This window comes from Halichoeres trimaculatus, unplaced genomic scaffold, assembly GCF_033239565.1.
Source record: "Halichoeres trimaculatus isolate MK-OKI-2021-1 unplaced genomic scaffold, fHalTri1.1 fHalTri1_scaffold_6, whole genome shotgun sequence".
Classification (NCBI taxonomy): domain Eukaryota; kingdom Metazoa; phylum Chordata; class Actinopteri; order Labriformes; family Labridae; genus Halichoeres; species Halichoeres trimaculatus.
Window position 1 is genome coordinate 4,623,448 of NW_027437184.1, and position 53,378 is coordinate 4,676,825.

The 53,378-nt window shown below is 38.8% G+C and overlaps 1 protein-coding gene across 1 annotated transcript; it reads left to right on the top strand.

The window, feature by feature from the left end:
• Positions 1-5,325: 5,325 nt before the first annotated feature.
• On the top strand, positions 5,326-42,031 carry mpzl1l (myelin protein zero-like 1 like). The gene is made up of 6 exons (XM_074671940.1): positions 5,326-5,492; positions 15,096-15,277; positions 24,500-24,710; positions 30,924-31,053; positions 34,836-34,941; positions 36,980-42,031. Exons 1-6 carry the CDS (start codon positions 5,420-5,422, stop codon positions 37,073-37,075), a joined length of 798 nt encoding a protein of 265 aa, XP_074528041.1. The 5' UTR covers positions 5,326-5,419; the 3' UTR covers positions 37,076-42,031.
• Positions 42,032-53,378: the final 11,347 nt, after the last annotated feature.

Here is a 53,378-nt window from a genome sequence, read left to right on the forward strand (position 1 = left end):
ACCATAATGAGGCCTTAACCCTCAGTGAAAACAAACCAGTGTGCTGGCTCTGCTGGTGTGTCAGATTTTATTAGACGTTTAACTGCTTCATCGTGGGCACACACAAGCTATTACACAACTCAAGTACAGGAGGGGAGGTGGTACGCCACCATCTGCTCCACTCCCACATGTGAAACGTTCAGGCTGGAAAATTAGCTCAGAGGAATGAGGTTTAAAGTATTAATACATGTATTTGGAAACACAGACTCTCCCGACGCTGATGGAGCAGGAAAATACAGAAAAAGAGGAAAAATTGTCACAATACGACTCCAGAAGCTGCGAGGATGTGAAGTGTTTTCCAGTCATGGCCTCTCGTGAGCAAAGATCCCGTCGAAATCCTCTTAACTCTTCTGACAGTTTGACACAAAGCTGTAAAAAATGAGGATAAATGAGTTTATTTCCATTGTTCAGGAAACTCAAAGGAGGGATTCTCGCTCTGACTGCAGCTGTGCGTGGTTCAAAGAAATGTCCATCACTGTGTTTTTCTTTCTGACCTGCATGTCTAACCTCATGTCTCATATGTCTATACTGTAGATACGTTGAGTTGATATTTATGACGGCGTGTTATGAGATGATGTGGGCGAATCAGCCTGCGTTGCACTGAGAGGACGCTGTACATGTTTGGATTGTATGACCGTGGGCTGAGCGCTCATGTTGGGACTAAAAATAGAGTTTTTTTAGTGAAAGATGTGGATTTTATTCCTCTGAAGGCCTTACTGCGTTATTGACCGGGTGTGTTTTGATTTGATTTGTCCATACTGATGTCTATTAAATAACAAACTTTGCGTACGGCCCATGTGGAAGCAGACATTCTGGATATTCATGGTGTTCATCTTTGAGATTTGGTTTTACTAAGTAATTTCTTATTTAACAGAGATGTTTTTTTGAAGTGTGTACGGTAAATCCCGCTCATGATTGGGTTCAGACAAACTGGATCATCCAAAAGCTCACACTGTGTAAAACCTGCTGCTTAGTTTTGACTTAAACTGGCCACATATCAAGTAAAAGAACGTTAAACTCTCAGATTGGTGGTGAAAACTGAATGAAAAGTACAATGATAAGCAAAAAAAATGCATTTTTTAACTTTTAGAAAAAAAAATGTAAGCCTCCACATTCATACATTTTATTTATTAAATCATCCTGTAATAAAACAAGCAGAAAAGCCAACGTGAAAGAGTAAAAGCTGCAGTTCTATAAGTGTCCACCGGGGGGCTGGCTGTACCAGACAAGGATCCCCTTAAGTTCCATGTTAAAACACCCATTTTTAAAATTAAACATATTGGTTTAAACTTGTTTATTACAGTATTATGGTGTTTTTTTGTTTTGTTTTTTTTGTCCCACTTCTAAAATATAAGGATGGAAAGTTGCATAAATTTGCATTATTTTGCTCTCTAAATATGAAATGTTGGCAACTACATTCACGTTTGAATGATAAAGAAGATTTTGATTATTTCATTGAGATTTTAACCTTTTGATCTTGTTGTCTTGACACAACAATGCTGTATGCAAGGGTTTCTATCTCAAAACGTCAAGATAAGTTGATTTTTATGATATAAAAAAAACAAGGTTTCCCACTACAAGATAAAGAAAAAAAATCATGAATTGAACTGAATTGAAAAAATCCTAACTTCAAGAAAATAAAAGCAAAAACAATTGCTCAGATAATAAAAGAAAAACAACAAAACCAAGATACTAAAATATGAAAGTACCAATGAAATACTGAGACATAAAAAAAATAAAAAAAATTGAAATAAAATAAAATAAACATTAATCATGGTTGAAATAAAGTAACCAGAAACTTAAAGGTCCCATATTCTGCTCCTTTTCTGCAGTTTAATATGGATCATTGATGTCTTCATGAAATGGTAGTAACATATTTTGGTCCAAAAAGCCAATAAATCAAGCACAGCAGCATTGTTTCCAGGCTCTCATAGCCCCTCTGTTCAGAACGCTCTGATTTAGTGGGCGTGGCCTTCATATGTAAATGAGCCACCGCTGATACCGCCCCGCTCTTCCGCGTCACTGAGAGCGGCGCCACGAGCTCCGAGTGCACAATGTTTAGAAAACAGAGAAGCTCGTTTACCGTAACATTACAGGCTGAAACAACAGGCTAACCGCAGCTAAAGTTAGCATCCTGAAGCTAACACAGAGACAGGGGGGACACTGAGGAAAAAGCTCTTCCATCTGCTCCCAAACAGCTCGTTTTAGGTCAGGATTTTACATTCACAAGCACTACTAAATACAGGTTTTGTCATTAAATATCACATTTTGTGGGCTGGGAGGAAAGACAAAGACCCACAAATTTCACTAAAAGACTTAATAAAGTGATTTTTGCATAATATGGGACCTTTAACTTTGTGAAAATATGAATGGATGTATGTCCACTTGGGGCTTCCATACCTGACAGTGACTTCACACCTAAAGAAAAGTTATCCTCTGATGTTTCAAGTATCAATTTAAAGATTTTAAGGCTTAAACATTAAAATCAATTTTTTCAAGATGTTCTTCCTTTTTTTTTTTTTTTTGCACTTACTCATATTATGCCGTTTTTTTTCTTGTCAAACGCAGCGTTTGTCTGCACAGTCTGAGCTCTGCGATGCAGCTTCCATCATTCCATTCAGCTCTGATGAATCCAAACATTGTTATCGAACATGTTTCCAATGAGATTCATCATCAGGGTCAGAACTCTGTGTTCCACTCTGACTGTGATATTAACACATTTTTAACTTTTAACTCTAAATTAATGGAGTTTTACTTTTTTTCAGTTAAGAGTTGTAATAATTTTCCAGCAGGAGTTTCAGTTTGTTCCCCCTAAAACAAATGTAAGAGCATGGGCTTCTGCAGACATGTTTGATTTCACAAGAAGAAGAATAAAAAGTTGAAGTCTTGATTCTGGTTTTAAGGCTTTTATTTTCGCCTATGTGTGGATGTAAACAGAACAAAGTGGCGTGAGAAGCACCCTGAACGATGCTTTATCTGACATTTAAACAATTCTCTCGATTCAAAGATCTGTTTTTCTGGCTTCATTAAAGAGCTCTTTTATTTCTACGCCTTTAATGTTCATGACACCAAACCATCCACACTCTGATGCTGCACACGCAGCCTGTGTCCCCTCCGAGCGTAATTAACGATGACTCATGAATAATGAATTCAAAATATGTTTCTCGCCTCTCTTTGGGAGGAAACATACAAAGACTGCTCGTATGTTTCTACACTTTAAGAAGATTTACAGCAGTAGTAGCTGCTTTAGGAGCTAAATGCTAACACTGGCATTTGTTCTGTTATGAAAGAGATAAAGATTTGACCAGATGTTTGTTCCACATTGCTTTTAAATCAAAATGAATCCAATAAAAGCCATAAAACAGTCTGATAAAACCCACAACCTCCCTAAATGCTCCAATCCCACAAGATTTCTTCAGCTAGATAAAAAATAACTGACCCATTGAGAAAAGACCTGAAATGTTTGTGCTTAGGTCATGATAACTCATCTTAAAGTTCAAGACATTCAACCGCATGATTGCACCAGAGTCAAAGTCAGATAACTTACATCAAAAGGCTTCACCACAGGGAGGATAAATGTTTACGTCACGGCAGTCCGTCACAGAGTTACTGAGATGTTTCACTCCTGACTAATGGAGGATGCCGTCGCTGAAGTGTTTTGATCATGTTCTCATAGTGACGACACTTTGGCTTCACATGAAGACAAACCGGTCATGTGTCATTGTTTCACCTCAGCTGTTCTTACTGCAGTGGCTTTAACAAACCAGCCTGGACCTCACCCGGTTAAGTTTATTTTGTCAGAGTTTATTTACAGCTCTCTGTGACTCTGTTTATTTAAAACCTGTGTTCAAAGCTTTGATTGATGGACGCAAGGAGTAGGTTTTCTTAAAACTCCTGTGTGGAGATCCATTGGTGTCTATCGGTGACAAGAATGTATAATTTTTTTATAGTAATTATTAATCCCCAAAACTACTTTTTCAGAGTGTAGATAAAAAGGATTATCTTCACAAAGCAGAAGTAGATTTTTATTATTATTATTATTTTTTTATTTATTTATTTTTTTTTACTTTTTTTCTAAAAGAACTACTAAGAAGACAAACTTTGTTAATTAATTTTGACAATTTTTAGATGTAGTACATCTTTGTCCATATGGATCCCAAAAATTAACATAAAACAAAAGTCCTTTACAGGAGCCTTAGGTGCAAATTTGGGATCATTGTTCTTCATTTGATGCCCATATAATCTTCTGTTTTTTTTTTTATTTAATTTTATTTTATTATTTTTTATTTTGTGACATTAAACACAAAAATATATTATCCTTTTTATCATCTAAAATTTAATGTGTCACTACTTTGGCACTCAAATACACCCAGTTGCAATTTCAAGATCAAGCAACTCTGTTTTTAATCAATTTATTATATAACTGCAAATTTATTGTTTATTTCTTAAAAATGGTATGACAAAAATTTTTTTTTTTACTAATTTTCATAACAAATGTAGAATATTTTGGATCAATATTTAAGTTGTTTGAGCAATGCATTCATTACAGAGCTACTGGGTGCTGGATTATGTTTAATCATGGCAGAATTTTTTTCTTTCTTTTTTTTTTTTTGTTAATTCTGTGACAGTTGAGACAGAAATATATAATCCCTTTTATTGTCTAAAATTTAATGTGTCACTACTTTGGCACTCAAATACACCCAGTTGCACTTTCAAGATCAAGCAACTCTGTTTTGAATCAATTAATTCTATAACTGCAGCTTTATCTTTCATTTATTTAAAATGATAATAAAAAATATTGTTTAAATTTAGCCTTTAAAATACAAAATTTGCTAATTTTCATAATAAATGTAGAATATTTTGGACCAATATTTAAGTTGGTTGAGCAACGCATTCATTACAGAGCTATTGGATGTTGGATTATGGGTGATCAAGGCGTAATTTTCTATTATTATTATTTTTTTACTCTGGAGAAATAATTATCTCTTTACTGGGGAATGCAAAATGGTGATGTATTACAATATAATAATAATAATAATAATAATAATAATAATAATAATAATAATAATAATAATAATAATACAACTGGCACAAAGGGCATGTTACTGCATTAAATATTCTAACTAAAACACATTTTCCCCAAAATTATTTCTGAGTATTGATTTTGACATAGTTTAAAAATTAGAGTGTTTTTACGCTTTCATTAAATTAAAGTTTCTAAATCCTCTTCCATGACTTTGAAGTTACAGCTGCAGAGCTTCAAGCCACCTATAGGGGGCAGCAGCTGCACCTCGGAGCATCTCCACGAAGAAGAAAGGCCTCGTAGGATAGAGGGTGGAGAAAAAGAAGCAGAGGGACTTCTCCTGTTTACAACAACATAATGGAGCCAAAATGGTCAAACAACATCTGCAAGCGAGCTTTATTGACCGGATTAACGTTATTTATTGTATTAGGTGAGTGTGAACGCCCAGTGTGGGTGAAACTTCGGTTTGAAATGTTTGATTCTGAGCTCATTATTTAAGGTGGGATATCAGGTTAGCTTGCTAGCAGTGTTGTATCGCATCTCATGTACGGGAGACACCTCACTACACCCCTAACCTCTGCTCATAATCCTGCTAATTAATGTCTCTTTGTTTGAAATCAGAGCCGGAGGCGAAAATTGAAACAGCCGAAAACATTTTCATTACAGACTAGAGCTACGCCCTGCTTTGTACTCATACATGTACCGTTACTGATGTTTGAGACGGGGAAGTGAAATTATCTAAAATCTAAATAAGATTTGGTAGAGAGAAGTGGTGTTCTGTCGAGTTGTGCTGCTTTGCCGAACAGTGTTACCGTGTTTAATTACAGACACGAACGATTGTACTTAACAACTAAAATGAGCACATTTTTGCCGCTGTAAAATACTTAATCTGATTATTTAGGAGAAATGTACTAGATACAAATCGTCTATCTCGCTGCTCTCGTGCACCGAGTGGTGACAACCGCCTTGTATTGTGTTGATGCGCGTGCGCAGATTAGCTGAGAGTCATATCTCGCTAGGGAACACAATTCAACGGAACACCAGCTCTTGTTGGTACCTTTCTGCGGGAGGGGACAGTGGTACCAACCGTGGAAGTAACGTTGAATAGAAAGTCCCACTAGATGGTACACGATTACATCAAGCTAAAACAAATGTTCTTGGGTGTGTTCGCCGATTTTACGAGCGTTAAGTGTTAATGTATAAATGTTAACCAGTGTGCCCACATGCATTTACTTTAGGCGATAAACAAAGCCACCTTAACATGCTATTGTTTTAAGTAACGGTGTCGTGACGCATGAGTTTGTACGTTTTCTACGTGTCGCTTTGAGGAACACAGGCTTCAAATGAAAGCCAGACCTCTTACAGTGATTAACGCACAGATAAATCGTTGTTAGTTGTATTTAGGACAACACTGTGGCTTTAAAACGGTGCCAACTCATCAGTTATTTATGTAGCCCGACCTCACCTTGACTAGCCTAGCATCTCATTTCCTTGTTGGCTTACCTCCCCCCTGACTCAGATGAGACATTACACATTGCCTTTTTTAGACACAACACAACTGCAAAACTGTTTAAAATAAATCTAAGTGTATTTGTTTTAACTCTGGGACAAATATCTTCTTTTGATTTACGTGTCACTTCTGGAAACCAGCTGGCTTTATAAACAATACACATCTCTCAGCTAAAACACTAACAAGCTGTGTGTTTCATATTACATATGAGTGTTTTACCTCCAATAATCACTCAGAAAACTTTCAATATGAGCTGTATTTTGAATTATTTTGGGAGTAAATGAATGAAATTGAACTAATTTGATGCAGTAATGCCCTACAGGTGGAGATAAATGTTCTGTGTTGAGCTTTGACCCCCTATAACTCTGGACAGAGAAGTATACTTGAGTCTCTGTGCTCAAAATCTCAGACTAATAACATCTGACCAGAGGAAATGCATGACAGATGCTTCCTTCCTCTCATATTGGGAAATTATCTTCAGCTGATTATCTGGCTGGCTGCTGTCATGGCCTTTCTGTTGTTTCAATGCAAAGTATTCCCAGGACTCTGAATCTTTGTAGCTTCCGCCCGAGGCAGAATTTAGTCTAATTGCTGTGTCAAGTGCAGCAGACATGGGCCTTTTTGTGGCCCTCTTTTATTTCCATCAAGGCTTTTAAATCCTCCTCCTATTGTGGGAGCAGATGTGAATGTGGTGTGTCACTGTTTGTTGAAGCTGTGGTCTGACATTTCTGACAGTTTTACTTATCTCTATTCAGGTTGCGAACGTATAAGTGTATCATCAAGTATTCAAATCTGAGCTGAACATTATGTGCAAGTTATTAATCACTAAGCCTTCTGAAATGTATAAACCCCAAATAGTAAGAGATGGGTGAAGTATATGTTACAGCTGGTGAGGAAAGGCTAAACAGAAATATAAGAATAACATCCAATGATAGAGGTGAACAATATGAACAATTAGGGCTCTAATTTTGTGCTACGCATCGCCGTGCACTGCTAATTTGACAATTTGGTAGACTGTCTGCGCAGAGATGGGTGTGACGGCGCGCCAGGGGGAGTTGACGGCGCACCAGGGGGAGGTGTCAGCAGATTCATGTTGGCGCAGTGACAATTTTGTGCCATAAAAGTGTGCTAAAAGCTCGCCAGCTCCAACCTGGTCTATTCTCGGCGCAAAGCGGAGCGCACCCCACGCAGCTGTAATTTGGTGACAGGCGCACATGTGCGCACATGTCAACAAAGCCTCAGAGGCAGGTTTCCAGAGTGTCAGGCACATTTTAATGCAAAAAACAATCACAGCAATCACTATTTAATGTAACCGTCTGAACCAGCATATACATTTGTATTTCTATATTGATGTCAGATTAAAGCCGTTTGTCATCATGGAAGGTTAACCTGACGGCAGCTGAAATTTTGATGCACATCTTACAATTAAACAATAAACAGCCTTAACATCTGATACTGGGTATATATCTGGCTTCTCTCATTTCATTTCATTCAAAGAAAAGAGGGAGAGAAAAGACAAAGAAAAAAGAGACAAAATAAATGTATGTCACTCAGGATTTACCCGTAATATCCCATATTTCTCTGTTTTAGTCTTCATTTTTAACGTGATCTAAAAAGATGGAGTACATTATTGTAAGGAGGATGAGGTGGAGACACTAGGAGAGTATACAGTATATCACCAAAGGTTCTGCTATTTGGTGATGACAAACCAGGAGTGCAGGTGGATCAAAAGTATTCTGAATGGATAAACCAGCTGTGTGACTGTCTCTTCATTTTGTTCTCCTATTAATGACAAAGGAACAGATTAAATCTGTCCCGGGAGCTGGCCCACACGGTGACGCACTTCGTGTCCTCCGATGTGCCCCGCTGTCCATTCTCCTGCTGCAGGGTGAGCGGCTCTGACCGTCCGCTACCGGCTCTTTCCAGCACACTGTTTCCGAGGAGAGGCACTCAGTTGATTGGTGAAAACAGCGCTCGGCTGTGTTAAACCCACTCGCGGCTTTTCTCCTCCCTCTCTGCCATTTGCGCGGAGGGAGGCGTGGACGCGCAGCTCTGCGCTCCTCAGCGCCTTGACTGCGCCTCTCTTGGCACTGCAGGAAACTTGCAAAGTGCAAGTTTCGTGCGCTGGTCACGAAGGCTGGCGCAGGGCAGGTGCGCCTGCGCTTGTGCCTGGTCCACGAAATTAGAGCCCTAAGTGATGAAAAAACAAATTTTTTATGATAAATTCTGAAAGATTCCTGTAACTGGAGTTTATACTGGCAGGGATACTCCATTTGTCTAATACAGTTTACACACTGAGCCAATCCAAAGTGCTTTCCAAAGTAATAAAACAAAGATAGTAGGGCTGTCACTTTTCCTCAAAATCAAAGTCGAACGGTTTTCAACCATAAACGAAAATAATCGAAGATAATCGAACACCCCCCCCCCCCCCCCCCCCCCCCCCGCCGCCGCCGCCGCCGCTGACCGGCTGTGAATCACAGACACGAGACATTTCCTTTATATTCTCAGCCTTTTTTTATTGCCACAAACACTGCACAACGGCACTAACTGACTTATTTTCTCATATTATTTGCCAGAAACACAAGCCTGTCAACCTGCTCAGGATCAAGTGCTGCTCTTTTTTTGTTAACAATGTTGCCTGCTGACGAGAACACCCGTTCAGAGCGCACTGAGGTACCCGGCACACACAGATATTTACGAGCCAACTTTGAGAGCTGCGGGTATCGAGCACACCCTATTTCTCTCCACCAAAGCAGGGGGTTGCTGTCTGCAGAGAGTGGGTTCTCTCTCATGTAGGTTTGTATTTCTTGAATGGAACTCGCGTTACTTACAACAGAGTCACTCGTTTTGTACAAACTCCCAAACAGGGAGCCCATCGCTCCAAGAGCAGCTGCCCTCTCTTCAGGTTTACAGTCACTGTCTGTTTCATAGTCATTCATCTCACGTGACAAGCTGTCAATGACAACATTTTTCTTCTCTGGTGAAAGGTGGACTAAGCGAATGAACCGGGGGTCCAGGAGCGCTGCTTTATTGAGAAGCATCCACTCGCCGCTCTCCTCACAGTAGCGCGCTTTCAGATTAGCCAGCATCCGCTCTGTGAACATTATAAAAAAAAAAAAATATTTTTGTCCTAAACTGTCATGTATTCTGAAGTAAATACAAACCTCTGAATAAATCGTTTTTAACACTGAAATACGTATATTTTGATCATTTAAAAGCAAAGCTGGCGCAGATTTAGACAGAAAAAAATTGTATGAATACCTCTCACATTCGTGATGACTGGTCTGTATGACGGGTCGGGGGTGCTCAGCTGTGACAGCATGACGTGCTGCAGAGGCAGGACAGCTGATGCTGTGGGGTAGGCATCCGTCGACAGGGCCTGAGTTGCCACTTTAAATGGCTTCAGAATGTCCTTAAGCTGATCCACCATAGACCATTCCAAAGTGCTGAGCTCCAAATGGGACAACTTCTTTTCAAAAACAACGGCAGCCACTGCAGCTTGTTGCTCGGATGCGCGACAAATCATGTCGTAAGTGGTATTCCATCTGGTAACGCAGTCATTTATGAGTCTCTCTTTTTTTAATCCAAGAAGCTCCTGCTTTTCCTCCAGAAGGCAGGAGTCGGCCGGAGACCTCCCGAAATGAGCCGCAGTTTGTTTCAGTCTGGAGAGCGCTGTCTCAACTCCTTTAGCCTCCAGTCCCTTGCGCACTGCCAGGTTCAGGGTGTGAGCCAAACACGGTACATCAATAAGCCCCAAATTGTGCACGGCGTTCACATAGTTAAGAGCATTATCTGTGGTAACAGACACGACTGCCTCCCGGGGTATGCCGAAGTCCTCCAGCGTGCTACTAATACTAGCGGCTACGTGTGCAGCTGTGTGGCTCCCTCTAAGCTCTTTAGTGCACAAAACATAGTTTTCAAGTTCCCATGTGTCAGAAATGAAGTGAGCCGTCACCGTCACATAAGCATGAGTAGCCATCGATGTCCACCCATCGGTAGTAAGGGAGAGCGTCTTGTCTTTTAATATAGTCTCAATGTTTGCCCGCGTAACATCGTACAGCTTTACGATGTGGCTCGAAATGGCGGTGCGGCTAGGAATGGTGTACCGTGGCTCCAGTTCCATCATCAAGTCCCGAAAGCCCTCTCCCGTAACCACACCAATGGGCCGCATATCCTTGCATATGAATCGTGCAATCTTGTCCGTAATAGCTTTTTTCCGCACCTCTGGTAAGGACCCTGCCGAAAAAAACGTTGTCACACGGGGCTGAACACTCGATGAAGCACCGCTGCACTTTGGCGCCTCCTCCTCGACTGCATGGCTTGGATGAAAAGCCGATAGATGAGACCGCAGACTTGTTGTTGAGGACGAGTAGGTAAACTGCTTTCCACATAACCGACACACAGCCCGGTCTTTGTTTTTAATTTTCCCATCAATGGCGTAGAACCCAAAATACTTCCACACATTGCTCCTCAGATGATTCGGTGTTATTATTGAACGTCGTCCACTGTGGCTTTCTGCGTCTTCCATTTTTATCAACTATACTTCACTCTTTGGTCACTGAGGTCAAGAGAGAAGTTCATACGCGATGGAACTGTCGAGCTTTGCGGACAGCGCCCTCTGCTGGATGAAAGGGTTCACTGCTCCAGGCGCCCTGATGAGCTGCTGAACCCAATATTTTACGTTCGAATATGTATTTACTAATCGGTTACGGATATTTATCCCCATGTTCGATTGATTATTCGAATATCGAACATAAAGTGACAGCCCTAAAAGATAGAGACAGAAATACAGTTAAAAAGGAGCAAGATTAAAAGATTTAAACCCAGCAGAACAAATTGTTTACTACAAAGACTCTGTCATTTATTTAAAGTAGCGTACAGAGTTGTTCGAGGGCACATTTTAATAATTTATGGATATCAGTAATTAACTCAAGCAGACAGATTGTACCCTCGTACGCCCTTTTCCCTCAATTCTTGCCAGACACCATAACGTCACGTCAGAGAGGCTCTGATTCATCTTTTTAAACACAGATGAGTTTAATAACATTATGGGCGCAAACGCCAGAAACTTTTACTGATTCAAACTCGCCGTCCAAATCCAAATGTCAGGAGCAGAGTCAGCTTTATTCCCTATCTGTGTGTGTGTGTGTGTGTGTGTGTGTGTGTGTGCTTAAAGTGGAAACTTGACTCCAGCTTTAGTTGCTGAGACGCACACAAATACTCACACACACACAAATCCCCAAGAAAAACTTACATGAGACAGAAATAAACTCGGCAAAAAACACCAACAGAGCCAAACAAACAGAAGTATGTTATACAAACAGGCCCCTTTATACACACACAGTGACCAACATATACACTGTCTGCACACAGGTCAAGGGCCTCTGTTCATTAATACACACACAGGACGGAAAAGAATAAATATTTAATGATGCACGTTGCTAAATGAAGCATGTGGATAAGGACATATTAATATGTTTTATGGTGGATTGTTAAGGATGACATGAATATTTAAAATCTTATTTAATTAATCAATTTTTACTGAAGAGTTAACCTCACAGTTGACAAAACTGCAAATGTTTGACTGTTTTATGCTCCGAGTCTATGATACCTGACTGGTCCCTGCACCATCCCGTCTCATAAATGCAAAAACACACTCCTGGTGGATTACTTTGTAACACGAGAACCATGCTGGGTTTTTGTACTGTTTCTGAAATGTATCTTAATCATTTACTATTTAATGACTCTGTTCAAAAGGCCTGGCTGGGAAAGTCGGAGGGAAAGTTTTAGTCTTTTCTTCTTTTCAGGCTGGACTGTTATGACTGATTCAGTTTGTCTAAGACTATTTAAAGTGCAGTGACTCAAACGAGGAGTTCAAGGTGATATCCAGCAGTTAGCTTTTAGATTGACACTCCTCTGCTCACTTCCTGTAGGGGACAAAAAGCTGCTGTGAAGCATGAAAGGTGTTAACCTCAAGTCTGACCAGCAGAAACATCCATCAGTACAAAAACCTTTTCTCATGTTGTCTTTCAACCGGGACGCCAAACACAAAACCTGTATTCAACTCGTTCACTTTATTACCAAGAGATGGAATGAACCTCTTTGTCCAGCCATGATGCCAAAATCATCACACACGATGGATAATTGGAATAGAAATTGACTTCAAAGTGATACTCCGGGGTGGAACAAGTTGGGTCCTATCACAAGGTTTAGGGCAGAAATTACCCCTACAGCAGTGATTTTGTGCAGCAGAAGCCCAGAGCGCTCGCACCAAACACCCCCTCCCTGCTCCTCTGCCGGTTTCCTCTGCACTCAGACGGGGCCATATTTTACTTGACCAAAAACACAAATAAACGGACTCCCACTGAAAAAATCTGATATCTGTCTGCATTCACGCTTTATTAGAGAATTTTCAGCGCGTTGCTTTCACACAAAAACACCGCTAAATAAGGCTCTAAAGGGGCTGCTTACACGACAGCAGTTTTAGGATGGAACACAGACTTATTTAGCCGACCTGAAATGCAAACTTTTGTAAACGGCCTACAGAGTGTTTTTTTCTGACATGCTGATGCCACCATTGCTGTGTAATTAGCAAGCTGGAGTATTTAGTGGAAATGCTGATGTCACACTCTGCTTCGCGCATGCGCATACAACAGGACAACAGTACCGTTGTTACAACCGTCACAAACTTCCGTGTTGTGCTTGTGCTGCTCAATCTACTGTATCTGCTGACTGTCTTTATACAAAATGAGCATCTGTTGCTCCACTTCTGCTTAGTATTCACCAACACACCAGATGATCGGCCAAACTCTACTTCTGTTGAGATCTATCAAAAGCGGCGTCTGGACAAGACAGTTGTAGCGCCGACTACAGGCCTGCATGCTTACTACGGCGTTTTCAGTCCCTCTTCATTTCCATGTAAACACAGATTATTTTCTCAGTGTTTTTGTATTTTGGGCAAATTGTGCAAATTAGTACAAAGTAGCAAGGAGTAGGAATGATATCAGCTGGGTGGCAGTTAGGGGTGGGCAGTAGTGGGAATTTTGGTATCGATCCGATACCAAGTAAATATAGGACTAGTATCACCGATACTGATACCGATACTTTTTACATGAAATATAATGATAATTGAATAATTTTGTGATTTTTGCGTTGAGTAGGTTGATTCTGATTCTGATTATGGTAAAACACAGCAGAAAGAGTTTAGGCAAAAAAAGCTTTTTATTAACTAATTAGCTAATATTTAAATGTATAAAAATTTTAAATGTATAAAAGTAATAAAATAATTATTCTACCACCACAATTGTTTTAGGAAAAAAAATCACAAGAGCAAAATAACAAAAAGGTCCCTCCTATTTGCACAGAGAAGCGGCAGATGGAGGAAAGTAAAGGAAATTGCTGGACGACGTAAGAGAAACTGCAGCATTGATCTCATCACGCTAGTATCAATCCGATACCAATACTCATCTTGGTATGGATGCTGTCAATATTTAGATCGGTACGTCCACCCCTAGTGGCAGTATTTTTTTTTTGTAAAGGTACGACAAAGACATCGCAGCAGGGTGCAAAACTTGTCATGCACAAGTTTTTGGTGGTGGTGGCACAGAACCAGGGAAATGTAAGACGACCAACTTCTACACTGAATTTGAATAAAAACACTCAATCAAGCCTTTTCTAACATTATATACAACATAATAAACAATAAATGTGTAAATGATTTGTGCTGATTTTGTGTCAGATTGATATTGGCATCAACTAATATTCAAGCCTGCAGTATCAGTGTTGTATTGGCTGTGAAAAGGTTGTATCAGGACACCCCAAGCCCGAAGCACTTCCTGGTCTAAAACCTGCCTCTAGAAGCGGTTATCAGTTATTGAGAATTACTATATAAAAAGTGTCAGTCTTGTTGCTGATGGTCCTGTTTAGGTTGTAGAGAGTCACTAGCAGCAAGACTACAAACAGGGGCTTTAAAAATGGACCAAACTCTGAGGTCTTTTTGTGTTCTTGTGCTCATTCCTCCTCAAAATAAAACTTTTTTTCATTTACCTGTCGAGCATCGGGACAAAAACTTTGAGTATTTTCAGCTGTGGTTTGCAGAGCTGTCTCATCCTGTCTGTGGAAATTATAAACACGTTGTTGAGTGTTTTGGAGACAGGAAACTCTTCAAACACATGGATCTGTTGCTCATAGTGGACTTCCTGTGTAATATTTCATTGTCTCACTGCTACCTGAAACAACACGGGCCGTTCACTGCTGCTCCGTGTGTTGTTTTAACTGCGTCGCTTTGATCCTACCTGCACCTGCAGTTCACTTACACTGCTTGCTATTATTCCCTGTTTTCCCTCTCCTATGAAAAAGTTCTGCTTTGTCAGACGGCTACCAGAGTGTTTTTAATTTAGCATAATCTGTAAGTTATTCTGTAATTATTGGGTGGAAAGTTTTATAAGTGGCCTGTCAGAAAAAAGTGACATTTTTTGAGAGTTGTTCCCAGAAAATTAATTTGTATTCCGTCTTATTTTTCAGTTTTTAAACCCACATCGGCGATTGAAATCCAAGCCGATTCTGAGGTGATTCTGCAGAACGGCACCATGGGAACCCTCCGATGCAGCTTCAGGTCGACCGAAGTGGTCAGCAGCTCCACCTCAGTGACCTGGAGCTTCCAGTCGAGTCAGCCTGACAATCAGTTCTCCAAAGCTCCGTACACAGTGAGTCTTTCCCCCTTCTTTCCAGGTCGTGTCCGCTCCGGGACGATTCCCACAGCTTCAGGATGTTTTCCTGCGATTGTCTCTATCTGCCCTGTCACATAAAGGCCTCAGCTGCTCCTCATTGTGATGGTTTCACTATCCAGACGTGTCTCAGTGCCAGGCGTTTATTTTCACTCGATCTGAATACGACACTTGTTCCTTTTACTTGTGTTTTGTTTTCAGGCTCACTCCAGCTGAAGCTCCCGTCTCTGAAGCTCCGTTTGTGTTTTTTTGTCGGCTGTGTATCTTACGTCTCTATCATACTCGAGTGTCATTGTTTAATCTCTCGGTTTGTTTTGGTATCTTTGTGTTTCTTGTTCTTCTTGGTACACAAACCCTTTTGTTCAGACAGGCGCTGAAGTGTTTATACTGGGAGTCAATGGAGTTTTATACTGGAGAAATTATTAGTTAAACAGATGATCAGCACATAAGACATTTTCAAACAACAGGGATTTACTGTTGAGGGCTAAAGCTCGAGTAAACATGACTAACTGTGAATTTAAAGGATCATTTTTGGCACTTCAGCTGGTTGAAGCGTCATCTTTGATATACAAGTGCCACTTTTTCCATATATTGATGCTAAACTGAGCTCAACTCACATTTAAAGAGTTTTCTGAATGTGCTAAACTTGTGATGAAACGTAAACAGAGCACCGTGCGCACAAGTGTTGAATGAAGTCAGTTGAGGAATCCAGATCAGATCCCATCCACATCAGCAGCTCGTCTTTGTGCACAGATCACCGAGGCTGGGCGGGGGCCTACCTGTCTGCTCCGATATCCTGCAAACATAATGACATAGCCGTGGGGTTTTTAAATTGCAGAGTATTCATGCCAGAGCAGAAACACGCAGCCAGTGTTTGGAGTGTGTCCCAGCTGAAGCCTTATTTCTCCACTCCACTTTAATCACTTTGAGCTTCTCAAATCGCAGCATCCTTCTTGTAATAGTGTCATCTTTTTGGTGGCTGAAAGCGAGCTGAGTCACCACTAGAAAGTAAACACCACAAGCCACAAGGTCAGAGGAGATCATCTGTCCTGTGATCGGAAAGCTGCACATCCTGCCCACATTTTGGTTTGGTGGTCTGCAGCAGCCGAGCAGAAAGAGATTTACAGCTTCATACACTCTGGAAGCAAAGTGTAATCAAATGTGCATGTGTTACATTGAAAACACAAGCTTCATTATTATTACTATTATTATTGTTATTTTTTATAATTTTTATTTTTTAATTTTATTTTCTCATTTTGTTTTTATTTCTAAATATTTTATCTCATTTTTATTTTTGAATATTTTAATATAATTTTTTATTTTTAAATATTTTTTATCTAATTTTTATTTTTAAATATATTTTATCTAATTTTTATTTGTAAATATATTTTATCTAAGTTTTATTTTTAAATATTTTTATCTAATTTTTATTTTTGAATATTTTTATCTAATTTTTATTTTTAAATATTTTTATCTAATTTTTATTTTTATTTTTCCTCTCAATTCTTAATCAACATAAAAGAGTAGGTCTGTTAGTTTAGGTTCTATAGGAGTAAATAAGGGTATCTGAAGGCAGTCTAAATCTGATTTAAGCAAACAAAGTATATACATCGATTCTTTTATCTTTTACATTTTAGTTGCTTATTATATTTATTAATTTTTTTTTTTAGTACGTAAACTAATTTATATTATTATTATTATCATAACCCTTATTTTATTTATCTTCTTATTTCTTTATTTTTTTCCCCTATAGTTCCCTTATAGTCTCTTATAGAATACTTATAGTGCATATGTTTGTAGGTAAGAAGGTATACAAGTAGCGGTATATTTGTAGTATACAATTTTAGAAATTAAATTAAAATTAAATATACATAATCTCGTAGTATTTTCAACTTAATTTTTTTTTCTTTCTTTTTTTTAAAACTTTTTAGTGATATATATGAGTATGTGTACCTATAGGTAACAATGGGTATCGCTAAATATATGTTTGTGGATGTGTAAACATAAGTTTATGTATGTGCATGTGTGTGCGCGTGTATGAGTGAATGTAAATATAAACATATATACGTTTGTTTAAATATGTAGATACATAATCATATTATTAATATTATTTTTTATTATTTTATAGTTATTAGTCTGTCTTTCTTTCATTCATGTTATATAAAAAAAGGTATTTTCATGTAGTATAAATATTAAAGAAAAAATCTGAAACTAATGAAAAGGAGCAGAAAGAAGAAAAATCTTATTGCATCCGCCCCTTCACTCACAAAATGTTAACTAACCTAAAGAAACACACACAAAAAAAAAGTAATACTGTTTGGTCAGCATGCCTGTTAACCTTCTACTGGATCATTCTTGGAGCAAAATGAAAAGCAAAACGATTCACAAACGTAAAAGTGAAGTTCCACCAAAACAAAGCAAAACAAAAAAAGGTTTGGTTTTGCTTTTGCACTCATGTCAGAGATTATACACGATGCTCTTTGGTCGGGTGATGCTCTGTAATTTATAAATAAATTACCAGGGGAGATAAGGAAGAGGAGAAAAAAAAGAAGAAAAAAAGAAAACACAAACTTCTTGGTTGTAATTAATGATTCAGCCACTTAGTCGAGTGGTGGACGGCGATGGTGTCGTCAGAGCTCGGCTGGAAGATTCTGACTGTGCAGCTTCAACCGGCTCTCAGTCGCCTGCAGCTCCGTGTGCTGGGTGCAGGGTTGTTAAAAGAGAAAGGTTTAAGCCTCTGGCTGCTGCTGTGATCTCCAAAAGCTCCTGTATTAAGGATATTCTTGGCTAAAGTTGCCATGAGTCACATCTTTTGGTATTTTCTTTTCACCGTGTAGTTTAAAGCTCCTGTGAAGAGATTTCACTCTGTGTTGAAATGATCTTCCTCTCTTATCTCTTTGCTGATTTTCTCCTAAACATGCAGATGCTTTTTGATCTGACAGAAAATCTTATCCTCTTTCTTTTTAGAGTCAAATGAATCAGTTGTTGTGGATATTTGCTGCTGGGAGCTTACAGAAAGGCTGTTTCTTTAGAGTGCTGTCAGTCTTCAAGTCTGACACCTACTTCCCTCACAGCGTTGACAGGCGTCAAAAATGACAAAAATAAAAAGATCAATCATGTCTCTGACAGTCTAAATTGATTTAGTAGATGATAAAGAGGAAACAGGATTTTTTTTTACTGTAGTGTAGTTAGTTCCTCTGAAGTAAAACCATCGGCTATACACAGAACAGAAAATGTGCCTTCATTTCCACCTGTGTCGCTGCCTTGATTGGCGGCGCTGACATATTCAGCAGGATTAACGAAGGCTTTCGCTGAATCAACCTGGCTGGTGGAGATACACGGCTGACGTAACGTCCTCCAGTAACCAAAACACACATTTAATGCACTGATAAAATGCTCAGTTCACAGCAGAGCAAATTGTTGCTGATTTGAAGCAGACTAACACAGTTACTAAAAAGGCAATGACTTACATTTACTCTCATCCAAACAACCCTGTGTCATCATATTTACACAGAGAAAAATGGCTGTGAAGGAGCTTAGGTCAGCAGTTTGCTCTAGAGAGAAAGTCTATGAGCCAGTTTACTTTTTCTTTACCTGAACAATTACCACAGGGGGTGGTTAATGTAAGGGGCACAAGTGAGGTGATGTCTTGGACTTTTCATTCCTCGCCATCTTCGACGTAAGTTGAAGTATTTACCTGTTTTTCATTGAATCAAAAACTAGCTTGACAATAGAGATGGACTGATACGTTTTTTTTCAGGGCTGATACCGATTATTAGAAATCAAGGAGGCCGATAACCACTTCCGAAGCTGATATTCATTTGCAGTGAAAGGGAAAATACCACAGACTGTGAAAAAAAAGTGAGGTCTCCACAAAAACTGCACCCCCTGGTGACTGGCTGCAGTTTAGGTCAAAAAATCAATCTCCCCAGTCATTCCAGATGGGCTGTGGTCAAACTTCAGATGGAGGAAGGCTGTTTTTGTGACTGATAAATTTTGTAAATTAACAAAAAAAAAGGCCAAATATCAGCTCATTATCGATCTATCCCTACTTGGCAATAACCTTTAATTGCACATTAGAAGTAGAGCCTGACCGATATGGGATTTTGGGGGCCAATGCTGATACCGATACTGGGGGCGAAAAAATGCAGATATCCCATATATCGACCGATATCTGATATATCGGCTGATATATATAATAAATTCATTGATATATTCAGGATATATGCTAATTATTATAATACCCATGTGATTCAAGACAGAGACAGAACACTATTAAATTAAAACAAGGAACTTTGATTATAAAACTGTCAACAGAAGAACTGTAGTGTAAACCAATGATACATAAGAACGAGCTGTAAACACAATAAAAAATAAAGATATCAAACTGTAAACACAGTAAGTCGAAAAAAAAGTCAAACTGTAAACACACAATGAGCAACTTACACAACGTTAAAACGTCGTTCTATAGTCTTACATTAGATAATGGTGGATGGAGGGGGTGGGCACTCCTGCACTCAGGAGCGGGAGCGACAGAATCTCTGCAGAGCAAAACCTTTTATAATCGGCTACATTTTGGCCGATGTTGATTAATCGGTGACGGGCATAATTGGCCCGATTAATCAACCAGACTAATCGGCCCAACCGATTAATCAACCCGACTAATCGGCCCAACCGATTAATCAACCCGATTAATCGGCCCAACTGATTAATCAACCCGATTAATCGGCCCAACCGATTAATCAGTCGGGCTCAAAAACATCCAACTCCCACACCCAGGCGGTAAAATCAGACCAAATTGTCATTACTGAAGGACAACAGTACCTTAAAGCCCCTCATCAGACCCTCTATCTGGTCTGGGTAGAGTTAAAAGTCTTGTACCTGATGACCTGAGAGGCCAAGTCAGGTTATTAAATCAGAAATGTGCTGAGGGACTGAGGCTTTGAGCACTTAAATCCTCTTATATGCTCTAATAATAGAAAAAATAATATTTTTCTGGAAATATCTATTATATCTAATATCTTTCTTTATCTGACAGTTTTATTCCTGATGTCAGGGAAACCAGATCTTCACTGGAACATAAGTAGAAGAGGCGCAAACAATGTCTAATCCCAGTTGAAACCATTCACACAGTGTGTGAATCAATGAAAATTTGCTCTGCGGTCAGATATCCTGAGTCTGACAGTTTCCCTCTCAGCATTGTTCCCGTTACTGTAACATGAACGTGATCCCACCCCCGAATGGAGAGGTTATCCTCAGACAGCAGGAAGTAATTCATTACTGTTGAATTCTTCATTTTTACACAGCTGATACTGCGAAGAGCAACACAGCCTCGATTTCACAAAGTCTCTGGCGCTGGTCCTGGTGTGTGTGAGCCAGAGCCCGATTAGTGTTGAGGAGACTTCAAGCAAATGTTATTTTTAACCGCAGCGCCCTCGGGGATAGCAGGCGTGTGAAAGGAGAAATCCCGATCCTTTTAGAGGATAATACACGCCGATTTCACGCCCGTGTCCTCGCTAAATTTCTCTTGATTGTGCACTTTGTTGTTGTGTCATAATGACAGATGTTAAGGGTTTGTTGTCACTGCTCTGCTTTGTGGGAACGAGACGACACGTGTGTCAGAGGAGGCAGGGAGACAAAGCAGGGAGATGAGTTGAGACTGGCCCGGATGATTCAGTGTTGTGTCATAAACTGATGTTTGCAGCCGTGGCCTTTTTCTAATTACTGAAGATGCTTCAGCGTGTGAAACCAGGCGAAAAAAAAACAGGTTGGAAAAATGAAAATCAGGATCCTGTTGTTGATCATGCAGGCTCTCTGTCCCACTTTCATGTCCTACTGTAACTGGAACAGAAAACAGAGCCGTGGTCCATGTGAGCACTGATTCCTCTGCTCCTCCCACTAATCTGTGTGCTACCAGAAAAAGGATAAATTCATGTTTGACTGCTGCAGTTAATGAGAAAACTGTTCATAAATCATTATTCTCTATCTGCTGACGTCGTCGGTCTGTTTGCTGATCTTAATTTGTGTGTCTCTTCCTCTTTTTGCAACTCCCTGTGTCCCACCCAGTCACAGCAGATGGCTCTTCACCTATGAGGCTGGTGAACAGCATGAGTTATCGTTACCACTGTTATCAAACGCTGTAACATGTTGGGCAGCTTTGCAGATGGTGGATTTGTTTTTGGGGTTTCTTCAAGACCCTGTGAGGGGTTTCGAAGTCAACGTGAAACAGTTTTACTTTTATTTTTCTGCCTGTTCATAATCCACTATTTAGAGTGAGTTTATCAGCTCTGAATTGGATATTTCTGAATGTTATTTCTCAGTATCTGTGGTCCGATCAGATTTTCCGTGGATAACGTGAGTTAATTTACGGTACACAGAACAAAAATCCCTTTGGTGACACGACTCTGGCCAGCAACTGCTAGTGGTGAGAAGAAAAGGATTTCTTGGATTTGTCTTGTTGTAATGGTGAATTTCTTTTTTTGGGGCTGTTTAAGTTTTTCCTCTCACCCAAATGGTTGTATCCTTACAGAAGAGGATAACGATCATGGGGACAAAAAAACAAATACATCCATTTTTTTTCTAAGAAAAAGTAATAATTCTGACTTTTTCCCAAAATTATGAGTTGAAGTCTAAATTCTTTGAGGAAAAAAAGTCAGTATTATAAGATTAAAGTCAGAAATCTGACTTTTTTTTCAGAATAATAGGACTAACATCTAAAGTTTTTTTTTCATTGTCAGAATTCTTAAATAAAGACCAAGATCTGACTTTTATATCATAAATCCGTTTTTTTATTCTCAGAATAATGACATTAAAGTCAGAATTCTGACTTTAATCTAATAATACTATTTTTTTTTCTTGTTATTATGAGATTAAAGTCAAAATTCTGACTATGATCTCAGAAATCTGAAGTTATCTTTTCCTCATTATTCTGAGAAAAACATCAGAATTCAAACTATTATCTCATAATTCTGATTTTTTTGTTCAGGATTATGAGATTTAAGTCTAAATTCTACCAAATAAAGAGTCAGAATCATTAGATTAAAGTAAGAATTCTGACAAAAAAAGAGTCAGATTTCTGACTTTAATCTCATAATTCTGACTTTTTCCCCAAATTATGAGATTGAAGTCTAAGTTCTTTGAGAAAAAATCAGTATTATTAGATTAAAGTCAGAAATATGACTTTAATCTTATAACACTGATTTTTTTCTCAGAATAATGAGATTTAAGTCAGAATTCTTTGATAAAAGTGAGAGTTCTGACAAAAAAAGTCAGATTTCTGACTTTAATCTCAGAATTGTGAGATTAAAGTTGCCTGTTAGCCTTTGACATTTGAAATTCTTTGTATATTTTACAAAGAGTTGATGTGATATGTTTCTGCGATGAAAGTTGAAATTCTATATTTTGAAGCCAAAGTTATACTGATATATGCTAACTGCTAGCATATTAATGCAGTTTCCCATATGTGTTAGCATCAAGCTTGTACTATTTTGTTATTTTGGTTAATCAGGTGATTTATACCATTTTGAATGTACTGAATATGAATCTTCTGAGAGAGAGTAATGTACATTTCTTTAAGAAGTCAGTTCTTCAGTAAAACTTCAAGCTGAAAACTAATTCGATACGGGAATTGATAGGGATGGAAACCTTTCACATTTGAAATGATATGGTACCGATGCCCGGTACCAGGCAATCGGTACCTGTACTCAATGCCAAGTTCTGGTACTTTTTTGTGTTTACCTGGTAAAAAATATCAATTCGTTTAATAATGAAATATTTTAAAAAATCAATTTAACAAATTTATTTTTCAATATATAACCTTACAATGCTGTGTTCATATCCAGCTTGGAAAATCTCCTACTCTTCTACTCCCTCACAGTCACAAGGATGCATTTAGATACCTAAACATGGCACCTTTTGGTTTTACATGAATCGATACCCGGTAATTTTGACAGAATTCGGTCGGTACCTATAAAAGTACCTAATTCGGTACCCATCCCTAGGAATTGATAAGGTTAAGCACAAAGGCTAACGATAACGATGGATCGAAACATTTCTTCTTGATTCTCAACAGGAACCGGTTTTGGTTCCCATCCCCAGAAAAAAAAGTCAGAATTCTGACTTTAATCCCATAATTTTGACCTATTTTCTCAGAAAAAATAGTAATAAAAAGATTTGGATTTTTTTTTTTCCAGTGGCCTTAATCATAACAACTCATAATTTAGTCTGTTAATCTAGAGTGCGCTGTACAAAAACTAAAAAGCCTGCATGCTCTCAGTCTTCCTCAAATGTGTTTTCAAGTCCTTATTCTTAACATGGATTTCTGCTTTTTGATGCCTGTGGTCAAGAGCTCTGAGCTTTTATTGATCTATGAGCTACTTACTGTCAGAGGAAACAAGAGTTTGCTTCATGAAATACGTATACGACTTTAGTCAAGGGTGCCCTTTGAAGGTCAACAAACTGAATCATCATTGATGACATTGAGTCGACTTATTTTTTCAAGACAAGTTTAGTTTTTCAGCTTCAACACTGTCACAGAGCAAAGCAGCAGCAAGGTAAGCTGCACATTTTACAGATCAGGATCGAAAATGACCCCCTCGTCTTTGTCTATCACAGATTTTTTGACATGAAACAGGACAGAGAAAAGAGCGCAGGTGAAAAGAGGAAAAGAGCAGTTTACTGTAGGAGTGAAAACCTCTCAGGGCTTCAGTGGAAGCTGCTGCGAGCTTGTCCCGAGGTGTTTCCTCTGTTTTTAGGTCAGGATTCCTTCTGTTTTCATCCTTAACAAGGTTTTTCCCGCAGCAGGATTATCTGCAGAGCCTTCTATCGCAGACATAAACAGAGCCAGTGATTAGAATCAGAGAAAGCCATGACTAAAGCAGTTTGATGTTTATAATCAGCATCCCTCTGCAGTCTGTGGAGGAGCTGCAGGGCTGCAACTGAGCAGAAGTTCACTTCAGTGCAGCGGGAAGTCTTTCAGAGGTTGAACGGTGGAGTTAAAGACGGTGCTTTGTGTCAGGGCGTCAGGTTGCATGAAAGAAGTCGCTGCTGAACATTTGTACTTTTTTAATGCGTGCTTTTCTGTGTACTGAGGTTTTATGAATCATATCTGGTGCCAAATAAAGCATGGCATGTGTGAAACAGTGTCTGACAAACTTTAAGAGGATTACCAGTGAATGATTTTGATGTTTTTCCTTTTTTCAGATTTTCTACTACTCCAACGGGAAAGGATTCCTCGGTGTGGACGAGTTCAAAGACAGGGTGCAGTTTGTCGGAGACATAAACAAGAGGGACGTGTCCATACAGCTGAGTCCGGCTCAGTTCAGCGATAACGGCACCTTCTTCTGCGACGTGAAGAACCCGCCCGACGTGGTGGGAACGCCTGGTCGAACAGAGCTCAGGGTCGTGGTGAAAGGTAACTATCTCTGAGAAGCTGATTAACAGGGTTTGAGTTTATAAAAAACATCAGTTAAAGCTTTAGACTGAAATTCTTGGATTATACAAGAGCCACTTCTACATGAACCCTCGGCCTTGGCCAGACACTCGTGAGTTGTGTTCTCCCACTCACTGACTCTCTCTGCATGCTGCACGCTGATTGGACGGTGTGTGAAAGTGCTGCAGTCTGAGCTTGCAGGATGAATCTGTCATGTCTCCAGGCAGTAAGATGCTTCAACCCACCCGTGAAGTCTTTTTACTCCAAAGACGCAGGATTTAGCTCTGTGTGATGGTGTATAATCGACCTGACAGGAGCCAGGTTAGGACAGTTATCACTCACTCAAACCTGGATTAAATCATTATCCTAAAATAATGCTGCAGAAAGACTCCTAAATTCTCCTTTAACCCTAGTTTGATCATCTCTAAATCTGGATTACCAATTATAAATAAAGAAAACTCTCCCTATCTCCCACTGTGAGTGTGACGGACAGAAGTTCAGACACAGGTATCTTGGGAAATAGGTCAGCGGTTGAGCAATAATCGTCTTTGACTAGACCTGTGAGAGTAAATGAATTGAAAAGCCACGAGTGTGTTTCCATTCATCAGGACAATAGCGTTTACGTAGGTGAGTCTGGTGTTGCAGGCGTGCTTGTTCCCACAAGCGGCCGTGGAACCGGTTGCTGGTCTGTGAAGATTCACTGGATCAGCATTTTGTGTCTGTTTCCGTTTGTCCTGTTCCTGCCTGTCACATGATGAACTCACCGAATGCACAAATAATCCTGAAGGTGTCATCAGAATTAAAATGACTGTACAGGGACATCAGAGCATTACCGTGACTTTTGATGAGAGAAAGTGTGATGTTATGGTTCACCTGTTTCTAAGTTCCTGCATGTTGGGATCTTGTCTTGTCCTGTTGGGATTCAATGAAGCAACCACCCGCTGACTTATGATTATTGTCATGTGCACAGTAAAAAAAACACGTTTCCCTGTCCAATGAAATTCTTCCTCTGCTGCCAGTAGGGATGGGTACTTTTCACATTTGATACTCAACTGTACCAATTTTTGGTACTTTTTTGTGTTTATGTGGTAAAAATATCAATTTGTTTAAAAATAAAATAAACATTTTTTTCAACTTAACATATTTATTCTTCAATATATAACCTTGCAATGTTGTGTTCATGTCCAGCATGGAAAATCACCTACTCTTCCACTCCCTCAAAGATGCATTTAGGTACCTAAACATGGAACCTTCTGATTCTATATGAATTGGTACCCGGTACTTTTGACAGAATTTGGTCGCTATAAAAGTACCTAATTCAGTACCCATCCTTAGCTGTCAACAATAAATGCCAATAATAACATATTAAAGATAGACAAAGAAAAAGAAATAATAATAATAACAATTCTAATAATAACAACAATAATTTTAATAATAAAAGTTATAGTACTAATTCTTTTAATAAGATTTCTATTAATAACAATAATAATAATAATAATGATAATAATCATAATAATAATAACAATAACAAGTCTATACAAATATACAAAAGTCCAAATCTAAGACAATTGATGGATTTCTAAAGTGCAAAATATGAATGTAACATGTACAAACTAACATGAGATAGTCTTTGGTTGTTACGCTTATACAGCCCTACAAGTTTGCACAAAACGTTGATTCAAAGATGATTATCTGGTTTCAAAAAGATTTCTTCACACGGCTACAAATAGAAGTTTATACACTTTAACAGTTGGTGAAGCTCAGTGAGTTGAAATAAAATAGTTTTAACATTTAACCGGAAATTTTAATTTAAGGTGACATATTATACCAGGGGCACACCAGAGCTGCACACGACCAGCTCTGTGCTAACTGGTGTTTTGTTGCTCAGGTATCCATTAATGAAAAGGTTGTTTTTATTTTTGTATCTGATCCAGAGGGCTCTGACTTATTGCAGCGGAGATGTAGGGGTGGGTACTGAATTAGGTACTTTTATAGATACCTACCGAATTCTGTCAAAAGTACCGGGTGCCGATTCACGTTGAACCAAAAGGTTCCATGTTTCGATACCTAAACGCATCCTTGTGACTGTGAGGAGGTGGAAGAGCAGGGGATTTTTCTGAACATTAACACAGCATTGCAAGGTTATATATTGAAGAACAAATATGTTAAATTTTTAAAAATGAGACACCAGATATAGACATAAAAGTACTGGAAATTGGTACCGTTGAGTACCGATACCAATTGCCAGGTACCCGGCATCGGTACAAAATGTGAAAGGTACCCATCCCAACTGAGATGCAACCAAAACGTAACAGAGCAGAGCAGAGCAATCTGATTTCTCCTCTAAATCACTTTACAAATGCTAAAAAGCTGCTTGCAAATCCCAAACCTGCAACTGATGAAATGTGCAAGCAACTTTTCTCCCTCGTCTTTTAATTCAAAAACACACATGCAGGAGAGTTTTCTGGGTGGGTGGGGGAGTGCAGCTCGCTGTGACAGGAAGACCAGCACAAAGTGAAACTGAAAAGAGATTTACCAACGTCTTAAGATGTTTGCGTGACAATTTGCACTCAATGATCATGATTTAGTCATTTCATCCACCTCATGTGCAACAACTCGCAATATATCGAGTATATTCGATATATCCCCCACCCCTAATGTGGTGTATTCTGCCCGTTATGGATGCTACAACTAGCTCTGCTGCTGTTGCATGGATTGCAGGACAGGATGTTGCACTTTAACCACCCAAAGACGGTTAGTTGCAACTCCTAAAGCTACTCTCAGATCAGTGCCTGACAGAAACTGACAGACTTACTGTTAAAGTGTGATCAGGTTGACCTTTTCATTCCTTAATCACTGCTGCGATGAGGTTTTGACCAATCAGAATCAAGTTTTTAAGCTCATAACAAAACGAAAAAGTGTTTTTCTATTATGTACTTGAGGATAGAAATAGAAATAACTCTTACTGGCCAAGTATGTGTACACATGAAGTGCTTAGAAAGATCTGGAATGACAACAAAGCTGCACAAACAAAGGTTAGGATTAGAAAGAGATGTGTGCACAAGGATAGGAAACAAAATAACAAGCTCATAAAAGCCGGTTTTTATGTAAGTGTGGAGAGATTGTGGCTCAGTTTTAAGATAAAACACAATATAAAGACGTTTTTATCAGATCATATGATAAGAAATACTTTGATGCAAAATCTGCCACGTTGAGTTAATCTGTCTCCAAAAACCTAAACCATCATACTGTTAGTTTATTATAATTTATTCAGCTTCTCAGAATCCTGTTTCTCAATCTTTAACCGGGTTAAATCATCAAATATTCACACAGGTATCTGGCTCTGTGCAGTATGAATACCTGTCTTGTAAGAGCCGTTCCAGCAGGTGCTTTCTTGTTTTCTTGTTGTGCGTTTCACGAAGCCCACATGTGCATGTGACGGCTTGTTATCTTTTGGCTCTGCAGAGTCCACAGCTCCACCCTCACAGTGGGAGTTTGCTCCATATCAAACATTTGTATCTAGGAAGCAAGAAACACACAGCCAGGAGAAAAAAAGAGGTTACCCTGTTTGTTTATTCGAGCTCCTGCTGAAGTATTTCTCCTGGATTCACCGTCGGCTTGTTCCTGCAGGACACAGAGGGATGTTGGATTAAATTTACGGCTGTGTTTTTGTTAGTTACACAACTTTATTTGTACGGCATGTTGAGACAAGCGGAGACACCCATTGACTGTGCTGGTATTAGGCCTTCATCCGTTAACCATCACAGTGTCTTGAATTATAATGAATGAGCTGTCAAATATGTAATTTCTCACATATCATTTGACATTTAAAATAGTTGACTGTCCTTTGCTGTGCATTTTCTAGGCATTTTGCTTTTACTGACAGGACAGCTGGACAGGAAGTGTGAGTAACAGAGGGGGGATGATGTGCGGCGGAGAGTCGAGTCCGGGGGTTGAACGTGCGGTCACTGACATAAGGACTTATAGCTTTATGTGTGCTTAAACCGCCACGCAAACAGGCACCCTGACTCTTCTTTATCCAAAGTTTTGGTCGTTATCGCTTCAGTGTTTTCAAGATTTTTACGTTTTATTGACAAAAAAGGAAACAGCTGAATCAAAAATGCATCACTTACAAGATAATCTGCATTTTCTGCATAAAACAAGCCTCCTCCTGCCATCATTATGCTTTTGTATGCTCACAGCACTCCAAAACTGGATAATATAGTTGTCCCATTGTGTGTTTACACTTTGCATTACAGGGATGTGGAAGTGTGAGAGGCACGGTGTGTAAACACACAGCAGGAGTGCCACATATATGAGTGTAAACACAGCACTCCTTCTGATTCTCCTCCCCATCCTGCCTGTTACTACCTTTGAAAGAGGATCAGAGGCAAAGACTTGGCCCCAACATTACGCCTTTTAGTGTTACACACACACACACAGCAGACAAAATGTGGGATAAATATCACACCTTCAAATGGCAGCATGCAGAGTGCCAAAAGACGAATATTCAGATTGTACTTTTACTTTTAGCTTTAATGCCCTGAGTCTGTATTGACATTGTTACGTCCACCAAGGAGGTCATGTTTGTGAACATAACTCAAAAAGTAACAAACAGATCTTGATGATATTCTCAGTTAATGTTCAAAATGGGATAAGGAAGAAGTGATTACATTTTGGAGGTGATCCGGATCACCATCTGGATCCAGGACTTTTTAAAGGATTCTTTATCACTCTGAGATAGGGCTGTTTTCACCATATGTTTATATAACTCCACCAGAAATGATTGGATTGCTTTGCAAAACAATACAAGACAAGGTCACCATAATTTCTGACAGATGTAAAAGTATGATCCAGATCCTGCCAATATTCTGGATACTAAGATCTGGATTATGAAATTTCAACACTGTTAGGAAACAAATTATCGTACAAACCTTTAACTAACACCAAACTGTAACAGACAGTCTGCTGAAAGGGAGTATAACATTAAAGTAGGACTGAAGTGGTAAAATTTTATATCTTATTCCTGTCATCACCTTTTTAAATTACCAACTGTTTTCCCTCTGATTGTCTCTCTTAACTAGTGTATTTATCTATTTATTAATTGTCTATCCTCTGTTTGTCTGCTGATTAGTGTCTGACTGTATGCGTCCCGGTGAGACAAGACAAATTGCTCTCTCCCCGGGATAACAAAGACAACCCTGAACCTTTTGTTTTATTTATTTAACCAGGTTGTTCCCATTGGGATTTGAAACCTATTTTTCAAGTAGGGATGGGAACCTTTCACACTTAAAACAATACAGTACTGATGCCCAGTACTTGACAATCGGTACTGATGCCCAAGGGTACCAGTTTTTTTTTTTTTGCTCTTTTTTGTTTATGTGGTAAAAATATCATTTTGTTTTCGATTCGATTTTACGTGAATTGGTCCCTGGTAATATAGACGTTATCCGGTTGGTACCTTTAAAAGTACCTAAATGGGCACCCATCCCTATTTTCAAGGGAGACCTGACCAAGAGAGGCAGCAGCAAAAACACAAAGTTACAGACAGGAAACCAAAAAAGAGACAAATCTTTTCATTTTCATCTTAGATTTAAAAACATTTAAGGAACCAGCTCCTTGAGCTTCAAGTCGTTCTGCAGCTGTTTCCAAGCTGAGGGTGCAGAGCACCCAAAGACCCCGATTTCTGCATTTGGGACAGAGATCGTAATGAGGACCTGAGAACGCAGAGAGTACTGTCCGGTACTTTTCTGCATGATAATACTAGGGGTGCACCAATCATCGAGCTTACTTATTTTTATTTTTTATAACTGACAGCAGATACCTTTAATGTTCCAATCTTATTTTATTGAAAGTCATCGAACAATACCTGTGAAACAATAAAATCTTTATGTTTTAACTTTAACAACCAATTAATTGTCCAGAGTTTTAGGTCTCAGAGCAAAAAGCAACAATGGCTGTCAGACCTTCCTGTAGGTATATGAGATAAGTTTCATATGTAAGGATGAGCCGATCAACGATCCCCCAAAATTAAGGGAATCAGCACTGATCGATCAATAACAACACATAAATAGTGGGGATGAAGGTGAACCAATGCTTGAGCCTTGAAAAAAAAAGAAAAATGATGGTCTGTCCATGGTCTCACATGCAGAAGAAAATTCAGACTTTGTTTCTGTTTCATTTTTGTCTTTCCAGAATCTCTCCCTCAGAGTAACACCGCCGTTATAGTCGGAGCAGTTTGTGGTGCTTTATTCCTGCTCGTCCTCGTCGCTGTAGCTGCCTGCATCGTCATGAGGGTGCTTCACAACCGCCATGAATATGAAGGGTGAGTTTCCTGACGGCATGTCTCAACCCAAGCTAACACCAAAACAACAAGAGATTGATAACTCTTCCCTGAACCCTTCTTGTGAAGGATGTTAACAATGTTTAGAAACATCAGATGACTTTGTCTCTGCCTGTCTTTTGCACTAAACCCCAACCATAAGAAGTCCAACCATTTATTTCCTGAATAAAGTAATTGGATAAACTTATTCCATACCTGCAAAAGATAAACCTTAACTCATTTTTTTGTCTGAGGGTAACTTTTGGACAGACTTAATTGCTGTCAAAGCTTTAAGATAAAAATCCAATATTTCTCATGCATACATACTCAAAACAACACAAGCATCCTGAAGCTTCTTGGAAGTTTGTCAGCTAAGTTTCTGAGTAGGGCTGTCACGATTATCATCTGATTCACTATGAAACAGAATATTTAACCTTTTTTTGGACCCAAATAAAGAGAGGAAACTTTTCAGGTGCAGGTACAGTGTGAGTTAAGCCACACTTCAATATTTCATCTTTTCAAACAGACAGTTATAATCTTCACCGTTGTATCGTGACAGCCCTGTTCCTGAGGTTTAATCTTGCATCAAGTGATTGGTCTGGTTTCCTGAATGTGTTTTTAATTCCTGTGACATTTTTACTACTGTAAGAGATCCAATCATTGGACAGTAACACCTCGCTAACCCTTTCTTTCTGCATGGGAGCTGGGTTCAGTTTCTGTCTCTGTGTGAATAAAAACCGCTCTGTGCTGTTTGGGTGATCTTATTCTCTTACTAATAATCAAAGACATGATCAGAAACTTCCTTCGACTTCATGTGTGGGGTAGTTTGATCGCCGTCAGCCTCGCATGCTCCAGCCTCACTTCTGTCCTAACCTCAGTGTTATAACCACACGTGAAGCGATAAACACGACAGAAGCTGAGATTAATTTCTGAACGTGGCTGAGGGGTGGATTGAGCCTGTGAGCTTTGGTTTGAGGGATCTTTGGGTTTTCTGTTTGCTCTGGTGCCAGTCACTGTCCTCTTTGTGTTAACACCACTAAATCCACGACGACAGTCTCGATTAACACAATCGACCGTCGTGTTGTCAGCATGTTGTCGTGTCATTGTTCATCATGTCTTGTCACTAACCCTCAAAACTAACCACTGTCTCCCTCATTTATGTTCCTTTATCACCAGTTTTATGACACTTCAGTAAACATGTCTTAAGGTGGAATGTTGATGATGTAAAGTCACCTTAATATGTCTCAACAAAATCTCATTATTAAGCTCAGGGTTATTGCTTCTGACTCTTTAACTGTATTTACTGTCTTAACTGGAGGTGCACTGATGATGATGACTTCATTTTCTCTAAACTTTGTTTTTCAAAACGGTTCGATGCAAAAATTGCTAAAAGGTGCAAATTAGCAGCAAAGGCCTTCGCACGCCAACGGGGACACTGAAAAATTTAAACAAAATTTGAAATTTAAAATTGATTCGGTAGCAAACTGTTTAAGGCCAATTTATGCTCAACATAACGTACGGATACAGATACGAAGACAGATACTGATACGGATACACATACGGAGACAGATACGGATACGGATACAGATACGGATACAGATATGGAGACAGATACGGTTACACATACGGATACGGATCCTTCTGTCCGTGCTCTGTGTTTATTTCATCCGTATTTCTGCATGTTTCCATGAAGCGTACGGATACGGACCAAACGGAGGAGTACCACTGGAAACCACGGGGGCAGTGTCACTGTTACTACCTGATACAAAGCTTTAGTGAGACATGAAGAAGAAATAACAATGGGGGAACTTTAGCGACGTAACTAACTGCCTGACCGACCACCGCCTGCTACAACGCTGCCTTTGTTTTTATCTTTTACGCAAGCGGTACATTATTAATACTTCCTCCACAGTCGCCATGTTTATCTTTGACTCTGGGCTGCTGCCCCCTGGTGGATGTATTGGTTAACTGCAGTGCCAACGTAAAGGACATATGGAAGTATGTGAGTGGTAACGGTAACATTACTTGAAATGGATAAATACATTTTCGTACATAAAGGGAGTATAAATGAGCCTTTAATATGACGGTTATTATTATAGAGTTAGCCGACAAGGTTAGCTTTGTGTCTGCGATTTTTAAAACAAATACACTTTCAACAGGAGCTTGATTAAACACAAACTGTCGTTATTCAATCTCTGCAGCTATTCTCCTCTAAATGTTGTCTTTATAATCGTTGTCTTTGTAGTTTTTTGTAGCGGTCCGCTATGTTGAATGTTTTGGTATGTGACGTGTCAATAACAAGTGTTTCGATTGGTCGGATATGTACTCGTCACAAGTAAAACTTTGGAAAACCCGACCTCAGTCCAAAAGAAAAAAAGCGAAATAATGTTGCTGGTGTGAAAGCTTGCACTGAAAAACGTAGGCTTAAAAAAAATAACATGCGAAATATTTATGTGAAAAATACGCATCTGGTGTGCAAAGGGCTTATGACTGAAACCAAGAAGACAGTAACAGATTAACACATTGTGAAATCTTTTTAGTTTGATTAAAAGTTGGAAAAATATTTGATCCATCTCTAACCCTAAACTTTATCAGAGTAGAGAGTGTCCGCCCTCCAGACCTCAGCCGGATGTTTCCAACAAACAGGAGCCTGGTAACTAAAGGCTCAACCTCCCAGACTACTTTTAGAGACCCTAGGTACAATGAGCAGGCCTGATGCTGAGAACGCAGTGACCTAGACAGATAATAAAGAACAATGAGCTCTTTAAGATTTATGGTACTTTACGATTGGATGCTTTGTAAGTCAGAAAAATAATTTTAAGTTCTACTCTTTTGTAGAGAAGCTAACACTACAGAGATGTGCTCCCTCTTTGTCTCAGTCAGTGATATACAATACAATTAGAAAGTGACAATTTAACTGTTAATTTTTTATTTAAAAATCTTTAAAAATACTGCAGTTAATTCATTTATTTTAAAATAAACAGAAAGTAACATTGACATGTATACAGGTCTGTTAAAAATCTGTCTGTTTAAAAAATGTTAGGATAACAATAAAACCAAACTCTTTATGGTGCATATAAACGAACATACAGCATAAACCAACTAAATAGCTTGAACCCAGAGCAGACATCTGTAATAATTGTACACAGTTATATTAACCCTGTACTGCCTAAATTAATTTACAAGTACATAAAAAATGTTTATATGTGTTTTTTCATTCTTACAGATGCTTAATTGGAGATTGTAAGTTTTATAGTTGGCACAAACCGTAGTTATAAGAAGTTTATATAGAGATAAAATGAAATCACCCTCTGAGCAATATATTGGGATAAAGTGTATTAACTGCGATCCTTGGGGTTTGTAGAATATGAATCAATAGGCATTGGCAGGATACAAAAGTCATCTCAGCTGCATCAAGACCTGACAGGGTATGTTACAAATTTGCTACAACAGGCATCAAGAGGTTAAACTCTCCCATTTATCATGGTGATTAATAAACTGTTTTGCACCATAAACTTTTAACATTGAACCAGTAGTTATCTGAAGAAGCACCTCGCAGCCTGTTGATCCTCCTCTCAGTGCACCTCCAGTCTCCTCCCAGTGCGTCTCCCTGCTTCAGTATCTGCAAACCACTGGGAGCCTCCATGCCCTTTGTTTGCATCCAGTGTCTCATGTGCTCATCTCTTGTTTTATTTTTGTCTCGTGTCCATTACTTGTGGTTCGTCTCCATTTGACTGTGCACCAATGGTTGCTCGACACCATGGCAAATCGTAACCCTAAAATAGATGTACGTCCTTGGAAAGCGTGAGCTCTCAGGCTCCGCAGCCACGAAAGAAGGTGGAGTCCAGCCTGGAGGGCTCCAGGTCTACCAGTCCCTCGGGTCCACTACAGGTAGGAGCTGGGGGACAGGAAAAAACGACGGCTTTGATCTTTTCACTGGGAAAATTTTGCTGTTGGTTTTCAAGAATCAGAACAAGAGAAAAAATCTTTCTCTCAAGGCTGCTTCGATTTAAAAAAAAAGGAGGGAATTTGGCCTCAGATGTTTGAAGCTCAACAGAAGAGTAACTGTAGTGTAATTAATTTGAGGAACCAAGAAAAAAGGAAAAAAAATAAAGGGAAAGTTATTACAAGTAATTTAAACCACTGGTTGTCATTGTAGAAAAACATTTGTTTTAAACTATTCAAACTTTACTATTTTATTCATAATTTCAAAAATAGGAAAAATAGTATATTTTAGAATATTTGAATCATTTGAATAGTTTTGATATTGTCCTTCAGTTTTGGGCTAACGTCGCAGAACAGGACAAATTTTACATAAAGGTTAAAACTTTTAAGATGAACAATAAACTATGGAGCCCAAAATAAAGTCTAAAATTAGCTTTAAAAAAAACCTCAAAGATTAAATAGGGTTGCACGAAGAAATAAGGAGGAACACTGATGTCCAACGAATGCAAGTTAAGCTTTGGAGGCAGCTAAAGGTAAAAGAACGCTGGTAAATTGTTTCAAGAGCAGAATAACTCAAATTCATAATGTGTTAACTCTGATTCATCTGTTCTGTAAGAAGACAACCCGAATAAATTTAATAAAACAAAGATAAAAGACGATTTCTAATTTTGTTTTAGACAGATGGAAACAGTCTCTCTTTGCTAAAATACCTTTTAACCCCCCCCCCCGCCCCATGGTACCTTGTCGCCTTTCGGCATCATACCCAATTTTGGCCTTATACATTCACACAATACATCCCATTCGTCATGAAATACTGTTAAAAAGGAGAAAAGACCTTAAGGAACCAATAGCAGTGTTTGAATTGGTCATGTGACCCTCTGGAGGTCAGGCGGAATCCCTTTTTGCAAACTTTCTTGCAAGGACCAACTCGGCTAATTCTCTTATCAAAACTGTCGAAAAACTTTTTTACTGTGTTTTTCTCAGTCTAGAAAAAAATATTAATAAAATTGATAGACAGGTAAAGCTTCATCTAATAGTTTAATTTAATTTCTTTGCTTATCAATTAAGAGAAACATGTAAAAATGCAAATGTTGCCCTGAGGCAAGACTGGACCGTTACGGATTCACCATGAAAACATTTTGGTATACTGTCTTTTGGTTTACAAACTCTTCAAAAACAAACTGGACATTAATTTTGTTTTGGACCTCTCTAGTTTCACCTGGATAAATTTGATGGTTTTATTTCCAGTGAAGTTCAGACTTACTCCTGAAAGCCTTGAAAGTGAAGTCTTTCATTGAATACTTCATTTTAAGTTGGATAAAATATGTTTGGACTTCTTGACCAATTTGTTTCAATGGGGCATTCCTCAAAGGTTCTGTGTTTCCTTCAGGCAACACTCAGACATGAAATTTAATTAAAAAAAGTCTTTTTTTTTTTTTTAGTTTTCACACTTTTTATGTCATGCATTGTAAACTATTGAGGCCATGAAGTATTTTCCACGTTTTTTTTAAATATGTTGGAATATAAATAAATAATTGTTTTTTTCTCTACTGACCATTATGATACATAATGCCCCCCCCCCCCCCCCCCCCCCCCCCCAAAAAAAAAAAAAAAAAAAAAGAAAAGAAAAAAATCTACAAAAAAAAATTTTTTTTGAAAAAATTTTTGGATTCTGTTTATTTGATCTATTTGAGAACAAAAAAAAATCCTCAAAGCATATTTTCTTTCCAACTGGCATCACTTTCCGTACCATAGAGAGCTAAAAAAAAAAAAAAAAGGTGGTTTTCTGCAGACGGGTAAAGCAATTTATCAATTAACCATTTTGGATCTAATTCTCACTGACATGAATTAATTAACCTAAAAACATTTAACCAGAATAATCTACCCCAACAGGAAAACTTTTAACCAACAAACTGTAAACTCCCTGAATGTTTTGACTGTGTAATATTTCTGTTTAATAAATTTTTTTCTGGTTTTATTTCAGGGCCCGGTGATATACGCCCAGCTGGATCACTCAGGCAGCAAAAACTCGTTCCATAAGATGGAGCCTGTGGTCTACGCTGACATCCGTAAAAACTGAAGAGGGGCCGGGGACCAAAAGAAAAATAAATAAAACACAGTAAAGTATCAGACCTCTCTATTAGCTGCTCGTGGGACGGGGTGGGAAATATCGCAACAGGGACAGAAATTGGTGCAGTTTCCATTTTTATTTTAACTCTTATGTCCTCTGAAAGCATGATACTGTTATATGATAAAGTGATGTCTTCATGTGCTTTATTGTAAAGAGAAAAAAAAGCAAGAAACACTAAAGTGATCTCCATTATGAACCATCACATCAGCCTTTAGATTCTCCTCCAAAACAGGGTTCAAAGCAAAGAAAAATGCCTTCATAGAAATCATATCCCATGTGAAAATACTTCATTTAGCCATTGGCTTACTTTTGTGCTTACGGGAGATTCAGCAGGCTGTTGCGTTATGACTTTTTGTTTTTATTTGACACTAAACTCGACAGTTTGAGTTGCACCATCACTACTCACGGCTGCTCGTAGCTGAACAGAGCTGACACTAACAGAAACGACCGTTACTTGAAAGTGAAAGAAACGTGGACTGCGTATGATAAGTGGACGCAGTGTCTGAAAAGTGAAGTCATCACAGAAGTGCCTTAACGCTGCGTTTTTACAATCAGGCAGCAGGGGGCGACTCCACTGGTTGCTAAAAAAGAGGCAGAAGTGTGCAGGTTTACGAGAAAAACGATTCTAGGTTGTCGTCTTCTTTAATCTCTGTTATCTCCAGTATCAGGTGATTCTCACTGCAGCTACAGTCGATTCAGTTTTTTCACAAATGGAGGGAAACAGACAAGGCAGAGTGACGAAGCAGGAATTAGCGACCTTCGAGAGAAAAGTCACGGCTGCTGTGATCATTTTTTTCAACTTTTGTGTCCTTGTTTATGCTATCCAAAACTTCCAGCCCAGTTGATTTTTCAACAGCAAAAACAGTTAAACACTCTGCTTACCACGCTGGAGTAAGCATTAGGGCCTGTTTCTACTGACATCAGCTTTTTGCTGTCACACCTTGATTTGAAACGGTGCTTGTTGTTGAGGCTTCCATGTCTCACTTTTAGTTGTTCTAAATTCTTAATAATTGCTTCTGTTAGAGTAATTTCACAAAGAAAATGGAGAAAAAAATGTAAAAGGAGCATGTGCAGCAAAAAAAGTGTATCCTTTAAAATAAGTGATTAGTCCCCTTTTATGCTTTTATTGACAAAAATAACAGCGTAAAGTGACATTGATGAGCTCTTATTTAAGCCGAGAACGCTGAACTGCATCAGTTTTGTACATAAACGCCTCTAATGGACACAGGCCCTTAATTTCTGCTCACTTCAGCTCTTGCTCCCCTGAAGCTCTACCTTCCTCTCCAGAAACGTGAATTCACGTCTGAAAAAAGGGTCTCAATCTGTAATCCACCAACCAATGGGTGACGTCACGGTAGCTGCTTCCACTTCTTGTACACAGGCCATAAACTTTTAAAGCTTAAAGACATTTAAACTGACTTGTTTCGAGCATGCAAACTATCGAAACCTGTAAACCAAATTATGCCTTTGAACAGGGGTCTGCAACCTTTACTTTCATAGGAGCTATTTGCTTCCGCTCAACTCGATTAAAGACATTCTAGAGCCACAAAATATACTTTATTTTCATAATTAAGACTGTAATGTAAATAATTTCTATACATAGTTAAAATCTAGTGAATACTGATCTAATCAAGAAGGTTTTTTATTTTAAGATTTCAAAATGTCTGAGTTTTTTTGTTTTCAATAAATTTGCAAAAACATAAAAATATTTGCCGAAATTGCAAAAATGTGAATAAATTAAGGAAAAAAATGGCAAAAAAAAACCCAGAAATGTTGAAATTTAAAATATTTGCAAATTTTAAAAAATATACAAAAATTACAACAGTTTTTGAAATCCAAATTTTGCAAAAAAAATAAAATAGAATAAGTTTTTAAAGTTTTTGGAATTTAATAATTTTGCAAAAACTCAAGCAATTTTGAAATTTCAAAAAGTTGCAAAATTTTATTTTATTTTTTTTTAAGGGATACTTAAATTTGATATCATTTATTTATAATACTACCTTACTTTTTTCTCCTTTTTTTTTGGTTGCTGAAGTCTTGCTACATATCAAGCGTGTATATCAAGTCGGCACGTTCAACAAAATGTTATGGCATGATTTTATTTATAATCAATGTCTTTAACCATCAATACCACCTGTAATTAAAATAAAACTTCTTTTTCTCAGTAATATTTTGTTAAAGCTAAAAGAAGCCACTGCAGAGGCGTCAAAGAGCCGCAGGTTGCAGACCCCTGCCTTAGACTATTCTCATAATCGATCTTTAACCTCGGGGGTAATTCGATGAAGCAGCTGTGGACGTTTGACTATAATCATAAGTCAAAGTCAAAAACCTGAATTCTTGTGACCAAAAATTTCTGATTCTCTTTTTTAAAAATCGTAATCATGACTTTCCAATGTTCTGCACTACAGCACTCCAAACCCAGTGTCTGTCCACTTTTTAACTTTCTTAAATGAAATGCAAATTCTCGAAATCTTTCTCTATTCTTGAACCAATCAACGAGCTTCGCTGACATTCCAACTCGACTATGCTTGAACCGTCACACTCCTGATGCAGCAGCCTGCTGAAGCCACAGCTCATATCTCGATCAGGGCGCTCCATAGTGATCTTGTTTTGTAGAGGCGTGTAATATAGAGTTAGGTTTTACATTGCCTTCAGTAACTTTGCATGCAGCTCTAATGACATCTAGGAAATAAAGTTGGTACTCTTCAACTAGTCTGACATTGTATTACTGTGAATGCTTCGGTTTTCTGTAGAGTTCTGGCATGTTGTTGTGGTACCTTTATTAAAAAAAACTGCCTCCTGTTTGATTTTCACCTCAGTCAAACTTTAAACCGTCTTCTTTTAACTCAATTTGGTTGCTCTGAATATCTTTCTTTTTTAAAAGACGTGCATAAAAAAACACAACCTCGTGTTCTGCATCACACTGCAAGACGTTTTCCTGCCTGTTTGATTTGAAAGATTAAAAAAAGTTTGCCGCCGGTGCTCCAAACCTGGCGGTTATAGTTTTGAAATATGCATGATTAAGCAACAACTGAGGTGAAATGTTCGACAACAGCTGGGAGCTCTCGTTTGTTGGACGGAACAAATGCTAAATACACTGTTTGCATGCAGTTTACTAACATAACAGTCATTATAACAAACATATCCATCTTTTCTTCCATCCATGTATCATGTAAAGCTCTTTCTTTCATAAATAATGGGCCAAATATATTTGATAAGTTCTGTTAAGCTTTAAAATGCATTCCAAATTTGTTTTTTTTTCTGTTGTCTTGAAGCATTTAAAAGAACCAAATTTCTGTTTCAGTTTGTTTGTCGACGGCTCGGTTACCTATGAGAATGATGTTTCTGTCAAAACATGTCGTAAATCATCCGCTTCAGCTTTGTGATTCTGAATGCAGTAAATCTCCATGTTGACCAGTATTTGTATATATTTCCTGCTCATGTAAGATATAGTGCTGTTTACTGTAACTCATTCCAGCGTGGTGTGGATGTGGGAGTCTTTCCAGGGAAGGAAAGTCAGATTGCTGTAGAGGTCTGAAGAGTTGAGGGCGTTCTTCTTGTCTTTCTGTTTTTCTGTCTTTGTTTTTCTCGCCAAATGCTCTAATGTACAGTGTGCAGTGTCTGTGGGACGTGTTGAGCCGGTCAACTTAAAATGGATTGACTCATTAAGGCCAAATTTAAATCTATTTCAGCTTCTCTCAAACTCATCTCCAGCTTTCACGGCAATACTGTAAAACCAGCATGTTATATTTTTGACCACTAGGGGCTGCAGAACAAGATGCTCGTTCAGTTCAAGTAGATTAAATTCATAAAACCTAAGATGAGAACAAACAGTTCAACAGTTTTTCACATTAAATTTAAATTAGTCTACTGTTTAAAATTATACAATTCTGAATCCAAGAAAAAGAAGAAGTAGAAAACAATCGCTTAGATAATAAAATACTATAATACTGAGATGCTAAACATTAAAATGCTAGTTAAATATTAAAAAACCTTGGTATTGGAGACCCACATGGCAGGTGAAAAATAGCATGAAGTGCATTGTTTGCAGTAGGTTTGCAGGTGCAAATGGCATTCAGAGTGCACTCTGAATGTCAGCATTAACATATCACACAATTTAAGTTCTCAAAGTAAACTTCACATGTGTATTTATACGAAAACTTGCATATTTATACACCTTGATCCAGTTGTCCAGTTGTTAATCCACAAAAGAAAGCTCAATATTTACAACAGCAGGCTTAGAAAACTGCTTCCCCAAGTCTTAACTAATCTAAAAGTTTGCAGAAAAAGTAAATATTTGTGCAAACAACCAGAAACAGATACAAGAACACAAAACTCTCTGCAAAGAAAAAAAACCAACATAATATCTTTTACGGAGGCTGCAGGCTGGAATTAAACCTTAACTACTCAAACAAACTTAGTTATTCTGAGTTTTCAGTTATTTATACTCTTGTACAGGGAAACAAGAGATGCAAAACTGCACCAAAACTTCCAATAAGTCACAAAATATGGCACCCATTTCCTCTTTTATCTGTTTTAACGTTAATAATAATAAACTTTATTTATATAGCGCTTTTCAAAACAAGGTTACAAACTGCTTTACAAAATAAAAATGAACAATAAAAGAGAAATGTGAGGACAGGATTATCATTCAGTCTTAGTCCACCTACAGTGAACCCTCTTTATGTAAACTTTCTAAATGTAAAAATGTAGTTTAGTTTAGTTTATTTTGGTTACTTTGAAGATAAAACTCATCTACACATTGAAGTGAAAATGGACAAATGTTAAGTTAATGCTATTTCTGCATTAGCACCAAACAGTAAAAAACAACAAATCAAGAAAAAAAAAATCAACAAATCCACCTCAGCTTAATTCCAGCATATGAATTAAAATGGTGTGAAACCCCCCCCTCAAAAAAGTAAAAAAGTTTTAGCTCATTGGCTTGAACACTGCAACGTTCAGCTCCACTTGCAATGATGTCACTGAATAGGACACGCCCCCTTTTACACTTCTGCATCACTTCAGCAAGGTCAGCAGAAAAGTTAGTGAAGTTTAGCAGCTTCATTTTCATTCAACTTTCTTAAAGTTTAATGATATCAAGTATTTAGCTTTCTAGCGTTATGTGTAAGGGGTAAAAACAAAGTCTTGCAGATGCAGGAAGTCTATACGTCTTTCGTGTCAGCGATAAAAGTCAGGAATCATGAATTTTTACCCCAACTTTGTGAACAAATTTAACAGTGTGCTTCATTTTTCATTCTGAATCACTGACTGGAAAAAGAAATCTGACAAATACAACCTGATCAAGCTCAGAGATCCTTTAACTTATTTCCAACTGTTCCTTTAAGATTCAGCTCATTTTGATTTAAGCGGCTCTGACACGACACGCAGGCTCTGCTGTCTTCCAGATTTTTGTTTCTTCTTTCGTGTCTTCTCTGTTTGTTTTCCTTGCTCGCGTGTTCTTCCTCTTATTCACCAAATGCAAAAGAAACCAACCTGTATGATACTGCCAAACCTCTACTGCTGGTCGCTTTGCTCTAATCGTGACTTGTTGCAGTGTTTAGTGCTGTTGTAGAAATAGTGATGTAAACTATAAATTATGAAAGATTTACAGTTTGACCGAGCTCACGCGCAGCGTTCGATGTCTTAAAGTGTCGAAGTGAGCGTTCAGCGCGCTCACGGCGAGTCTTAAAGTGTGTGCTTAGTGTTTTTGATGGTAAATAGATGTTTATGAGAATTGTTTGGTATGTTATGTTGTAAAATCTGCACTATGTCTTGCATAACAAAGACAACAAATTCCCTGTGATATTTTTTTGTTTTGACTTTGGTTCATCTCGGAATGACCTCGGCCTCTGTTTAATGTCTCTAAAACTGGAATGTTGTACATTTAGTGCCTTTTACATTTCATCAGCTAACTTGAACATCTGCTCCAAATAGAAAAGATAAGATTCATTTATTTTCCTTTTATTGTATGTATTTTTTTATACACATAATATCGCCTCTGTATCCACTGTTCAAATTTTATATAAAACTTATTCCTGGCCAACTAAATGTGTGTTTGTTGTGATGATTTTTAACCAAGCAGCAACTTCTGGATCTCAAGAATGAAGACTCTGTAGTTACCCAACACTGTAAAAACAAAAAAGTTGTATCAAGGCAACTGTCTGCACTGGATTTTTGAGCTTTGAGGCCAACTAAAAATCTTGCATTTGAACCAGTTATTCAAATTTAAAATTTGAAAACTTAAAATTTTGAGTTCTACGTTCAAAGAATTCAGAAAAGTAATGTACAAATTTATGATTTTTATGTTTCGAAAATTCTCAGTGTAGTCCATGATATTCAACTCTTTTATTTTGAAAAACTTTGTCTCCTTCCCCCAAAAGTGTAAGATCTTTTGCTTTTTTTTTTTTTTTTTTTGCCATGTTGAACATGCGCAGAAGTAAGAAAAAATCCTTTGAGTAGCTTACTCAGGAGCATATTCTGACCAACCTGTTTATATGATCCAATATACAGGTTGATATAAGCAAATGCAAGGAGTCTTATTCTGTTTTTTGATAACCGGAAAATGAGCGTAATTGGATTATGACCATTTGAATAAGGTGTTTACATGCCTCCTATGCAGTCAATATATCGTCAGTATTCTGATTAATACAGGAATATGGTGTGCATGTTAACATGATAATAATAATACATTTTATTTATAGCGTGCTTTTCTAGAAACTCAGACACCTTACAGAGGTTAAAAAAAGCATTATGAAAAACAACACAGTAGCAGAACATGAACATGAACGAAAATGAAGCAAAACAAAACAAAAAAACAAAGTATATTCAATCATACAATAAAAGCTTAGTAAATGACTTTACCACTGAGCCGACGGTGACCTATCAAAAAACACAAACTAATCAAGTTATGATAAATCGACCAACTGTAAAGCTGGAGTTTCAATACAAATAAAAAATATTCACCTTCATGGGGATAAAATCCACTCACGAGTGGCTTGTATTTATTATATACAGGAGACATGGCGGCACATGAGAGAAATTGAAAATATATGGAGGAAGACCCCTGAGGACCTCAGTGGGAGACCCCGTTCTTTGCTAAAGCAAACTCAAAAAATTCAGTTACAGCCTCAAGTTCTGACAACCTAACTGATGAAATGAGACCAACTTCATTCAGTTTTAATCCAGAGAACTACCTTAAATTAGCTTGCTATACAATATATCATTTTTGTTTACTAAAAATAGAAATCAATTTAAGGCCAACAATTTTAAGTTTTCATTTTTACCGTGAAGTGACCACTAGAGGCTGCTGGCCCCGCTGAGGAAACCCCTGACTTTTAAACAGGTGTGTGTTTGTTATGGGACAAATTTTCTTTGTTCAAGTCAACTTTTTATCGGATGCAACGAGACAAGGTAAGGTATTTATCAGTACAGTTACGTAGCGCTGTTGTTTGAAACGTGACAACAAGCAAACGTTAGTTTGTAACGAACGTCAGTAGCCGGCTACATGTCACACGAGCTGCCCGGGGCTACAACGTATCTGTATGCTAACGTGACAACAAGCTAACTGTCAGCTCGTGCAGTAGTTAAGTAGCCATTCATATGTAGCGCTACTGGCAGCCCGGTGCTGTGAGACGTGTCTGTAATGTGTAACATTAGTAAATCCTGGTTATGTCCTGCCAGTCATCTACCAATCAGAGCTAACGTAACCTCAGTCTTCATTTTATTGATAGACTCTCAAGTTTTAACAGACCACTGCAAAATAACTGCTGAATGTGGGTTGGAGTCAACATTAGCACAAACAGATTAGCCCTATTAGCCTTTAGCTCGGGCTATATCACTCTCCTGTTAATCTTTTTTTTTTCTCTTCTGTTCTGATTCTGTCTGTCAATTAGGCTCCAGTGTCCACCGTCACTACAAAATTAATCACAAAAATAATTTTCGTCCGAGAAAAACAAAGACTTACTTTTAATTTTAGCAATAACTAGAGTGCTATTTTTATCTGATTTATTTTCCTCTATCCAATCTGCAGTGAGGGATTTTTTTTAATAATATATTTGTTTGGACGTTTTTTTGTTTTTTTGTTTTTTTTTTTGAAGTGAGGAATTTCACACAAATTTGCTGAATTAGAGGTTGGGTTGCATTGGGGGGAAAAAGGTGAGACCCCAACCTACATTCATCCTAGCTTAGCTTGTTTTTTTGGCACTTCCTGCCAACCTCCTGCACCAATTTCTGCAGGTCTTTGTGGTTAGCAGAGCAAGTTAGTGTGAAAGCAGCAGGTTAAAGCTGCTAGAGGTGAGAGGGAGTGCCTCACAGCATTTTTTTAATACTCACTTGTTGATACTGTGAAACTGTCAAAGTTGGGTTAAATTATGGAAGAGATTCTTAAATGTAAGGGGTTTCCTGGTAAAAAAAAAAAAATAGACAAAGAAAATCTAATTGGATGTAGCATGAGGACAAGTTAGCAGCACCAAAGCACACAACTGTCAGTTCTGAGTAGCTCAACATGACTCAATTTATCATCCAGCACAACCTTTTAAGGACACTTTCACCTGTTTTTTTTCTTTTAGAGAAAGTCCAGGCAGAGAAAACTAATTGTAACCAGTTGTTCAGACACTTACCCGTCAAAAAGACGTATAACATCTTTTTGTTAACTCTTGAAAAACCTCAGACTGTGTTTAGTGTGTGGCACAGAAGTGTCACTGAGAGCAGCTTCCTTTGTTCTTCAGTTTTACCACAGCAGCTCCCAGAGTCTGGCTTACAGCTTTGCCCACTTCAACCAAAAAAAAAACTGAACAGTTACTTTACAAATGAGCTCATTTCTGTTCGTTTCAAATAATGAAGTAAAACAGGAAATAATGGCTTTAACCATAAAAGAAAAAATTCAAAGCCCTGGATGGGTCAGTATGGATAAAGCTGGTCTTTGCTTTTTTTTTCATGGAGGTGTTAACTTGAATGAAAAAGTTGCAGCATAACAGATCGCTGATACTGCAGAAGTAACACCTTCTGTTCCTTTTTACAGCCAAAAATTAATCCTAACAGGCTTTAACAGATCCCTTTGTAATGTATTAGCCTCAACATTTATAATCAATGCCAATATCATTATTCAAACTAGAAAAGCAATTTCTGAAGAAATTGCGCTGTGAATGCAGAATGCTGAAGCAGCTTGCGCTGAACTGCTAATGTAACGAAAGCTGAACCTGAATGACTGAAGATATGTCTGAAAATGGCTGAAAAAGTCTTGAATAGCTTGCGCTCAACTGCTAATGCAGAATGCTGAACATGAATGACTGAAGGTTTGTCTGAAAATGGCTGAATGAAGTCTTAAAATGCTTGCGCTGAACTGCTAAAGCAAAATTCTGAGCAAGAATGGCTAAAGTTATGACTGAAATCATTTGAATTAAGTCTTGAAAAGCTTGTGCTCAACTGCAAAAGCAGAGTGCTAAACATGAATGACTGAATTTATGTCTGAAAATGGTTGAAATAATTCATGAAAAGCTGGCACTCAACTGCTAATGCAGAATGCTAAATTAACCTGCCATGAACTCTTGGATGAAAGGAAATTAATGGATGAATCAGTTAAATGGATAAATGAATTTAAAGTTGAAATGGCTGCATCTTTTAAAAATTTGAAGCAATGAATTAAATTTTAAAGAACAGTTATGGAAATAATGACCTGACTGAGGGAAAATGCAAGTCTCATCTCTGAATTGCTGTTAAAATGAAATCCTGCTTGTCCAGTGTGTGAGTTTTTAATCATGTAGGCCTTTTAGCTGAGGCTCATCTGAAGCCAGATGTTGCCATGGTGATCATTGTTTACCAACTGCCATCAGAAAGCTGGTGGAGTCTGTTGATTCCCAACACATTTCCACTGAAATCAGGGTGTCGAACTGTCTGCAACTGTGACTAAACTATAGGGCCGATCAGAAAAGTGATCACACCGTAGGAATCCTGAGACCCTGAGGAAGCTGTCTGTGTTAATTTCATGTCTAAAGATGCAGAAATAGGCCCATGACAGTGATAGATAGATGAGGGAAAATTTACTGATCTCTGAGAAAACCCCTCAGGAATTAACATTGGAGTACATGGGTGCCGGAGCTGACTTTGCCCGACAGTTGGCCATTTTGTGAAAAAGTGCTCCATCCTTTTGCTTTAAAAACCACTTTGTCAGAGGCAGGACAAGACTACTTACACGCTAAGGGCTTATTTGTGTTGATAGCTCAAAAAATGTGGCCAAGAGAGCAGTTTACCCAGAAGTTTCCCAGGTCTTGTTTCCCCCTCTCCCTGCTCTGTCGTTTGAATCTCCCACTCTGAGCTGAAACATTCCGTCCAATACACACCAATGTTAAATGGCTCAAAGAGCTGAAAATCATCATGACCTTTGAAGGGTCATTGTGAAGAAACTATGAATGCTAGGAAACATTTGAAACCCACTGAATGAAGCCAAAAGATAGCTGAATATTTTGAAGTTTGAATGGATTTTGTAGCTGAATGTATGACTGAATGAGGAGGGTTTGAAGCAGGCTGAAAAACTGTCCTGAAGGGAGAAAATTTTTAAAATTCCGCATTCATCTCTATGGGACTGAAATCTCATAAAACGTTGAATTTCTCGGAAAGTATTTGTGAAAAGTTTCTGAAGAGTCATAGCCCCCTTGTCCCCACTGAAACACACGTTTTGAAGTTTAAACGGTGAAAATCGGTTGAAGTTTGTAGAAGTTTTAGCGGTCCAAAAAAGCGGGCGGAAGAAGAAGAAGAAGAAGAAGAAGAACTAGACAATTTCCGCGGAAATCGTGAGAGGGGCTCGGGCGGCGGCCGGGCTTTTTGCAGTCATTAAATAGTTTAGAAACACCGATATGACCAGACCTTGTTTTGTACTGACTTCTGATTGAACAGGTGTCAAATTATCCCATGCACAATGAAGAGCGCTTCGCGCGCACACTTTCATATCTTGAAAATGTTCAGAAACACAGATGTCACCAGATCTTGTTTCGGACTGACATAGCAAAACACTTCTTAACATTTCTTGTTTCTGATTCAACAGGTATCAAATAACCTCATGCACAGTGATGCGCGCTTTGCGCGCACACTTTCATATCTTTACTGTTCTAGCCCCAAAACATTATGTCACAAACATACACCTACATATCACAAGACATGGGAGAGTGGCTGGTTATAAAGCCTTAACCCCAAATAAGCTCTTAAGAACTTGTTAGAGTACTTGTGTGTGTGTGTGTGTGTGTGTGTGTGTGTGTGTGTGTGTGTGTGTGTGTGTGTGTGTGTGTGTGTGTGTGTGTGTGTGTGTGTGTGTGTGCACATGGGTTTGTATGGGTTGGCTGTATGTGTGTGTGTGTGTGTGTGTGTGTGTGTGTGTGTGTGTGTGTGTGTGTGTGTTTGTGCGCATGCGCATGTGCACGCGTGTGTGTGTATGGGTAGGCTGTATGTGTGTATGTGTGTGTATAAGAGAGTTTGGGTTGGCTGTTTAGGCATAGTAAACAAAAACCTGTGTTTCTCTGTCCCTCAATGACCTCATCAGTCAGTAGACACAGCTGTGTGGTTACCATGGTGATCATAATGATGATGTCACTATGAGTGTGATGTGTCAGTTACACTTTGGAACTCCTTTGTATCCACTGATCTACAGCTGGAGTTTTGGGCTAGACATAGGTCCGAACAAACTGCATTTATGCTGAAACCCTAAGGGCTAGAAGAAAAACAAAAACATTGTGAGAATCTGGAGACTCTGATGAACAAGATGATGTGGTTTAAAAAGCTATAGGATGGAAACTGACCGCAGGAGGGTGATGTATAAAAGTGGTTAGGAATGAAGTTGATGAGAAATATAGGTCAGATTTTAACATTACTTCAGATTACAGGGATGTGACGGTTTCACTCACACTGAGGCGTTTTTTGGCAAAACAGTACATTTTTGGGGTAAAATACTCAGTTTGTAAGTAGCAGGAGAGTTCAGGGAACGTCAAAATGTAGTTTTTATTTCTCTGCTGTGAAGATTTTGGAAGTTATGACAATTCATTGGAGAATGCTGCAACCTGTCATCAACCGCCGCTCTCACTCTTCTTTCAGACATTCCGCACTGGAGGAGCTGAGGTTTCAGGGCAAAAACCAAAAAGTTTATGTTGCTTCAACAGTAAAATCTCAAAAACTGTAATAGATATCAGAAAAGGCAGGTCATACTCGTAGAGCTGAAAGATCAGTGAACATTTTAAAGCAAAAATGGTGCCTGTAAGTGGAAGTATGCCAAAGTCTTAGCGTCTCAAAGTAAGTGGAAATTTTGGGCAGTGAGAGGGAGCGATTCCTAGGTTCCCCATTCATTCTCTATGAGGGATTTTTCGCCGTTTTTGGCCAATAAGTCGGCCAAAATTTGGCGAATTGGTGAAAAAAATAATAGCCCACCATTCCCGACCGAGCCGCACATTCTGATGTATAATTTGTGGGGGTTTTCTCAAAGCCCTTGGAGGAGTAGCGAGCCAAAGTTTTGGCCGGAAGATGAAGAAGAAAAAAAAAAAAAAAGAGGCGAACGGAAGAGCATTAGGGGCTCGTGGTTTCGCCACGAGCCCCTCTCCTGCATAGCTTGCTATGCAGGAGAGGGGCTCGTTCGAAGCCTGAGCCCCTAACTAGACAATTTCCGCGGAAATCGTGAGAGGGGCTCGGGCGGCGGCCGGGCTTTTTGCAGTCATTAAATAGTTTAGAAACACCGATATGACCAGACCTTGTTTTGTACTGACTTCTGATTGAACAGGTGTCAAATTATCCCATGCACAATGAAGAGCGCTTCGCGCGCACACTTTCATATCTTGAAAATGTTCAGAAACACAGATGTCACCAGATCTTGTTTCGGACTGACATAGCAAAACACTTCTTAACATTTCTTGTTTCTGATTCAACAGGTATCAAATAACCTCATGCACAGTGATGCGCGCTTTGCGCGCACACTTTCATATCTTTACTGTTCTAGCCCCAAAACATTATGTCACAAACATACACCTACATATCACAAGACATGGGAGAGTGGCTGGTTATAAAGCCTTAACCCCAAATAAGCTCTTAAGAACTTGTTAGAGTACTTGTGTGTGTGTGTGTGTGTGTGTGTGTGTGTGTGTGTGTGTGTGTGTGTGTGTGTGTGTGTGTGTGTGTGTGTGTGTGTGTGTGTATGGGTTGGCTGTACGTGTGTATGTGTGTAGAAGAAAGTTTGGGTTGGCTGTTTAGGCATAATAAAGAAACACATGTGTTTCCCTGTCCCTCAAAGACCTAATCAGTGATTACCCACAGCTGTGTGGTTACCATGGTGATCATCATGATGTCATAATGAGTGTGAAGTGGCAGTTGAACTTTGGAACTCCTTTGTATCCACTGATCTTAAGCTGGATTTTTGGGCTAGACATAGGTCCGAACAAACTGCATTTACGCTGAAACCCTAAGGGCTAGAAGAAAAACAAAAACATTGTGAGAATCTGGAGACTCTGATGAACAAGATGATATGCTTTACAAGCTGGTAGGATTAGAACTGACCGCAGGAGGGTGATGTATAAAAGTAGTTAGGAATCAAGTTGATGAGAAATATAGGTCAGATTTTAACATTACTTCAGATTACAGGGATGCGACGGTTTCACTCACACTGAGGCGTTTTTTGGCAAAACAGTACATTTTTGGGGTAAAATACTCCCTTTGTAAGAAGCAGGAGATGTCAGGGAACTTCGTAATGTAGTTTTTATTTATCTGCTGTGAAGATTTTGGAAGTTATGACAATTCATTGGAGAATGCTGCAACCTGTCATCAGCCGCCTCTCTCACTCTACTTTCAGACATTCCGCACAGGAGGAGTTGAGACGTCAGGGCAAAAACCAAAAAGTTTATGTTGCTTCAACAGTAAAATCTCAAAAACTGTAATAGATATCAAAAAAGTAAAGTCATACTCATAGAGCTGAAAGATCAGTGAACATTTTAGTGCAAAAATGATGCCTGTAAGTGGAAGTATGCCAAAGTCTTAGCATCTCATAGTAAGTGGAAATTTTGGGCAGCGAGAGGGAGAGATTCCTAGGTTCCCCATTCATTCTCTATGAGGGATTTTTCACCGTTTTTGGCCAATAAGTCGGCCAAAATTCGGCGAATCGGTGAAAAAAATAATTGCACACCATTCCCGGCCGAGCCGCACATTTTGATGTATAATTTGTGGGGGTTTTCTCAAAGCCCTTGGAGGAGTAGCGAGCCAAAATTTTGGCCGGAAGATGATGAAGAAAAAAAAAGGCGAAACGGGAGAGCATTAGGGGCTCGTGGCTTCGCCACGAGCCCCTCTCCTGCATAGCTTGCTATGCAGGAGAGGGGCTCGTTCGAAGCCCGAGCCCCTAAAAAAGGCGAAACGGGAGAGCATTAGGGGCTCGGGCTTCGAACGAGCCCCTCTCCTGCAAAAAAAAACTGTGTGTGTGTGTGTGTGTGTGTGTGTGTGTGTTGTGCGCACGCGCACGTGTGTGTGTGTGTGTGTGTGTATGGGTTGGCTGTACGTGTGTATGTGTGTAGAAGAAAGTTTGGGTTGGCTGTTTAGGCATAATAAAGAAACACATGTGTTTCCCTGTCCCTCAAAGACCTAATCAGTGATTACCCACAGCTGTGTGGTTACCATGGTGATCATCATGATGTCATAATGAGTGTGAAGTGGCAGTTGAACTTTGGAACTCCTTTGTATCCACTGATCTTAAGCTGGATTTTTGGGCTAGACATAGGTCCGAACAAACTGCATTTACGCTGAAACCCTAAGAGCTAGAAGAAAAACAAAAACATTGTGAGAATCTGGAGACTCTGATGAACAAGATGATATGCTTTACAAGCTGGTAGGATTAGAACTGACCGCAGGAGGGTGATTTATAAAAGTAGTTAGGAATCAAGTTGATGAGAAATATAGGTCAGATTTTAACATTACTTCAGATTACAGGGATGTGACGGTTTCACTCACACTGAGGCGTTTTTTGGCAAAACAGTACATTTTTGGGGTAGAATACTCCCTTTGTAAGAAGAAGGAGAGTTCAGGGAACGCTGTAATGTAGTTTTTATTTATCTGCTGTGAAGATTTTGGAAGTAACGACAATTCATTGGAGAATGCTGCAACCTGTCATCAACCGCCTCTCTCACTCTACTTTCAGACATTCCGCACTGGAGGAGCTGAGGTTTCAGGGCAAAAACCAAAAAGTTTATGTTGCTTCAGCAGTAAAATCTCAAAAACTGTAATAGATATCAAAAAAGTAAAGTCATACTCATAGAGCTGAAAGATCAGTGAACATTTTAAAGCGAAAATGATGCCTGTAAGTGGAAGTATGCCAAAGCCTTAGCATCTCAAAGTTAGTGGAAATTTTGGGCAGCGAGAGGGAGAGATTCCTAGGTTCCCCATTCATTCTCTATGAGGGATTTTTCGCCGTTTTTGGCCAATAAGTCGGCCAAAATTTGGCGAATTGCGGAAAAAAATAATAGCACACCATTCCCGGCCGAGCCGCACATTTTGATGTATAATTTGTGGGGGTTTTCTCAAAGCCCTTGGAGGAGTAGCGAGCCAAAATTTTGGCCGGAAGATGATGAAGAAAAAAGGCGAAACGGGAGAGCATTAGGGGCTCGTGGCTTCGCCACGAGCCCCTCTCCTGCATAGCTTGCTATGCAGGAGAGGGGCTCGTTCGAAGCCCGAGCCCCTAACTAGAAAAGCAATTTCTGAAGAAATTGCGCTGTGAATGCAGAATGCTGAAGCAGCTTGCGCTGAACTGCTAATGCAGAATGCTGAACATGATTGAGTGAAGATGTGTCTGAAAATGGCTGAACAAAGTCTTAAATAACTCGCGCTGAAATGCTAATGCAGAACGCTGAACATGAATGACTGAAGATGTGTCTGAAAATGGTTGAATGAAGTCATGCAAGGCTTGCACTGAAATGCTAATGCAGAACGCTGAACATGAATGACTGAAGATTTGTCTTAAAATGGTTGAATGAAGTCTTTAAAAGCTTGTGCTCAACTGCTGATGCAGAATGCTGATCAAGAATGACTGAGGATATGTCTGACAATTGTTTAAAGAAGTCCTGTAAAAGCTTGCGCTCAACTGCTAATGCAGAATGCTGAATTAGCCTGCCATGAACTCTTGGATGAAAGGAAATGAATGGACAAATAAATGGAATGGATGAATGAATTTAAAGTTGAAATGGGATGTGTTGATTCCCAAAACATTCCCTTTGAAATCAGGGTGTAAAGGTGCTTGCAATTCTGA

Bases quoted from the DNA above. Each gene is read 5' to 3' on its own strand.
- mpzl1l (XM_074671940.1), top strand. From the start codon at position 5,420: ATGGAGCCAAAATGGTCAAACAACATCTGCAAGCGAGCTTTATTGACC. The intron at 31,054-34,835 runs GTGAGTTTCCTG...ACCCTAAAATAG, and splicing joins AACCGCCATGAATATGAAGG to ATGTACGTCCTTGGAAAGCG. The intron at 34,942-36,979 runs GTAGGAGCTGGG...GTTTTATTTCAG, and splicing joins GTCCCTCGGGTCCACTACAG to GGCCCGGTGATATACGCCCA.